Source organism: Globicephala melas, chromosome 16 (genome assembly GCF_963455315.2).
Source record: "Globicephala melas chromosome 16, mGloMel1.2, whole genome shotgun sequence".
Classification (NCBI taxonomy): Eukaryota; Metazoa; Chordata; class Mammalia; order Artiodactyla; family Delphinidae; genus Globicephala; species Globicephala melas.
Window position 1 is genome coordinate 36,674,258 of NC_083329.1, and position 60,948 is coordinate 36,735,205.

General features: G+C 39.1%; 1 protein-coding gene across 2 annotated transcripts; it reads right to left on the reverse strand.

Annotated features, from left to right (window-relative positions):
• Nucleotides 1–33,538: 33,538 nt before the first annotated feature.
• Nucleotides 33,539–60,262, reverse strand: FAS (Fas cell surface death receptor). Of its 2 annotated transcripts, XM_060286229.1 has the most exons (10): nt 60,111–60,262; nt 47,615–47,777; nt 41,306–41,443; nt 40,140–40,248; nt 38,356–38,414; nt 38,125–38,211; nt 36,862–36,923; nt 35,783–35,807; nt 34,884–35,049; nt 33,539–34,579 (listed from the first exon to the last, which is right to left on the reverse strand). In XM_060286229.1, coding segments are annotated over exons 1-10 (840 nt in total). In that variant the 5' UTR covers nt 60,141–60,262; the 3' UTR covers nt 33,539–34,578. The 2 variants fall into 2 exon arrangements, with proteins under 2 accessions (XP_060142212.1, XP_030720880.1); XM_030865020.3 differs by lacking the exon at nt 33,539–34,579 and having other exon boundaries at nt 34,609–35,049.
• Nucleotides 60,263–60,948: the final 686 nt, after the last annotated feature.

The window sequence follows — 60,948 nt, forward strand, 5'->3', positions numbered from 1 at the left end:
CTTCTCTTTTCTTTTCTATCCCTTGAGTGTAACAGACTCCTTGTATATACTGCCTGCTATGACAAGTTGTCCTTTCTTTTATTTGTCCCAAATGACTAGTATTATGTCTTATAAAAAATGTCTAACTCTCCTCTTTGACAAGGTTTTGAGTGATTTGTCTAATGATGTGGTTAATTTCAACTGCGTCATCCATGTTCTTTCATCTGGGTTTTTTGGTCGCTCACGAACAGTTCTTTGAAATTCTGATTTCACACAGCCTTGGGCTAATACTTGAAGATTTATTTAGTGCAATAGAGTCTCTTCATTATCTAGTCTGTTATGGTTTTTTTTATTAGAGTATAGTTGATTCACAATGTTGTGTTAATTTCTGTTGTACAGCCAAGTGATTCAGTTATACATATATATATATGTACATTATTTTTTAAAGTAGTTTTTCTGCCATGGTTTTTGACCAAAGTCATACTGTACTCAGGCTTTATCTTTCCAAAATAAAAGTTTGTTTTTTGTAGACTAGCACAGTGCCTAGCATATAGTTAGTACTTAACAATATTAAATAATATCTTTATGTTCATTATCAATCAATCAATCAGATATGTAGTAGGGATATGCCAGGAATATGCCATGTGCACGATGTGGCACTAAGCCTTGTGTAGACAGAGATGAATAAAAGAATACTAACACCCTTGTGGATTTTTTAGTCTAGAAGTGCTATCTAGTAGCACTTTCTGCAGTGAAGGAAATAGTGTATACCTGCACTGCCTGCTACAGTAGTCTCTAGATACATGCAGCTGTTGAACACGTGAAATGGGACCAGCATGACTAAAGGACGGACGTTTAAATGTCAATTTAACTTAAGTAGCCTCATGTAATAGTACAAATCTAGGCCACAGAGACAATATATAAACAATCTTAATACAGTAAATTAAGTGCTATATTAGAGGTATATAGAGATTGCTACGAAACAGGCAGAGGTGACTCTTCTGGGGAAAAAATCAGGAAAGGTTTTATATAAGTGATGACATTTAAATTGGGTGTTAAAGGATGCATGAGAGTTTGCTATGAGGAAAGGTGGAGGGGAGGGCATTCTGGACACAGGGCACTCCATGTATAAAGGCAGAGAGCCTAGAAAGGGTCTGGCATACTCAGGATACTTTGAGTTATGTTTATTTAACTCTAAAAGCAATTAGAGTTAATGCTTAGCATTAGGGTCAATGCCCATTTTTAAACAAATCTGCGATTTTTTTACCTACTCGTCAATATAGCAGTCTTTCTACATACAGTTTATTCTCAGCCTATGTGTTTTACAACGAGAATAGGTTCATAGTCAGCAGATTGGAGGGTTCCTCCACTCTTCAATCTTCATTCTCTCCTCCAAATTATTTTATGAACAGGTTAAATAAAACTGGCCTCAGGTATGATCTTTATGGGACTCCAATTCTTACCCTTCTCTTTATTTCTTGTTGCTAAGACATTTCCTTGCTTTTTCCATAATGTGATTTCATTGTACCTTCCCTTCTCAATTCCCATGGCCAAATTAATAATATGGCCTCCTTTGATTATGTGAACATCATTTCATCTCCACCTATACCCATATTTATTCCACACCTCCCCAAACATAGCAGCTTTGAGATTTTGGGATGATTTACCTTATACCAAATTCCGGACTGTACTCTGGTTGTACTAGATCAATTAGATCATTGCTATCCTCTTCAGCATAGCTCTTGCCTCAGAGTCAGTCTCTCAGGTCCAGTTGTGGTACTGCCTAGGACTTTGGTGTAATGATGTTGGGAAGAGATCCTCTCTCTGTCTTTGTATGTGAACCAGAAAGCATGTAGCCGTGATTCTGCTGGCAGTCATCTTAAGGCATGGAGGAAGGCATTGCTGAAACAATGTGCCTGAAACCTGACTATCCACACACACTGAATTTTCCTTTATCATTGGGCAGTTTTAAGTTGGTTTTTTTATTATTATCAAAAATGCATCCTAACACACACAGCTTCTTAGCTAGACTAACCTTTATTTCTTGACTGACTTCTAGATAAGTTCCTCTAAGGTACTTAGGGTATTGATCTTCTCTATCTTGCCTATTTCATCCTTGAAATAGGCAAGAAGTTTCAAGATTAAAAGATTAGCAAGCTCAAATATTAAGACATCTCTTATTTCAATACTTACTTCTTGGCCCCGTTTCAGAACTAGAGAATCTAACAGATGCAAGAGATCCCAAAAGTCATACTGATCAGCATGGTTGACTTGATAATTCATGACTCCTGACTTGGTCTAAGGCTGGTAACTTCTCCTCTTTGGCCATGGACTACTCTAGAAGGAGAATCTGTCCACGTATGATGCCAGGTTTTAAGAACTATTGGAGGGTTATCTTAGGTGATGGGGCACAGTTTCATGACATAATACTATGAAATAATGGCAAATATTTGCATAATGCCTACCATGTGCTAAACACTGTTCTAAGCACTTCATTAACTCATTTAACTCATGTAATCTTCATGACTACACTGTTAGTATATACTATTATTTCCACATTTTCCATATGAGGAAACTGGGGAACAGGGAGGCTAAAACACTTGGGCAAGGTGAGACAGCTAGTAAATAGGAGAATCAGGAGTCAGATCCTTGCAGCCTGGTTCCAGACTCTATGCTTAACAAGTACCTCAATATAGTAAAAGCAATTCTTTTATCAAGTAATGATAAATTTATAGAGGTACCATTGGAAAAGCCCGTAAATTTGAGCTTTTCTGATCTCCCTAAAGGCTTTGTGGTGATCCGTCCACTCACTCTTTTTCATTGCCCTTGGGAATGACCAACATCTATGTACAAAGTTGCTAGCAAATATTAAGTGTGCCACTTCTGGACCGGAAGAGTATTACTTTGGGAAAGCTACCCAGCTCATTTGTGGCTTCAATACATCTGAGCCTTGGTCTCAAAAACTGTAAGCTATGACCAATAGCGCACAACTATACTATGGTCAAATGTGTCTGTACTTTGTGAAGAATATGTAGGCAGCTCATCTCTGTGGAAGTGTGATTCTTGATCCTAAAAATGACTTCTCCAACTATACTTCTTCAGGGCCAGGATGATATATCATTTTCCTTTATAGAAATCAGTTTGTTTCTAAATACACATGTGATTTCCATATAATAACTACACACTCAGAAGAATGCCTAATATAAAAAGGCTGACAATACCAAGTGTTGATGAGGATGTGGGTCAATCAGAATTCCCATATACTGCTGATGAGAGTAGATTTTGGCACCGCCATTTTGGATGGCTGTTTGGCATTATCTGCAAAGATAAAGATATGCTTATTTTTTAATTTTTAAATATTACTTCTAGGTATATAAACAACAGAAATACATACATATGTTCCCCAAAATGCAAGCACTAGAAAGCTTTTTACAGCACTATTTGTAAAAACCAAAAACTAGAAGGAAAAAAACCCCCAAATATCCATCAGCACAGTAGGCAAACCAACTGTGATATATTCACGCAATGAAATACTACATTGATCTACGGATATGTGCAAAAATATGAATCAATCTCACAAACATAATGTTGAGTAAAAGAAGCCAGACCAAAAAAAGCATATATACTATATGAGTCATTTTGTATAATGTATAAAAACTGGCAAAATTTCTGTGTGCTATCAGGTTACCCTTGGACGGGCAGAGCTGCGGTGGGGGCACCAGGGGGTTTCTGACATGCTGGTTTTGTTTTGTTTTTTAATTTGGGTGCTGGCTGCACGGGTGTAATCAGTTTATTAAATTCAGCTGAGCTATACCCTTATGATGTACACACTTTTTTGTAGGTACGTTGTATGTCAATAAAGATTTTTTAAAAAAACGAATTACACCCATGCAGTTTCCCTGCATAGTCTGGTGAATAGTACAGATGTTCAGTGTTTCAAGACAGTGAGTGGGTTTGATCTTCCTCGGAGAATGACTCTTGATTCTGGGGAGAAAAATGCCTGGCCAGATCCCATAACCCTTTAACCAAATAGACCCAAATAAACCAAAAGTGAGCATTTAAAATATAACCAACGTACTTTTCAGATTTGTAAAATGTTTAGATTAAAAACTAAACAGGATTTTCAACTAGAAAAATTGTCCTGTTTTGACCTTTATATTAATTTTCTGGATAGTTGGATTTGGAATTGCAAACTTTTATGTGTTCATTTGTGGGGAAAAAATGTGTTTGATTTGTTACGTGCTAGTGTTCCTAGCAGCATAATTTGGAGACTGTGTATGTTCTGAAAAATATACGTGATTAGTTTAGTAAAATTCTAGAGTATTTGGGCTTTTTCAAACCAATAAAAGAGACATATATTGATAAATAATTCAGGTTGACCATTCTCTTAGGGTTTTATGAATAATATACAATATTGTGATCAATGTTCAAGATGCCATTTTTCTTAGGAGTTCAAATTCAATTGCCACAAGATACCATTCTGGATATTTCATATTCTTCATTTAATTTTTACTGCAACTACAGATATGGGTATAGATATTTATTCCCATTATACAAGTAAGAAAACAGAAGCCATTGAAATTGTCTCGTCCAGCTAGAATTCTGACTCCAAATATAAGACTTTTCCATCCTATTAGTGACCCTCAGAGATTGTCTTCTTCTAGAGACTGTCACTGCTGAGAAGTCTAGGAGACAAGAAGCCTTATGCTGTGCTCACCAAGGCACCATCCTATGCCCGTAAATCAGCATATGTTAAGCTAGAAGAAGCGGGTATGGGGAAAGGAATATGGGCCTGGGAAGGAATATGGGCAGACAGAATTTGCCAAGCATTTCCATTCCTTTCTATTGAGGATGAGGTCTAGGCAAACAAAATCCAATGCAAGGTTTTTTTTGTTTGTTCTTTTCCCGACTCAGACATGATTTTGACTACCTTAATGCAGGGGAATCTAAAAATCCTTTCTCTTCTGCACAAAATGTTAAGAAGGAACAAACCATGGGGCCCCTTTTGTCCTATGGTCTTGACCTTGTAATTGCTAAAGAATGTGTTCATATTCCTTGGTCACAAGCTCTCTTGGAACTAAAGGGAGAAGAAATTAAATTCTGTAAACAAAGTTCAGAAAGACGCCGTTTGGTTCCAGGAAAGAATTCACTTCGGGTCTGCATTCAATCAGGGTTGAATTGGCAGCTGCAACATCTTTGGGAAGCCCCTGAGTAGCTTGGAGAACTGATGTTACATAAAAGAGTAATTTCTGTCATTTGAATTAATTAATGTTTGAGTCCTCGGGTGGTATTGTGAGAAGCAAAATATTTATTAAAGACTGGCTTGTGTATGTAAGGAAAAACTAGACCCCAGAGACAGTAACAATAACAAAAAAAAAAAGAGTAGTGATCTCAACTCTCCTCCTATTAGAGAAAGAAGAAAAAAAAGGCCATTGGGATGACAGACATTTTATTCTTTATGCCTTTTTCTTTAAAAGAAATAAACTGGGACGTGGAACAGCAGGATCACTGAGGTACTATGTCATTTTGCCCTTGATCTCTCCTTAGCTCTTAGAATAGTAGCTCTAACCGCTATTTCCGCTTTGAAGTATCATTCTGCGTGAATTAACTTATTTAACTGTGTGTCTAGTGAAACTTTTCTCTATCTTCTGTTTCGCTCTTTTGAATTTGAATTGAGCAGTGGCTAGACTTTGGTTTGAAAGGTCAGCCTTCAAGAGGCTTTTAGAGTCCTTCTAGACTCTAGGACTAACCTCTGAGTAACTACCATAAAAGCTGATGCCAAAAAGCTTTCCCAGAGAGGGGTCATGGTTTCTGAATTTTAAGTCCAGGCCTATCATTTGACCAAAAGTTTTGCTGGTTTGTGCCTTTGCTTATATTTGGTTGTCTACTTCAAAATAATGAAATAATTCTAATTGAGCCAAATTGAAGTACATGTGGGGAGTAGCCGCCCATTAACTACTCACTGTGTGAATGAATAAATGAATGAACTGCCTTACCTACCTAAACCTGGTTCTGTCTCTGGAACTGAGAAAGAAGGCTTGACATTGACCCTTAATTCTTTGTCGAAAACTTGTATGCAGCACCCAGATCTCTAGTTATTTTCATCATGAGTATTTCTCTGAAATTTCTTCAATGAAGGGATGAATTTAATGAATATGCAACCAGCTCATAAGAAGGGTAACAAAATAACAATCCATTAGCCAAATCCAGCCCCAAAACACTTTTTATTTGACTTACACAGTCTTTTTTTTTTAATTAAAATTTAGGAATTGGGAGACTTTACCTAAAAATATAGGTTCTCTCTCTTCTTGCAGTATGTCTATATCTCTTGCAGCATCACATGGTGGATCAGAATATCACTCACTACCTGTTTTAGACAAGGCATGAGCCCTACACGTTGCTACAGTACATGTCTGACCTAAGAGGAGTTGCCCTGAATGATTGTATTTGCTCTGTTAATCTCCAAATGTATAGTAAATGTGTATTTCCCTGTACCACAAATTTAGACTGAGAGCTGTATAATTTTAGAAAAATGGAAATGAGCATGTATTTTTCTCTTAATAGGAAAATGAGGTTTTTTACAGAAATTTAATCACTTTTAATCTGCCTGGCCCCTTTGGGTATTTGATTTTACAACTCTTGCCTGACTGTCTTTTTTCTGTGATGGAGATTCCACGCTTTTCGTTTCTCAGAGCTTTACGAAAGCCAGAAGAGAGAGAGGGAGAACTGTTGTTTTCTGTAAAATAAATCTTTAGTATTTTTATTTTTCCTATCAGTGTATATCTGAATAGTGATAAACTCAAGCTGTAAGCTTATCAGAGACTGCTGACGTAGGGGTGAAAATCAAGGAGATGGAGTCATAGACAGGACATGAACGAAGCCAGTCCATGGCGTGAGGACCTGGGCTCACGTGTCGGGCTGAGCCGAGTTGGAGGCTGGCAGGAAGCTGTGAATCGGAGCGCAAAGATCAGAGAGCAGCCAAGAGGGGCCAAGTCCAGACCTTACTGGAAGAGCCAAGTCAGAGCTCAGGAAACTCAAAGAGGAAAACATGTTTGGAACCTGTGTCCTGCCTAGGTTTCAAGACTTGAGCACACATAGAAACTTGAGGCCAGGTTGGGTGGCTTACCTTTAATCTTTAAAAAAAAAAAATCATATTCTAACACCTGTCCACCAAATAGCTTAATATGACGTAGAAATGGTTTCTTTAGCAATTTTCCTTAAAGTATACATTTTATGAAAGCGTAACACATACAAGTGTGCAGTTTAAGGACTTCTTTTTATAAGTGAACATACCAGGTAATCAGCATCCAGATCAAAAAATAAAACATTACCAACACCTTCATGGTCTTCACAGGCATTATTCTTCTAAGGCTAACCGCTAACCTTACATGACACATAGATGACTTTTTCTTGTTTTGTAATTAATATGTAACTGGAATCACGCAGTACATACTGGCTTTTTTGGTTCAATATTATATTTGTGAAAATCACACATTGTTGCACGTAGCCTTGTTTTACTGCTGTTGTATGAAAACACCATAATTTATATATTCACTCTATTAGATGTGCATTTGAGTTGGTTTCCTTGTCTTTTTCATTTTAGCCATTCATGTAATTGTGAATTGGTACTTAAATTGTTTTTAATTAGCATTTCCCTAATAACCTGTAAAGTTGAGCAGCATTTCTTATGTTGATTGGCCATTTGAGTATTCCCTTTTAAAAAGCATTTTTTCATGTCTTTTGTCCACTTTTTCCTATTACATTATTTGCTTTTTTCCCTTTCTATGAGTTTTAAAAATATATGTATTCTGTATATGAATCCTTTCGTGATACCTGTTTTGCAGGTATCTTCTCCCATTCTGAAGCTCGTCTTTTCACTAGTGATGTCTTTTGGTGAACTGATATTTTAAATTATAATGTAGTCCAATGTATCTGGTTTTTTTTTTATGGTCAGTGCTTTTTAACTTATTTTATTTAGGAAATCTTTGCCTACTTCAAAGTCATAAAGACATTCTTCTATACTTTAAGCTTGAAGCTTTAATTATTTTATCTGTCGTAACATCTGTCTATCTGGAATTAATTTTGTTTACAGTGAGAAGTAGGGGTGAAATTTTTTGTCATACGGCTATCCACTTGACACAGCATCATTTATTAAGACCAACCTTTCCCCAGTGCACTGCAGTAATCAAGTGACCATATGTGATTTGTTTCTGGACTCTCCTTTCTGTTCCACTGGTCTATTTGTCTGTTCTTGCACCAGTGCCCCGCTGAAACTGATTAACTGCTCTATAACAAGTCTTTGTATCTAGTAGTTTAAGACCTTCAGGTTTATGTTTCTTCTGCAATATTGACTTAGTTATTCTTGGATCTTTTCACTTCTCATATAAATTATACAGACATCTTATTAATTTCTACATGTCCACACACACACCGACTTGCTTGGAATTTGACTGGATTTGCATTAAATTTATAGATCACTTTGGGGAGAAGTGACATTTTTACAGCAGTGAGTCACTTTATCCATTAACATGATTTCAGTACCTGTTTTTTAGGCCTTCAGCTTTCTCTCAAACTTATTTATATTTCTCAAAAAGACCACACCGTCCTTCTCACAAGATTTTATTTTTTATTTATCACTATTTTATTAATATACAGTTTTCTGATTACCTACATAATAATTATTCAATGTACAAAAAATGTTCAACTACAAAAAAGGGGAGAGAAAATCAATAATTCATTCATGATTTCTACCTTCTGGTAAAATCACTGTGAATATTTTCATGTAAATATCTTCCATATACGCCATAAAATGAGGACCATGCTATATATAATCTTTTCTATCTTCCTTTGTCTCCTAACATATTTCAGAGATATTTTCTCACTTGAATAAATTTCTATATATTATATAATAAATTTATATATAATAAAAAAATTATTATATATGATAAATTTCTATGACTTTAAAAATAATTAAATAGTACTCTTCCAACATATTGGCATCAAATAAACAATTTAACAGAACCATTATTATTGGTAATTTCAGGTTTCTTTGGATTTTTTCTCTGTTCTGAATCATACGGGAGCAAACATTCTTGTAAATTAATATTTGGTTTTATGCCTGACTCTAGGATTCTATGAAACTGTTGGGGTCCCTCTTGCCAGGTGTCCTCATGAGAATGAAATCATCTTTAAACCCTACATGACAATCTCTGATGCACCACCAGTTTGCCCAGGGAAGACAGCATGACCTGGGAATCCAACTGCTTCCTTAAGATCATCCAAGTATTGGATGATTATCCAAAATGCTTCATTGTGGGAGCAGAAAATGTGGGCTACAAACAGGCATAGCCAAACCACACGCCCCTGCATGTAAAGACTGTGGTGCTGATGGGCAGGACCGCATGATGTGGGAGGCCGCCGAGGATATCTGGCAGGCAACCCATCCTCCACGTCTCCTGTCTTCACTGACATCAAATGGTATTAAACCACATTTGGTAGTTTCCCACAGAGACATCTGGTGCATTTCCCCAATGCCCTCAGAAGCTCCAGAAGTGGTATGCACAGAGCCCCAAAGGACATTTAGAAGACATTGCTTCACAGTGAGTTTTCCCCCGGTGTGTTTCTCATACTATAGGAACTTCCCCCCCACCCCTCCTCTCTTCTTTATGCCTCTCCTCCTTTGAGGAGGAAAAAGCAGTGGAGAGGGCAAAGGAAGTGGGCAAGCCAAAGTCCTACAACTGCTGTGGTCAAGTGTGTCTGGTTTTGTATAGAATCTGGTGCTCATCTCTGTGGGAGTTTGATTCTTGATCCTAAAAGTTACTTTTCTGGTTGCCCTCCATCAGGGCTAGGGTGACAAGGCTTATCATTTGTTCAGCACTACTCTTCTGGGAGTGATTTACCATTTATTTATATCCCATTGTGAAAAATCATTCCAGAGAGATTTGTCTGTAATGGCATATAGGTTTAATGCCTGTATCAATTCCTCTTGTTTGGTAATGGGTAACTGGAGAACTAGGTGGAGAAACAGATTCCTAGTTTAGAAGAAAAGAATGCTAGAATAGTTTACCAATATTCATTAGGAATGTGTGTGTTGGGGGGAGTATGTTTCTGAGTCTATGTTCTCATTGCTTAGGATGTTAAATTAGGGAAGGTACAGGAGGCTGCTGATAATGACCATTAGGAAACAACTAGAGGTAAAAATTAGTTGAAAAGTATTAGCAGAGAGCTCCTGATTGGCACCTTGGCTGATGGGTCTAAATAATGTTTCCCTGAACCAACCCATTTCTCATCCTGTGAGAGGGCTTTTCTCCCAGCCCTAAATATGTGTCCTTAAATTGCTCCTGATTTTTTCATAACTTCACTCTCACTTTCACCTCTACTCTCCTGTCTTCTAAGACGTTGTTTTTTCCTTCAAAAAGTTCCTTTAGGGCTTCCCTGGTGGCGCAGTGGTTGAGAGTCCGCCTGCCGATGCAGGGGACGCGGGTTCGTGCCCCGGTCCGGGAGGATCCCACATGCCGCGGAGCGGCTGGGCCCGTGAGCCATGGCCGCTGAGCCTGCGCGTCTGGAGCCTGTGCTCCGCAACGGGAGAGGCCACAGCAGTGAGAGGCCCGCGTACCCGCAAAAAAAAGTTCCTTTAGCAGGAGAATTTGCAAATAATAGTAATTGAATTCAATTCAGTGCAACATATTAAGTCTTCAGTTCAGTTGAGGGCCACCAAATTCCTCTAATGATAATTGTTTCACTGAATCACATGAGGTACATATACAAGCAAAAACACAAAAATGGTCACTTACTTCCAGTGGGGTTATCACAATATAAACTGAGTATTGGAGATGACTAATGCTATGATAAAAAGAGTTAACAGGGAGGCCACTTATCAAGAGCTGTGATGGATCAGAGCTTTCACCCTCCTTGCAAGCTAACAAATTAGTCTAACACAGTTTCATGGAAACTGTGAATTTCATGTTTGTGTCACTTCCTCTTGCCCAGCAATTTCCACAGAGGTGACTGGGAGAGACGCATCTGGATGCTTGCTTCATAGCTGAGGTCCCCTTGAGTTTAGGGAACCTGAATCTAGTATGAAAGTACTACTCCCTCCTCCTCAGAGGGAGACATTGTATCTATCTTCCAAGGCTGCTTGCTGTATAAATATCCTTAAAAAGGCAGCCAGAAACAAAAGGACGCTTTGTGTCCCACTCACAAGACATGCAGAATCACAAGAGACCCATGGAGAATTAGCTCTGCCTGGAAATCAAGGAGGGCTTCCTAGAAGAGTTGTCTAATTTTAACAATAAATAGGAGGTCACCAGGCAGAGAAGTAAGAGAAAAGACACTTCAGAGAGTGGAAACTGAGTGAGCAAAGACCTGGAGCAAAGACCTGGAGATGGGATGAGGAAAGTACCAGGACAATTTCCAATGACTAGGGACTAAAGTATTTTTCTCAGCTTCAAAGATTTAATCAAATTTTGATAATTATTTAAATTTATTTTTGCTCTAAGTTGATGTAATCATGATCCCAGGTATGTTTGTGAGACAGATCATTGAGTTGAAGGCACTGAGGGGTGGGGTACAGGTCAGGATACAATCTGCTGGGATAAATATATTTTACCTTCTGGAGCCCACAGAATAAACGCCCCTCCACTCACCCCAGATTATGACAGCAGTGTTACAGCTATCTGAAGACAGCTCCTTCCCCAAAGCCTTCAGCATCCTCAGGTCTTTCAGCCACCCCACAGATGTCATGGTTTTTAAACTCTTCCCCAACTTAATCTTTTTCTGGACATATCTCAGAACACTCTAAGAGTGTATCATCTGGAACTGGACAGAATTTTGGGGTCCTGAGTTCATCTTTTAAACTGCTGAGTATCTAAATGACTAACTCCATTGATTGTTTCTGGTTCTACTAGAATTCATGTTGCCAAAGCAACCAACTGAGCGGTAAAGGTATCATCCTATCAGCCCAATTGGTATCATATGGGGCTTTTGGACACACCTGGCCCTGCCAAGGAAGGTGCTGACCAATCTGGAGAAAAGAAATTTTGGGAGCCTAACAATCTTTCCTGAATTGGGGCCAGAAGACCATCTGCATCAATATAATGGGGAGGGGGGAGAGTCGTGACTGATAAATGCAGATTTCTGGGCACTACCCCTAACAAATTAGTCTCCCAGCAAATGAGACCTGGGAAATCTGCATTTTTAATAAACTCCTTTGGTGATATTTATGCACTCAAATATTTTTATACACTTGACTATTTTTATGCACTAGAATATTAGAAAATTCCTGCTTAAGAAAGTCCTTAGGAAATGAGTCATTTTGTCCTGAAGGAGTTAATAGACCTCCTTCAGGAGCCAATGCACTTCCCAGCCCAAGGGAGAAATTTCCCACCTATTCCTGCCAGTGTGCCTCCAACATCCCTCAGAGGAAAGGATAATTTATTCTCCTAGCTCATTATTAGGGGCAGAGTGGGAGCAGAGATTGTTTCCTTTTGTCCTGAGGGTGACTCACACCAGTGAGTGTACCCTGTGTTATGCAGCTCAGACTTGATAATCCTCAGAAGAAGTTCCAAATGGGTAGTCAGGCTCAGTGTAAGGCACACATAGGTCATAGAGGTGAACAATACATGGTGCGCTTGGATGTCTAGAGAAAGATACTAAAAATAAGGTGGCGGGCGCACCAAAAAACATGCATCATAATTAGTGCCGTGAATGAAATAAGTGGAGTACAGTGAGAGAAGGAATAAAAGATGAACTGGGCTTGTTTTCCTTCAAAGGCAAAGAAAAAATATAAAGAAAACACACTACGTCTATGGGAAACCAAAAGTCAGGCAAATGCCAATGGTATGTCCTGAAATATACATTTTCTGTTATATATGGTTACATTTAACACATTATGTCTTTTAGTCCTTACAATAATTCTTCTAGGTTAGATCCAATTACACCCGTTTGATAGATGAAAAAACTGAGAGCAGGAGGGTTATTTAATTTATTCCACAAACGTTTATGGAGCACCCTCCAGGCATGGCATCATATAACCTGTATGATTAGGGTCCTATAACCAGTTTGTGTCTGGCCTCTGACTTCAAGATGCAGACTTTCTGTGATCTCTAGTCAAATTGCTCATAGCATGTGCCAAAGTATAAACGTGAAAATGTAAGTTACAATATAACTTAAATGTAAGTATAATGTACTATATAAACTAAAATATGAGTTATTCCCCTATAAGAACTGTAATAAAACATTCATGTACTCGCCACTTTCTATCAAAAGTCAATGACAAAGAAAGAATTTTGAAGGCAGACAGGGAAAAAAGGCAGTAACCTGCAAAGGAAACCCCATTAGGCAATCAGCAGACTTCTCAGCAGAAACTTTACAGGCCAGGAGACAGTGGAATGACATATTTAAAATACTGAAAGATAAGAACTGTCTGCCAAGAATACTCTAACCAGCAAGGTTATCATTCAGATATAAAGGAGAAATAGTTTTTTGGATCTGTCTCCTCAGGCAAGGGAGACAAAAGCAAAAATAAACAAATGGAACGACGACATCAAACTAAAAAGCTTCTGCACAGCAAAGGAAACTATCAACAAAATGAAAAGACAACCTACTGAATGGGAGAAGATATTTGCACATCATATATCCAATAAGGGGTTAATATTCAACTATGTAAAGAATTCAAACAACTTAACAACAAAAAAACAAACAACCCAATTAAAAATGGGCAGAAGATTTGAATAGACATTTTTCTAAAGAAGACATACAGATGGCCAACAGGCACATGAAAAGATGTTCAATGTTACTGTATTAGGGAAATGCAAATCAAATCTATAATTAGAATTATAAAGGCTATTGTCAAAAAGAATAGAAATAACAAATGTTGGAGAGAATGTGGAGAAAAAAGCACACTTATACACTGTTGCTGGGATTGTAAATTGGTACAGCCACTGTGGAAAACAGTATGGAGATTCCTCAAAAAATTAAGAATAGAACTACCATATGATCCAGCCAATTAATATCCACCTCTGGGTATTTATCTGAAGAATACAAAAACACTAGTTCAAAACAACATACACACCCCTATGTTCATTGCAGCATTGTTTACAATAGCCAAGAGATGGAAACAACTTAAGTGCCCATGGATAAATGAATACAGAAGATGTAGTTAGTACACACACACACACACACACACACACACACAGAGGAGAATACTACTCAGTGATAAAAAAGATAAAATCTTTCCATTTGCAAAAACATGGATAGACCTTGAAAATATTATGCAAAGTGAAATAAATCAGATGGAGAAAGACAAATACCGTATGATTTCATTCATATGTGAAATATAAAACAAATAAATAAATTAACAAACAAAACCAAACACATAGATACAGAGAAAAGAGTAGTGGTTACCAGGGTGGGCGAGGTGGAAAGGGGAAGGCAAAATGGGTAAAGAAATTCAACTGTTAATATGATGGGTGGAAAATGTATACAGAAGTTGAAATATAATGTTGTACACATGAAACATATAATGTTGTAAACCAATGTTGCCTCAATTAAAAAATAGGGGAAATGGGGTGCTAGGTATATGGAAACGCCCTGTATCATCATCTCAATTTTTCTGTAAACCTCTAACTCTGTTCTAGAAAACAAAGTCCATTAAAAAAATTTCACTGTCTTCCAAACACAAAACTTTCAAAAATGGAAACACTTCCACCAACTATTCTGATGGAAGTCCAGGTCCAACTGGAAAACTTATGTGCTATGATTTGAGAGTGACTCCCAGGAAGCCTGTGCCCCCAAACTATTATACAACGAGCCAGTCACTTCATTTCTTGAGTTCCTAAGGCCTTTTCTTAATTTGAGATATAAATACCTTGTGTGTTTGGAAGCCTTAGAGGGAGGTAGAGAAGAGGGATAGTGAAAAATGTGGAATTATACCATTTCTTTTTTTGTTCTCTGGGTGGTGCGTTTTACCTCTATCACAATTTGATTTCGTAAAACTGAAGTTAGAGCTTCGCCTTCCCCTTTGTATTAAAACAGTTTTGTATCTGTCAGCCCAAGCTAATCTTTTCCACCTTCCTCCTTCTTGCTGTGTTGGACTTAAGTTATGCTGGGGTTTGCCTCATTTGTTGATGCTGGATGTTGGATTGTAGCAGTGAGCTGTATTCCTAGTGCCAAGAATTTGGGAGTACTGTAACTGGGCAAAACATTTGTTTCTATTTTGAAAAATTTAAATGTAGTATAATGCAATATATATGGTACAGATAAATATAATACAATATTACACAGTGTGATACAATAATAAAACATTCATGTACTCACTACCTAAGTGTAACAAATAACAGTTCTTATAACTGTTTCAAATATTTTAATAAAAGAAAAAAATTAAAAATATATGCCCAGGAAAAAACTATAAAAACTACAAAAATTCCATTCTAAGAATTCTGTATTGTACCTTGAATATAGTAGGAAGTTAAGATGTACAGACTCAGCAAAAGAAAAAAAGTACAGTACAAAGTTCTGAGAAATAGGAAATTAATAGAAATCTGTACCCTTAAGAGGAGGGGGAAAATATCACAAGTTTCCTCTTATAGTGTCAGGAAGTAACTTACTTCAAAAAGGATACAGAAGGGAAAAAGGAAAAAAAAAGATACAGAAAGACTAAAATACAACCTTGAGTTTATCTTTCCTGGAAAAATACAATCATGTACACACACATACACACACACACACTAATTTGTCTCAGGGTTTTTTCTTTCTGGAACTTCCAAAATCACTGAGAGGTCAGATTTACTTTATTTCTAATTTCTTTGCCTCTTACTGTCTAAACAACCATCACCTTATCATCTGCTATCATATTCCTTGATTTAGACAGTTGAGTGATCTATTACATAACTCCATAATGCTGTTAGTTCTTATCACTAATCATTTTGTTTATAATTTTATAACTTATCTCCCCAAGTGGATTGTAAATTCTTTTTTTTTTAATTTATTTATTTTATTTATGTTTGGCTGTGTTGGGTCTTCCTTGCTGTGCGCAGGTTTTACCTAGTTGCAGTGAGTGGGGGCTACTCTTCATTGCGGTGAGCGGGCTTCTCATTTCAGTGGCTTCTCTTGTTGCGGAGCACAGGCTCTAGGCGCCTGGGCTTCAGTAGTTGTGGCTCGCGGGCTCAGCAGTTGTGGCTCACAGGCTCTAGAGAACAGGTTTAGTAGTTGTGGCACACGGGCTTAGTTGCTCCAAGGCATGTGGAGCCTCGGATCATGTGGGATCATGTGGGATCTTCCTGGACCAGGGCTCGAACCCATGTCCCCTGCATTCGCAGGCAGATTCTTAACCACTGGGAAGCCACCCGGGAAGTCCTGGACTGTAAATTCTTTAACAAGAGCTTGGTGTTATGATTTTGGAGTCCCTGAGCTCAGTGACTTCAGAAGTTGTACACCTTGTAAATCTTCAACAAGCACATGCTGCTTGCTTGAGTGAACTGGTATTTTTAATGTGTATAATTAGTGGTTTGTTTGCATTTTTCAACTTCATTGAAAACCTCAATGAAGGTTGCATTGTGTAACCTTAGCAAATGCCCTCTATTCCTGAGACCATCACTAAATCCTATTAACATTTTTTTTTTTTTTTTTTTTTTTTGCGATACGCGGGCCTCTCACTGTTGTGGCCTCTCCCGCTGTGGAGCACAGGCTCCGGACGCGCAGGCTCAGCGGCCATGACTCACGGGCCCAGCCGCTCCACGGCATGCGGGATCTTCCCAGACCGGGGCACGAACCTGCGTCCCCTGCATCGGCAGGCGGACTCTCAACCACTGCACCACCAGGGAAGCCCCATATCCTACTCTTTGGAAGGAAGTCACCCTAAACAGCTCACACGTAGAGATTAGGGAGTATCTGCATCAATTATTTGGAAGTTTTCTGCATGGGAGACTTGTCTCTTCTCCCTTCTTTGTTAATTCAATCAATCATTTGTTTATATCAGTATGGACTTGTGGATATTTCTTTTATACTTTGGGTTATAATCCAATACTGTGTTATTTTGTTGCTCAAATTGTTCCAGCTTCGACCATTGAGAGCTCTTTCTGTTGGTTCCCTGTGGTCATATATTCTTATGTAAGTATGACTATCTTATTTGGTATTTAGAACATTGTATATGTCATTTAAATTTTAAAAAATTTGTTCTAATTAGATATATTTATGAGAGATAATTTTAACAATACAAAGTGCATAGGAAGCTAATCACACAGAATATAGTACTCAGAGTTAAAAGTTTTAGCATATAAATTTATATGTTTATATGAATATTTAGAGATCTTACTGATAACTTAAGCTTACTTAATACATTCTTTGGCCTTCAGAAGAATACAATATGGAAAACTTCCTGATGAAAGAGAATTTTTGTCTCTGAATAGTTTACTAGTTTCTTCCCAATTAAAAAAGGAAATAGAATGATAAAGGACTCAAATCAATGTAACTTTTTGTCATAAAAATAATTTTGCAAGTTCCTTGGCAATTAAAATTATGAGCTTCTTCTTTGTAATTCATACAGATCAGTACCTGAGGTTATATATAGAACTAAGCCATTGTTGGTATAGAGCTACTTAATAGACTCTTACCACTAGGATTATTATGTTATACTCAAAAAATGGTGAGGGATTCAAACTAAATAATGGAACGAAGAATGTGGTGCCAGAAACATATTTCAGTACTGAGAATAAAGTAGAAATAGAAAAGAAACTTCCAAACACTGCTAGTCCTACATTTCAGCTCTTTATCCACTAAATTTTATTAATATGTTTAATTTAGTCATGTGCGATATTACTTTGATTCCAATTGTACTGGTTAACTTATTAAAGTAAAAATTTAGAAACCTAGTTTTCTTTAAGACTTTATACATCTTTTGTCAATCTTGTATATTTACTAATTGAGTACAGATTATGTAAAACAAGAGCTATTATTTCTGGGGGAGGTTTTGATTAACGTTCGATAACCTCATTTCAAACATATTAAATTATCTACAAACTTAGTAAATTAAATTATGTGACATTTTAAATGCATTTATAATTTTTATATTCAATTTTCTTGTTAAATACTTCAAAATTTGCAATAGGTTTTGGTTTCTGGGTTGACAATTGATAACTTGAATACGATTATGTGTCAGTCAAAAGCTTGGGACCAGTATGAAGAACTGGAGGCTACATAATTCTAAGACGAGTCTTCTTGAGCCACAGACAGAAACACTAACACCCTCCCACTCCACCTGCCTACACACACATTCTTTTTGAGTTTTTATGAAGGCAATGGGAGATTCCAAGTTAATACTCATTTTATGAGATTAGTTTTAAAACCCTGACCTCTGGGTTCTTTCAAATTTGTCACATGATATGGTTAGATGATACTCTGTAAACCCTTCCTAGGTTGTTTTATTAATTAATTGGATGAAATAAATCCATAAATCTATTTAATGCTTGAGTATATTAACCACAACTCTAAAGTCATTTTAATGACAAATATTTGTCATCTTCTCCTTTTATTCACTCTTTCAAATCATTTCTTTTTCACCTCTACATTCAGAATTTTTCCTTTCCCATTAAATTGATTTGATTTTTTTCATTGTAATTAGAGTATCTTAAATTGCATGTGCATTATTAACCTCCTCTGCCCTATGAAATTTTTTGTAAAATAGCTACTTTTCACTAGTGTCCATGAATATATGTTGTTGTCTTGAATCACAAAAAGAACTGATAATCTCTCTCATGTGGTTAGAGCTGTGTTTCTCCTGGGGAATTTGTAACATCTGATTTAAATCTGACAGAATTCTGCCTCTAGACCACCTTCAGACTCAAAACTGTAATGTAGATTCCTGCCTACCTGCCCTGCAAATTGCAGGCATGTCAGCCCCATGATTGCATGAGCCAATCCCTTAAAACTCTCTCTCATTATATATATCTTGTTGGTTCTGTTTCTGTGGAGAACTATGTATGACAAATACAATTTTTTGGTTTTATTTTTTTTTTGTTTTGTTTAGGATATGAAGTGCTATGTAGAAATGACTCTATATGATTGATAAGGCTATAGGTTATAAAGGCGATGGAACTTCTCCTTGCTTCTTTTGGAGTGCTTGCTGTTGAGAGCCAGTGACCATGCTGTGAGGAAGGTAAATCAAAAAACTGCATGTTGGTGTTCTGACCAGAGTCCAGCTGAGATCCCAGGTGGTAGCCAACCTCAACCACCAGACACAGGAGGGAGAGAGGGAGGGAGCGAGTGAGCCATCTTGTGGTTCCAGCCCTCAGCCGCTGAACTGCACTAGTTTATACTGCAGGGGACAGAAAGACACTACTCAACTCTCCCTAGCCCCAAGCTCCACCTAAGTTGTAGATTTGTAAGCAAACACAATGATTAGTGCTGTTTTAAGCCATTAATTTTAGGGTGGATTGTAAACAACAATTGATAACTGAAACACCTTGTCTGTGAACATGTGGATCAGCTTAGACTAGGTTTTACTACAGGAACAACTCCCCAAATCCCAGAGACTTAGTAACAGCAAAAGTTTACTTCTCGCTCATTTCACTTGTCCATTGTGGGTCAGCTGCATTCTACTCCAAATAATCCTTGCTCTGGACCCAGATGAAAGAACAACCTCAATCTGCAGCATAATGATGTCACAGTAAAGGGCAAAACGGAAGTGAAGGAACCACACTAGGGCTCTGAAAGCTGCTACTCAGAAGAGGCACACGTTTCCACTCACACGTCACTGGGCAAAGAAATCAAGTGGCCCAGACTGACAACATTTCAAATGGGGCAGGAAAGGATGATCCTCCTGCAAGAAGGAGCAGAAGTTGTATGTCCAGCCACACTGGGGCCTGCATGCATCACCCTTTCACAGGGAGGAGTGGGGGACACTCTGGACAATGATGTGATCTGCCAGAGTGAACATCCTTATGTAGGAGAAAGAACAGTAAAGAGTCAATGGTTGGACACTTTTTAAATCTAGTTTCCAAAAAAACATTGCTCAAATATCAACACATTTCTTAAAACGTTGCCCACTATCCCAACCAGCGTGTAAGATTGTTTCCCTGTTCTCATAGCACTTAGTATTTCCCTCCTCAATATTTATAATACTCTTGTAATTACTCCATACTGGTGGGCAGGTGGTCACACAATGAGTTTAACCTGGAGGCTTTCTCTAAAAGACGGTGAGGAATTATTGAGGATTTGTGAGCAGAAGAGCAAAGCAATCTGCCTTATATTTTAGAAAGACTGATCTGGGGACTTCCCTGGTGGTCCAGTGGTAAAGAATCCGCCTTCCAGTGCAGGGGCATTGGGTTCGATCCCTGGATGGGAAACTAAGATCCCACATGCCATGGGACAACGAAGTCTGCGTGCCACCACTGTTGAGCTCGCGCGCCTCAACGAGAGAGCCTGTGTGCTGCAAACTACAGAGCCCATGCGCCCTGGAGCCCTCACACCACAACTAGAGAGAGAAAACCTCACTCCACAACCAGAGAGAAGCGCGAGCACTGCAACGAAGAGACCACGCACCGTAACAGGAGATCCTGCATGCCTCAACGAAGATCCCATGTGCCGCAACTGAGACCCGACGCAGCCAAAAAAAAAATAAGGAAAATTTTTAAATGAAATAAATAAATATTAAAAACACAGTGTTTAAAAGAAAAGAAAGAAAGATGGATCTGGTGGCAATTTGGAAAATGGGTTCAAGTAGGGTGAGACTGGAGGCTGGCTAACCAGCAACTCTGAGGATTTTGTCGAGAAGTGTGGTGAGTAGAGGCTGAATAAATTGATAATGGGACAAAGACCAAGGACATGGTTAAAAAATTATTAATAAGTTCCATTGACTAGCATGGGAGATAGATAGGCTGTGGGAAGTGAGGGAGGAAAAGAAGATGACGATGCTTGAGTTTTAAAGCTTAAATGATTTCTCCTTAAGACAGAACAGCTGGAATGTTTCCTTTCTATTGTTATCATTTCCGACTTTTCCAGAGAGCCTGATCTGCAAAAGTCTTCCAGGAACTTATGTTCAGGGCACGAGTTTTCTACTAGTTTATCAATGATTGTGTCATAGCTCTTAGATATTTCTTACTCAAAATCTACACGAAAAAAATTCTTAAAAGAAAATTCTTACACCAAAAAAGGAAGAAATGGCAATAAAATTTAGAACTGAACTCTGCTGAAATGTGTATCTGAGAATTCCTGGCAGGAAGGATGTGAAGCCATCAGAAATGATGCTGTCTACTGCTCCATGACAAGTCATGAAAAGACACAGAGTGTTGCTCAGCAGGCATCTCTGTCTACTTGGATGTTCTCCAATTGAGTGGCAAGGAGAAACTATCCTTTGAGGAAAGAGGAGGGAGAGAGGATTTATCTGCCTAGATTCCTCCCAATGGATGTTTTCCAATGGTCAAAATTTTCCCCACAAGGAGAAAATGCCCCTGTACTTCTGGGTTGTGTCATCTAGTCTTTTCAGTAACCTCTTGGGATGCTAGACTCCAAACCCTGATATGGGGCATTCTGTCTAAACCCAGAAATGATGATCAGAACCAGAAATGCCAAGAGCGCGGGTGGTCAATCAAGGCTGAGTCAACACACTCAGTGCGAGTTACTGGGTGGCCTTAGGTGGCAGATGACAGGGATAAGCAGAGTTTAGGGGACTGTACTTGATAGGTGGGGTAGTAGTTGGGGCCCTGGGAGATAGGCGGAGTTGAAGGAATCTGAAAGGACTCAGAAGATTTGTGCTCCATACATAACCTATTCTTCTTATCTATGTCATTGCTGCACACTAAGTGCTCTGTTCACATCATCTAATCTTTTTAACCTTATAGACATTTTACAGGTGAGGAAATTAAGATCCAGAGAGGTTACATGTGTTGGCCAAGGCCACACTGCTAGAAATGCAGAACGATTTGGAAGGAATTTACGGGTCACAGTACTAAACTGGCAGGCTTGGAGGAAAGCTTCCTGCACTTGACTGTCAGCGTCGTGAAGTTGAGACCTTGTCTGTTCTGTTGCCCCAGATGGTACGTGTTCAGTTAGCATTGCTTAAATGAATTTAATAAACAAGACACTCATTACTAGAAAAAGTATTATATTTGCAATTCTTTCTCCTTAACTTTCCTGTTATGTAATTTTTCAAAATCATAGGATTCTGGGCCCTTTTTGAATGCTGAAAAATATAGTTTAGAAGAAAAAAAAAGAGTTTTAATTATATACAACGTGAATTTTCATTGGTAGGAATACTTCTCTCACCTACAGTATATTATTTATGGAAAAGTGCTCACCTAGAGCAGAATGGAATCCCCATCTCATCATTTAGAAACAAATTGTTAAATTTTAACAATATACCAGCAGATTTTCTTTATCTCAAATGTTATACTTTAAGCATGTAACCTTAACTCCTATATAGTAATCAGTCATCAACAGTATAAAAGCCTTTGAAGCACAACACTTAGTAAGTTATTAAGATCCCATAGCTTTGAAAGCCCATAACATTACAGATATTTTGGGTTTTCCTTCTTTGACAGCTATAATTAAGTTTGTGTTTGATGATAGTTTGGTGAAAATTGAATACGGGGGCTTCCCTGGTGGCGCACTGGTTGGGAGTCCGCCTGCCGATGCAGGGGACGTGGGTTCGTGCCCCAGTCCGGGAGGATCCCACGTGCTGCGGAGCCTGTGCGCCATGGGCCCGTGAGCCATGGCCGCGGAGCCTGTGCGTCCGGAGCCTGTGCTCAACAACGGGAGAGGCCACAACAGTGAGAGGCCTGCATACAGAAAAAAAAAAAAAAAATGTAAAAAAAAAATTGAATACGGAAACATTATTTAATAACACAGCATCTTGAATAGCATATATGTCTGCCAATGACATATATATTCTGGGTCTAATATCAAGAAAGAAGAGGGAGGGGCTTCCCTGGTGGCGCAGTGGTTGAGAGTCCGCCTGCCGATGCAGGGGACACGGGTTCGTGCCCCGGTCCAGGAAGATCCCACATGCCGCGGAGTGGCTGGGCCCGTGAGCCATGGCCGCTGAGCCTACGTGTCCAGAGCCTGTGCTCCGCGACGGGAGAGGCCACAACAGTGAGAGGCCCGCGTACCACAAAAAAAAAGAAAGAAGAGGGAGATAATGTATAAAATGTGGTTTGCAGTTACATGGCTTTTTTATTTCTCACAAATGTAAAAACTGATCCTAAAATTTATATGGAAATGCAAGAGACCTCAAATAGCCAAAGCAATCTTGAAAAGAAAGAATAAAGCTAGAACTCGTATTTTCTTGTTTCAAAACGTCCTGGCATGAGGATAGATATATGGATTGATGGAGTAGAATTAAGAGTTCTTATATAAACGCTTATATTTATCGTCAATTGATTTTTGACAAGGGTGCCAAGGCAGTTCAATGGGGAAAGAACAGTCTCCTCAACAAATGGTTCTGGGACAACTGGGTATCCACATGCCAATAAATCAAGTTGGGCGCCTATCTCACACCATATAACAAAATTATCTTGAAATAGACATAAACCTAAAGGTATAAAACTATGAAATTGTTAGAGGAAAACATAAGTATAAATCTTTGTGATGCTGGGTTAAACAATGGGTTCATAGATATAATACCAAAAGCACAAGTGACAAGATAAGAAGATAGATAAAGTGGACTGTATTAAAATTAAAAAGTTTTGGACCGCAAATGATATCATTAAGAAAGTGAAAAGTCAACCCAAAGAACAGGAGAAATATTGCAAATCGTATATCTGATAAGTGACTTGTATCCAGAATGTATAAAGAACACTAACAATTCAGTAATAAAAAAGACGGATAAGCCAAAAAAAATGGGCAGTGGAGATGAATAGGCATATCTCCACAGAAGATGTACAAATGGCCTATAGGCTCATAAATTATAAGTCGACATCATTAGTCATTACTGAGTTGCAAATCAAAACCACAGTGCGATATCATTTCACATCCCCATGGGATGGCTATAATCAAAAAGGCAGACAGTAACAAGTACTAGGGACAATGTGGAGAAATTGGAGCCCACATTCATTGCAGCTGAAAATGTAAAGCGGCATAGCCACTTTGCAGAAAAGTTTGACAGTTCATCAAAATGTAAACAATAGAGTTACCATATGATCCAGCAATTCTAGGTATACACCCAAGAGAAATAACAACATATGTCCACACAAAAACTAGTACACGAATGTGCATAGCAGCATTATTTATAATAGCCAAGAAGTTTAAGCCACCCAAATATCCATCCACTGATAAATAAACTGTGATACATCTATACAATGTATATTGTATACAGTGTTCACCTGTAAAACGGAGTGAAGTACCGGTACATAGTATAACATGGATGAACTTTGAAAATATTATGCTGAGTGGAAAGAAGCCAGTCACAATAGGTAACATATTGCATGATTCCATTGACATCCAAGGTCCAGAGTATAGAGACAGAAAGTAGATTCGTGGTTACCTAGGGCTGGAGGTGGGGAAATGTGGACTCATTGGTAATGGGTATGGGTTTTTTTTGGTGAGGTGATGAAAATGTTCTAAATTTAGATTATAGTGATGGCTGCACAATTCCATGAATATTTTAAAAACTACTGAACTACACACTTTATTTTTTTTAACATCTTTATTGGAGTATAATTGCTTTACAATGGTGTGTTAGTTTCTGCTTTATAACAAAGTGAATCAGTTTTACATATACATATATCCCCATATCCCCTCCCTCTTGTGTCTCCCTCCCACCCTCCCTGAACTATACACTTTAAATGGGTGAATTGTACAGGGGTGTTGAGGAGGTGGAGGGAACAGTTAACTTCTCTGAGCTTCAGTTTCGTCATTTGTAAAATACTTAGTCCATACGTTTTTTTTGTTGTTTTTTTTTTTTGCGGTACTTGGGCCTCTCACTGCCGTGGCCTCTCCCGTTGCGGAGCACAGGCTCCGGACGTGCAGGCTCAGCGGCCATGGCTCACGGGCCCAGCCGCTCCGCGGCATGTGAGATCTTCCCGGACCGGGGCACGAACCCGTGTCCCCTGCATTGGCAGGCGGACTCTCAACCACTGCGCCACCAGGGAAGCCCCCAGTCCATATGTTTTTGTTGGAGTGAAATGAAATGCCTGATGAGCATCTGGCCCTTGAGAAGTGCACGGCAATCAATACTCTTCAAGGAGGTGATTTGTAACCCATTTTCAGCGTGGATTTTAGAGACGATGATGAACAGGATGGGCTGTTTCCTAGACAAATTTACACGCAACCTCAATTTAATACATAATTTTAGAGGATTCAAGGCTCCTTGAAGCCCATCTACAGGTCCTCTAGGTCAGTATTTCTCAGGGGGTCTTCACTGGAATTCACTAATGGGGAACCACGTTAGGAATTCAGATGTCAGCTCTGCTCCTCTGCATTAGAATCTACACATGAAAACAGTCCTCTACGTTTTAAACTCTCCCCACAAGGTGATTCATGTGCCCTCATTACCATACAGATTAAATGACCACAGTCAATATGTCCTGCCTGACATTTTGGGTTATTTGCAGGAATAAGAGAATGCAGCCCATGTGCACTCAGAATGTGCTTTTGTGTGATTGGCTTGTCTTTCCCGCAAGACAGCAAGCTCCCGAGTACTGGAAACTCTGCCCAGTAGCCTCCTTCACAGACCCACCCAGCAAAGGTGTTGTGACCTGAGTGAGTTCGTCACAAAGAAGGCTCACTGCCTGGTGTTACAGGAAAATTAGCCCCGTGTGATGGCTTCAATTAGGGTCCAGCAGACACTGTCATTATTTGAGTTTGTAATACCTATTTTGCAATCCAATTCTCGGAAACATAAAACATCTGAGATTTCCTAAGTTTCTCTATGAACATCAAATAGCTCCTTATTTAGTAAAAGTTACAAAGTCAAAGATACAAAATCAGCAGAGATTAAACCAGCTTTTGATTTGATTGTGCTTAAACCTAACTTTCAACAAATGTGTATGTACTTTATCTGCATAGGAAATGCCTTAAAAAATAACTTTTGTTTCATATATGTGTGTGTGTGCAAAAGAATAATCCTACATCATTCCAATGCTCACTGCCCGGAGGTAATCATGTTTTAATTTTTCATGAATATCTGTTCGTATCTATATAGAGATACATTTAGATATGGAAAAATACACAGTCTGACATCATTTCCTTGAGAAGCCCTTCCCTAATCTTCTAGCCCCATCCCAGTCTAGATTAGGTTTCCCTGTTACACCAATTCATAGCACCTGTACTTTTTTCTTGATATCCATCATTAGAGAAGAAATTATTTAGTTAATTAGTATAGATGTTTTCTGCTATATATTTCCCCCATGAGATAAACTCAAGAATATATATATATTCCTGAAATATATATATTTCTTGAGTTAACAAGGGGTAATATTAAAGGTCTGTGTGTATGTGTGTGCTTCTAAAGCCAGTTAGCTGCCATCTCAAACATTTTGTCAGGAGCAATCATGAAAGCATCACATGGAAACGAAGAATGCTACTATAGCTCTCATTAGGAACCACTGCCTCTGGTAGACTTGAAATAGAATAGGGAATTCACACATACACACACACTCTCTCTCACACACACACACACACACAGAGTTTGTGAAAAGCGGTATGAGGCATAGAGGATACCTGGCTGAATTGAGCCTGGTCTGGTCATCTTTACTGAGTGTCACTGAGAGCCTTCTCTAGGTGGGGGCAGGCACCCTCTCATCTAACTCTAAATCTTATGTCAGACCCATGTTGGTTTTCAATGAAAGTTCATTAGGCTTCTGGTGAGGGTACTAAGAGTTCCAGGAAATGACACTGCTCATTATTTTAGAACTTTCTCTAGAGTATAAAAACTCAGTCTCAGTTGTCAGCAGAAAGATGTATAAAGTTGTACAAAGCTTTATCTTCTTAAAGCCTCAGTTTCTTCATCCTTAAAATGGGTGTAATAATACCTACCTCAAAGTCTGGGAATAATATGCATTGATGGAGTTAAAACTGAAAAGGATTCTTGAGGGGCCCATTGATATTTCTCCATAAATAGAAGAGTAAGACTACCTCGAAGCTCTCCACATCTGAGACCCTCCATCCTCACTCCCTGCAGGAAAACATTTCACTGAACTTCCCTACTGAAACATTTGCTCTTATTGACAGTAAGGGCAGAAATTGAGGTAAGGCTATGAAATGATCTATCAAAGCTATTACCATTGTCACCTTATTCCGGATTTTTAAAAAAAATTTTTTTACTGGAGTATAGCTGATTTACAATGTTGTGTTAGTTTCAGGTGTTATTCTAGATCTTTACCCAAAGAAAACTCGCCCTAGAAAATAGAAGTCTGACAATCATTGTATGTGTCACCTTCTGAAGCTGAAGAAATCAGAAAAGCCTTTGATTGTTACTATCAGATAAGAACTAGCTGGCATTACACTTCCTTTTCTGACTGTGCAGAATTAAAATATGCAGCTTCACTTGAATGTTTTTGGAAATACTGCTTCACGAAAGAAGCTGGACATAAAAGACCACACATTATATGTTTCCATTTATATGAAATGTCCAGAAAAGTTAAATCCTTAGAGACAGAAATCAGATTGGTGGTTTCCAGGGGCTGGAGGGAGAAGACGGGGAGAAGTGACCCCTTAATGGATACAGGGTTTTCTTTGGGAGTGATGAAACTGTTTTGGAACTAGATAGAGGGGGTGCTTGCACAACACTGCAAATATACTAGATGCCATTGAACTGTACACTTTCAAGTGGGTAATCTTATGTGAATTTCATCTCAATTAAAAACAAAAAGGGAGGGGTGAAAAAAGGGACTTTCCAAATGCTGTGTTCTTAAGAAGTCCTGTCTCAGTGAAAAGATGACTAAGGTGTGAGGCATAGGTCAATCCCTAGAACAGCTGGCAGAGTGAAGAAAATGCCCAAGGGCAGAGTGTACTCTGCACAAGGACTTGGCGGGATGGGGTGTGGAAAGTGCTGCGTTGAGATCCCCCCTCATTTACTGATTCAGGGTTCCACCAATTCAACAAATGGTCCTTACAAAGACCAAGTGCAACCAAGTCCACTTATTGTTAATTGTGTGTCTCCTGTTGTTAGAATCTCAGCTCCAGAGTCTCTGGATATTTTATTAACATTTTAGTGAAAGGCTTAAAATGGTGCTGGCTCAAAAACAGTTGCTCAACAAGGATTTTCTAGAAGACTAAAAATTCTGTAGTTCTGTTTAAGCACGTTCCTTTCTGTAGCAGTGTGAAGTCTGAACAAGGTCCAAGTGAAGCAAAATTCTATAGCCCTTTCAGAAAACTTCGCTATCTCCTGTTGCCTAAGGTGAAACTAGAAACACCCACGTCCAGGTGCTGGGGTTGTCATGTCTGAGCTATCCCACCCTAGCCCCGCACCCAAGGGGCCAGACTGCATAGCTCTCCTGCTCTGTTCATCCTTTGAGTGGGACCTTCTCTGCTGGGGCAACAGCCCACTGGAGGAGTATCCTTGGAAGAGTAGGGGGGCCGAGGCTTTGCGTAGAAATTGTGAAAATGCTGCCAGTACTGGTCAAAAAATCCTGGTGGTCTGTGATAGTCATAGTGATAGAGCACTCCACGAGATTCCTGAAACTTCATTGCTAAACTTCCTGCACATCTGCTTCTCTCGGCAGGGTGAAGCCCATGATCCAGCCATTACCAGAGGGCACTGGGTCAGTTATTTGGAAGCAAAGATAAACCCATGGGAGTCCAAAAGCAAAGCTAAGACAATTCTGTTGAGTCTGTCAAGTCCTGTTACCCAAATATACCCATAAATGGGGTAAAACTTTTAGGGATGCTCTACAGACTGTCCTAGATCTGATTATCACACAATAAATATTTCCAAATACTTGCTGTGAACATGAAAGGATGAACAAAATGCATATTTCTGCTTTGATTAATCTATGAGGAGAGGGGATTTCATAAAATTTTATTCAAAATAGAAAATAATACGTGCCATTACAAAGGGAGTTAAGAATAACTTCTGTGCCTTAATCTCTCTTTCTACTCGTATGTATTTGTATAATGCGGTTTCTTAAATTACGGTCCAAGGGCCTTCAGCATGATGATTATCAAGGGTGCTTGGTAATATGCACATTCCCAGGCACGGCCCTGGATCTACGGAACATCTCTGGGAGCAAGACCTGGGAAATATGCAGTTTCAAAATTTCCTCAGGTGATTCTTATGCACATTAATAGTTAACAACTCGTTCCATAGTACATTATAATTTATTACACTTGCCCATGTATTTTCTTCTTGTTCCTCTCCAAGTCACAAGAAGGGTAAGCCAGATGTGTCTTTCATCTTCTAGATGAGGAAACAGAAACTTGGAGATGTTCAATTCAAGGCTGTAAGTTAGTTTGTGGCAGAGCCAGAAATTGAACTTGGATTTGCCTGATTCCAGACTGCGTCTTGACCTACTACTCCAGGCTGTGCTTGGCCTCTACTAGAAAAAAAAAAAAAAAAGAATCAAAATATGAGATGACTGGGATATGTTTTGGTAGGGATAAGTCTTTTATACAAGGAGGGCAGTTAGTACTAGGAGAAACACTGCCATCTTGTGGCCAACTGAGAGCAAAGTGTAGCCTTGTTATTTATTTATTTTATTTTATTTGAATTAATTAATTAATTAATCCTCTATGTAACTGAAAACAACTTGAGTGCTAGTTGTAACTTAAAAATGTAAAACAAAACAAAACATTGTTTCTGATCATCTAATGACAAAATTGGGGCCTTGGGGTTAATATAGAATTGTAAGTGCACTTCTTGAGGGCCACCCCCTCTCCATCTGACCAAACGGCAGTGACACACAACACATTTTAAAAGAAAAACTAAAAGGCACAGCCAGGCTAAAGAATAAGAAATCCTTCCTTGCTAGAAGAATGGAAAACAACAGCAAGATAATTAATGACCTGGACAGAAGCCAAAGCCTCGTGAGATCAATGCCTGGAAGGAAAGCAGAGTTTGCTCCTGGGTTTAGCCAAGAATAAATGGGCCCACCTGAGGCAGAGGACAAGAGCCAGGCTCCCTTCTTAAAATCGGGGACTGAGGCAGAGCTTTCTGACTGGTGAAAGACAGCTAAACAGAACTTCTGCCAAACACTGCCTGGGACTATGGCTTATATGATGCTGTGGGGCTTGGGATCTGGGAAGACCTAGGCACAACCTCATGACATGGAACTGAGCCAAGCTGCCCCCAGATACATGACTGAATATGTGACAGCCCCAGTGTCACCAAGGGCTGTGAGTTGCAAAACGCATCTGTAAATCCAGGCTCAGAACTGGGGACTCTGAAAGCCCTGGTAAAAGAAGCCACAAAACTACTAGATAGAGGTGAGTGAAGAGAAATAAGAAAAAACCCAAATCTGTTATTCAAGATGAACCTACAGAGCTCAAAAATACAAGAAGAAAATCACACCAGAAAAGCCACACTATAAAATCAGCATGAAATCACTGCAGTTAAGGTTAAGATAACAAAGCAATTCTAAAAGAGACTTTAAAATAACTGTAAGATCCTGAAAGAGATAGATGGTAGAATAAAATCTATTGAACTCTAATAAATTGCCAGTGAAAAACAAGCAGAAATGAAACAGGTACAAGTGAACGTGTGAAAGAAGCCCTTAGAAATGTTAAGAATGAAAAATGTAGACAACAAACTATATACCTCAGTGGATGTAATACTCCAGCCTGATTAGTAAGAAAGAAAAGAGTTAATTTGAAGAGAATGAAGAGGAATTCCCCCAAATGCAATATATAGAGACAATTATACTAAAAAATTAAAAAAGTAGAAGTAAGAGACCTGAAGAATAAGCCAAGAAGCTTCACCAGATAATACTAAGAGTTTCAAAAGAAACTCTTCTGAAAGAGAAAATAGCTGAGAATTTTCCAGACAGGACAGAAGCTACAGCCCTATCTTTCTGATTAAAAATTTACTCTTATTAAATAAGTTCAGTAAGAACAAATCTACATCAAAGCTCGTTGTAGTGAAACAGCAGAACACCAAGGAAAAGGTAGGGGAAACTTTAAAACGTATCAGAATTTAAAAATAAACATTACCTTTGAAGGAATGATATTTAGACCAACAGCAGACATTCCATCAGCAGCGATAAATGTAAGAAGACAGTAGATTAACATTTTCAAAGTGATGAGGGAAAACTGCAAGTATTCTGGCATAAAATTCTATACTCAGATACATTACCTTTCAGGAGCGAGGACGGACAAAATTCTAAGTTGCATTGGTTATATACCTTATCCAGACAGCTCTACAGAAACTGATGATTCAATAGCTAAAAACTTTCTGATCAAATCGACGTTGGGAGAACTCCGTATGCAAACCAATGAGGAAGACCAAGATGTCTGAGTAAGCAAGTCTCACCATATGATCTACGACCTCTTTCTACAAATAACCTTTTTTCTACAGCTCACGGGTGACACTCTTACCCAGGATGTCCGCCACAAAGAGGACCAGACCAGGTTCACCACAATAAGGGTGATCTTGAACCAAGGGCCACCTCAAGCTCTGGATCATGGCTGTGATTATTGGGAACAGTCACACTCAAGTGAAACTATGAGGGAAAAAGCCATACCACCAAGTCCCAAGACCTTCTCAACTTCCCTCGTCCTCCCAAAGGAACCTGAAATTCTCGGATTGGAACTTACCAGAATAGGTACAGGATGTTCTCTAACTCAACTTCACCTTGCAAAGTACAAGGTGAAGATACTGTGGATTCTGTTCTAGACCACCGCAATAAAGCAAATATCGCAATAAAGCGAGTCACACAAATTTTTTGGTCGCCCGCTGCATATAAAAGTTATGTTTATACTATACTGCAGTCTATTTAGTGTGTAATAGCGTTATGTCAAAAAAACGTACATACCTTAATTTAAAAATGCTTTAGTGCTAAAAAATTCTAACCATCATCTGAACCTTCAGCAAGTTGTAATTTTTTTTGCAACAGTAACATCAAAGATCACTGATCACAGATCACCATAACAAATATAATCATAATGAGAAAGTCTGAAAGATTGCGAGAATTACCAAAATGTGCATGAAGTAAGCAGATGGAAAAAAAAATGGCGCTGATAGACTTGCTCGATGCAAGGTTGCCACAAAACCTGTTTGTAAAAAACACAGTATCTGTGAAATGCAATAAAGCGAAGCACAATAAAATGAGGTGTGCCTGTAGGACTTCCGCTTCTGGCCGTGAAGATTAACTAGTATCAGACTTGCCCCCCTGCTGTCTAGAACCAGAAAACCAGGTAACAGATAGTGCGGACTATCCCTCAGAGAAGAGAAACTAAGGAGGTGATCTCTATGACCACTCAGCCTTCCTGCCCACAAGCCCTTTCCCGATCCTAGTACAGGAGGAACTCTAAGCAGAGAACAGTCATCTTGTCAAGTTGAGGGGCAGAAGGTTAAGTTTAGGAGGCGGAGGCTGCCAGGCTTTTCGGAACAGAATACTGAAAAGAAGGAAGCTACACAGAAAAAGAGTTCCAGAAATCGGTACAGAGATTCTCTGGAGTCTTTGGATGATACTACGCGCACATGCAGGGATAAGACTCCAAGACCAGCAAAGAACAGCTACGGGTGCTGTAAGCAGAACAATTCCCAAAGCTGACATAGGAGTAGGAGACTGTTGATGCTCCAACCAACCAGAGTGAAGAGATCCCGTTGAAAAGCCACAGAGAGTACTGGACTTTAGTAGTAGGGCTAAACCAGCCATAGAGTCAAGGTTGCCAGATCTGCCCTAACAAAGATATAGACCTGAACTAACAATGCCGTAACCAGTCCAAACTGAGATGTGCTTGTAAGTATAAATAAAATACAAACCAGGTTTTGTGGGCTTTACTATGAAAAAAAAATGTAAATTATATCATTAATAGTTTTTATACTGCTTACATTTGAAATGATAATATTTGGGAAATGATGGGTTAAACAAAATATATTATTAAAATTAAGTTTTAAAAAAGAGAGCTAGTCCAGTGGTCACTATGTAGCCAGAAATGGAAAGTATGCAGGAAGGATTATTTCTAAATCCCCATTTAGCTTTCTTACCAGTAAAACCAACCCTTTGAAATATTTACTTTCTTAACCACACGTTCAGTGCCTGATATATAATCCTGTTATAGTAAATCCTCACATAATAACTAATTATGTGTTTAGGAGAGGGGTATTTTTGAGAGTAACAGCCTATGGAGGAAATTATTTAACTACTAAAGGGCTTTAAAAAGGAAATACCTCCTAAGAGACCAAAGGAAGGATGAAAGATTTATAAACAGGTTACATTTAGCAATAGATGGAAAAACAAAAACAAAAACAAAAAGCAAGGCCCCACCAAAAAAAGAGATAACCACAGATACCAAAAACATGATTTTAATTAAATAGTTTTACCTATATTTTCTATTTCCAAACATAAGAGGAAAACACCTTCCATCAATGGAAGCTCTTTAGGTAGTTCTGAGTACTGTCTCAGCTTATAACTGTCTTCAGCTTACAACTATATAAATATTAATAGTATTTATTAACATTCACATTTAGTATAAACTTTCGAAAGTGTTTAATGTAAAAGTAAGGAAGTGGTAGTGGGGAAAGGGGCTTGTTTGTCTAAGAAGCTACAGGAAATAACAAGAGCAATTCCTGAAACCTGACATGATTTCACTTTTGCTCTGTATAAGCTGCCTTTGCATCAAGAGAGAACACATGGGGAGTTACTGAACATTTTGTGGCGGGTGGAGCAAAATAAGAATCTACCTTATCAGCTTTGGTGGTAGACATGGGTTCGTGCTATGCCACAAAGCTACCTTCCGTAAGACCAGTTAGTCTCTCCAAACTAAGCTAGGTGTTTCCAAGGGCAGTCCCAGCTTTGCATGAATCAGTTAAGTGTTTCTTAGGCAGTCCTTCCAAGTCTGGGGGTGCACAGGCCACCAAGACGCACATCAAGGAGAAAATGGAGAGGTGCCAATGATCTAGTAATTCTTTCCTGATCAAAATGTTTTGACACCTGAGAAAGAAGTGGATTATTTTGATCCAAAGTGACAAACAAATATAAAATAGCCAAGCATTATAACTGAGTCTGCATTTTCTATGTGAATTCAAAATTGAAATATTTCACCATGAAATGCCAATAATCTGTGCAAAGACCTTTGAGGTAGAACTTTATTATATTCTACATTCAGATGTATGTGTAAGTTTTCCCTGAGTACGCTCCTCTCAAAACTAAACAAAATTTACAAATATGGTAAAATCTCTAGAATTATCAGTGGAGCTGGGGAGGTCATTTAGAGCCAGTTGATTGTGACAGGACAACAAAAGATCACATCTACTGATTTATGGAATGAGGTCAGCCTGTGGATAGGCATTTGTATTTACATATGTTAATTACATTCATACTTACAGAATCATATGTTAGATACTTGAACATGATCTGAAATCTTTTGTCCTTTGCATACGTTCTTTTTTGCGCACTTGACATGCCCCTGTATTTACTCTTAACTGTGTCTGTCTTCCCAGCTAGATTTTAAACATCCTTGAAGGCAGAACCATGAGATGCTCAACGCCTGTAAACATATTAGCTCTACAAATCTAATAAATGAAAAAAGAAAACACACCCAGTAAAAAAAAAAAGCCAAGCAATATTTATAGCTTGCAGCTACCCAGAACTTATTCGAACATTAATCTTTCTTTAGTATATTCTTAGAACTGAGTTAGTTGTTTTTCACTTTAAGCCAAGCTTTCATTTTCATTTTGCAAGTCTGCATTTTCATGTTCACTAGTAATGTCCTTCTGGACTATATCTTGAATTTTCTCTGCAAGGGCATGAAGTTTGGCTTTTCTGAGACTTTTAATCAAAGTGCAATAAGCATCTTTCTTCCCATGACTTTGATACCAATTACGGAGCAGTTGGACTTTCTGTTCAGCTGTATCTTGGAGATTGTCGTGCTTGATCTCATCTATTTTAGTTTCCTCCATACCATTCTTCCGAACGAATTCTTTAACTTCAGTTATTTTCATTTGTTCAGCAATACTAATGATATGTTTTCCCAAGTCAATGTCTGAAAAATACAGAATAGTCTCTGAAAATTTGTTTTTCTAAACAAAATTCCCACTTCTGAAAACCATGTTTATTTCTCCTCTTACAGTACTTAAGAATATGGGTAAGTCCTAGAGATCTAAAGAGCCAGTCAGGGAAAAACAAAGACAGAAACAACCTTGAGTTCTAATCCCAATTCCTCCTGTGTCCCCATTAATTTGCTCTATTACCTGGGCAAGATACGTAACATCTCTGTGCCTTCTTTTCTCATCTATAAAGTAAGAGGGCTGGAAAAGATCACCTCTAACGTCCGTATGGATTTGATGATCAATGACCCACACATCTAAAAGGCTGGCCAAGAGTTTATATGACCATCTTATCACTGACTCACAGGTCGAAGAACAGAACAGAATAGAATCATGAATGTTGTTACGGAACTAGGATACACCAATAATAACTGAGTCTACAATTCAGATTAGCCTCCGAGTCAATGTAGGCAGGAGCTCTATACTACACCTAACTGCTTGTGAAGGGAAATTAAGCCTTCAGAATACAGCATCTTATGTTACCTGAGTATTGGTTATACATTTAAACTGCTTAATAAACCCTTTTTGGTGAGCAGGAAGAACTGGAACCTCAAGAAACGGCAAGACCCCACTATATGTTACTGAAATTCACAAAATTATTTAACTCTAAGATTAGCTTGTGACTCCTAAGGAAGCCAACTCGATGAAATAAAATGATAAAAGTTTTACCTGTGAAATTCAGTGGCATCATTTCCTGGGGAGAAAAAAAAATGGAGGGAAGGAGAAAGATAAAATATACTTAGAATACTCTAAATGTAACAGAATACTCTAAACGTAATAAAATACTCTAAATGTATAAATTTAGACTAAGTGACTAAGGAGGATTCTTTCACCATTCAAATTTTTATTCTGAAAGTTTCCAGCCTAACCAGAAACTAAGGAATATTGGCTTTTTTTTTTTTTTTTTTTAAGGAGGCAAGGAACCTAAGTAATTTGTGGAATGTGCTGAGATTATTCTTTATATAGACTCATGAAAATAGACATAATAACCATAATCATTCTAAAATTTTCTTTACTGTAACTATTCTAATTTTTGACACGACAACATAGTTTAAGTTGAAATGATTTTGTACCACATTGATTTAAAGAACCCTAAGCCTCACTGGCCCCAAATGAGAAAATCATTATTTATCAAGTGAACTGGTTACTCTCCCCAGTGTATCTTTTGCTATATGTGTGTGGGGTTTTTTTTTTTTTTTTGGCCGCTCTGTGTGTGGCTTGTGGGATCTCAGTTCCCCGACCAGGGATTGAATCCTGGCCACGGCAGTGAAAGCCACTAGGCTACCAGGGAACTCCCTCTTTTGCTATTTGAAATGCTTTGATTCCATGTTGTAAAAAGATATGGTGACAGATAAGGTAACAAGTGTCTGGAGAGAGCTGAGTTGTACCTTTACAATGGCTTTAAGTGTTATCTCTGTGCCTGGACTTGGATACGGAATCCCTGCTCTGGTAAAGGATGTCTCTCTGCATTTCTCTTCAGGATAATACCAACATGGAACATGGAAGCTTGGCCACATCCTTTTCTCAACTCCCTTTGTGTGAGAATTTATTACTAAGAATTAATTCTTGTTATTTGTATAGAAGCTTCTTATCAACTGGGAACCATATCTTAATTCATTTTTGATGCCCCTCTAACCCATGCACACACAGGCATCATAAATGTTTGTTTTTAAAAAAGTAAAAGTAAAAAGCTGAAGGACTACCTTCTCTATTTTTTTAAGAAGGCTGATGCATGTTTCAACACTTACAGTATTTGAGGCGATAGATTTCTGGTGACCATTCTTTCTATTCCTGCGCCGTCTTTTCACCACTGAAAGATCCAAGAAATTTCTATCAGACTCAGGTCTCAGCCTTGTAGGAAGCATGTGAGAATATACTCTCAGACTAAGAGAAGTGTGAGAAGAAAGGAGAAACTCATTCATTGAAATTTAAAGCAACCGAGCACCATAGAGGCAGATTCATCCTGATTTTGAAAATTCCATCCCACCGAGTCAAGTGGTCTAGAGATATGCCACACCTTAATGGAGCCATCCAGTTACCACACACTGGCCTAGCCTGAAGGTGGCTTTTGACTTATTGTATGGCCATCACCACTCCCTCTCTCTGGCTTGAAGCTGGGCACAGAAGCCATAGGCTATGGAAAGTCGACATCAGTTTGCCATGAAGTGGCATTCAATGCCCCAAAACTCGAGCACACACACTCACAAATAATTCAAATATATATACTCAATAAGTGTATGCCTTGAAGTCAGTATGAGGTGGAAGAAAGAAATCTAGAAGTCTCCAAGCACAATTTAAGTGTTTATATTTTTAGTTAAACAATCTCTAATGGCAAGGCAATCTCTTTATCTTCAGCTGACCTGGAGAAACAGTGATTTGTTTCAACAGAAAAAGAAAAATTGGATGTTTCAGAGTTATTGAAAGTTGGCACCACCATGTGTTGTATGAATGATCTAAAGGGATTTTTCTAGAGTAATTATAAGTACAGCCAATTTTGGTTTACGTGCTGACTTTACTAAGTAACCCTCGCATAAAAGGTATTGCCACAGTATTTTAAGTTAAGGTGGAGAAATAATCAAAAAGCATGGAGTCTGGACAAGAGAAAGGAGGCACAGACAGGGGTGAATTTATCAAGTGTCCCCTGCAATGCCTTCGCTCCTTGAATTCTCTTTGTGCATGGGATGATCTCAATGTAGACTGAAGGACTACTTCCGATTCTTGGTCAACTCAGCTACTGCCTAAATACAAATACCCTTGTTCATGGGGAGGGTGGGAACACCCAATCAGTGCCCCAGAATGGTTGCTCAAAAACAGTAGCTGAGAGATAACATCATCTGTTCTTACCAGCTCTCAGGGGTGCATTTAGAAACAGGAATTTTAACACCATACCAGAGATGCCTACCGGGTAGGAGCTTTCTTTCTCCTGGTAGGTAGGAGACAGGAGGGAATTCTTGTGAACAACTACTTCCCAAGTTACTTCAATCTACAGTTTGAACAAAGTAAGAACTTACCCCAGTATATTCCTGCAGATATTGGAATGAGGATCAGGAGGAGCAATAAACTGAGTAAGTTAGATCTGGATCCTGTAGATTGGAACACTGGACATGGTAAATGAAAGTAAGCAATTTTTAAGATTAAAACGAAGTACTCTCAAAGAATCAAAAGTTTTGGATTGGCTTTTCTTCATATTTTACAGTGGGGGTGGAAGAAAGGAGAATATGATCATAAAAAGAAATAATTACCCTCTCTGCATTTGGTGTTGCTGGTCGGTGTGCATTTCTCAATGATTCCATGTTCACACCTAGAAAAAAATACAGAGGGAATTCAGAAAGCCTGGTGGACTGATTCCTTGATCGTTTTCAATGACACACTATAAATCCAGGGCCATTTTATTCATTTCTGCATTTTGGGCAAACATATTCCCTCAAATATTTCTAAATTAGCATCTACACTGGTGCAAATTCATAACATAATCTGGTTGTTTAGATGAAAAATATCCCAAAGAATGACTATGGTTTAAAATGCCTTGAGGTAAAAGAAGGTATTAAAACATCAACATAGAAGAAAAAGGATGAAATAGACACAAAAATAAAGTTTAATTTGGTCATAAACTGTGCTCTTAAAATCATAAATTTCCAAAAGCAATTTCCAAACTGTCCCATAGAACAATAAAATGGACAGACAATAGCTACTGCCCAGGCTGCTGCTTAGGGAGTCTACCTAGGTGGTCCTTAAAGGTTACCCATTTTAGCATCAAGTGGTGATTACAGCACTCAAGAGGTTCCTGTGGGATTTTCTTCAGACAGCCAAACACTGACAAATTGTCTGAACTATAACCTGGCTCTGCCTATTACTTAACTAGGTGAGCTTGGGCAAGTCAGTTAACCACCATGAGCCTGTTTTCTCATCAATAACAAGGAGATAATATTACTTGCCTCAAAGGGTTACTGTGAACAGAAAATTAAATCAAGATTATGAGGTATTTAGAATTATTATTATCATTATCATTATTTTACTACATTAGTTCCCCTCCCAATCCCCACTTACACTGTCACCATGACCGTACTCTCAGGCACTTAGGCTAGAAAGGAGAGTCTAGGTTAACTGCACATAATTTAACATTTTCTAGTAAATAAGAGACATAAGGCATTGTGTCCCTACTTTTCAAGTCTACTAAGTGAACTCCTAAAAATTTCCCAAGGTGAATTACAAGTTTAAGGAGAGGCACATGAATATAATCCTAAATATTTATATTTATACAAAACAATATCTTACAAAGCGAAAGCTGTTTTTACAACACATATTACCCAGTCTGATCTTCACAGAAATTAGGCTGATAAGACAAATGAATATTATCTGCATCTATGAATGAGGAAACTGAAGCTCAGGGAGGTTAAGTGATTTGCTCAAAATCACCCAATTAATCATAAGAAAAGTGAAATCTATAATCAGGTGTTCTATCTTTGGGTCAAAACCAAGCTCTTTTAGCATGAAAGACAGGTCTTTCACGATCTGATCCTGGCTCCTTCTCAGTCTTTCCTACACTCCAGCCAGGTCGTCTGTTCTCCAGAGCTTCCTTTTATCTCTTTGCAGTGGCTGTTCCCCTGCCTGGAATGTCCCTTCCATCCGTGTACACCTGGTAAGGCTCTTTCTTTCCTTCAAGACTCAAGCCATGTGTCATATCTTTACCCATCTCCCCAGGCAGAGTTGAAAGCTTTTCCTATATAATTCAACACCCTGAGTACAAGTCTCTTCTTGCCACATGGTGTGAACACAATAACCACTGCTTTTCTTGACACTCTCTGCCTCTAGCCTTAGCCCTTCAAAGCCTGGCCCGTGTCTGCTCATATCGTTGGCTTGAGCAGCCAGCACAGTACCAAGCACATAGGAGGTGTTCAATAAATGTTTAGATACAGGATGTTTGGGTGAAGAAATGGTTATCTAGTTGCTTGGAGGCTTCCCTTTAGGAAATCATTCTCTCTCAAGATATACCTAGTGTTTTAACCAGAGAAAGACTAAAACTTACGTGGTACAAGGGTTACAGTGTTCGCACAGAGATACGTTACAAAAAAAGTTTGGTTTACATCTGCACTTGGTATTCTGGGTCCGGGTACAGTTTTTTTCCACTTCTAGGCCTAGAAAAACAATTCGCAGACTATTAATTAGAGCAGCTAGTTATAAATGGACAATGAAAAGGATGGGCAGGAGCTGCATAGATTTTTGAGTTCCAGCACTTGTTAGCAGTCACACCATCACACCTTTAGTAACACAACTAGCATTTAAATGCCAAATACGCAACCCCAGGTTGAAAGAGTTGAAATCGTTTAGCAGAGTTTTAAGTAGACAGACAATCCAGCAACCTAGATAACCCCACCTGTACTTAAATGGCTCCCTTTTTCTCATCTAGAGCCTGGCTACTCCAAGTATGGCTTAGAGACCAGCAACATCAGCATCACCTGGGAGCTTGTTAGAAATGCAGAGTGTCAGGCCCTGACCCAGGCCTACTCAATCAGACCAATGCCAAAACCCTCACTTAGAGATTCTGATTTTATTGCTCTGAGACGGGACCTAGGTGTTGGCATTTTTCGGAGCTTCCTGTTTGATTCTAATGTACAGCTAGGGTTGAGAAACACTGCTTTAGAGCCTAAATAGGGAGAAGAAAAGCTTTACATCCAGAGAGTTCTTGATGTCTAACAAAACTGGGAATACTTCCGTTTTATTTTAATCTGAACCCTCAAGATAGATTGGGATATCCATGAAAATTCAGGTCCCCAATTGGAATTATCAGGACAAACCAGATCCCCAAAGAAGGGGGAGCAAACCACCCACCTCTTGGGTTCCTCTGTCCTTGTATCTGAAGGAGTCTGAGCTCTTTCTGGCTAAGAACAAAAGCCATTATACAAGCATAAATCAAAGCAGGAAAAAAAAAGTCCCCGCAGTTTTGATTGGAGCTCATGGACCCTGTTCACCATGTTTACGTTTAGTCATTCTCCTACATCTGGGAGAATTGCCTAGACTTGACTCATAAATGTCACTCAGTACCTGGTCCTGCTTCACCCCAGCCAGGCCCATCCTGTCCCTCCTGTATGCTGACATAGTGCCAGAATAGGTCCCAATTTCAGACTGTATTATACATGGTGATACATGCAGTACCATGATTGGTCCCTTTTGATTGTTTATTAAGACACTTACCATGTTCTCCATCACAAACTCTACATCTTCTGCAGTTAAAAGAATGATGGTTCTTGTCTGTGTACTCCACCCCCTCTGCACAGAGTACACATTCTGGTTCACCTCCATCAATTTTGCAATCATCACTTTTCCGTTTGCCTGCCCAAGAAAAAAAATGGAGCAAGTGTTTAAATGCAAGGTAGTCAGGCAACAGCAAGGGAAGTCTGAAGGGATGATAATAAAACAGGAGTGGAGGGGCTAAGCTAATGAAATATAAATATAGTAGGGGAGAAAGTTGTAAAAATCGTGGCAAGAGACAGAATTTCTCCCAAGACAAAAGCTAAAAGAGTCACTAAGGAATATGCCTACAGAAGTAGGATGATTAAAAATAGGAGCATATAAAACAGAGGTTAGAATCATCAAAAAAGCACTAGAAGAGACGCCTTTACCAACTTTGGGGGGAGGAGAAAAGAAGGTTGCTAGGTATATATTCATGGTAGAGATGACTGCCACTGGCCACTGAGGTTACCTAGTTAATTCTTGTTTCTCTGACTTATTTTACTTTCCAAAGTCCACAAATCCTGACAAGGACAGTATTGTTTAAGGAAGAGAACATTTGAAGTTCTAAAGACTTTGGTCAAATATTTATTAGCAACAATATCTTTAACAAAGTGCTTAATCTGGGACTTCCCTGGTGATCCAGTGGTTGAGAATCCACCTTCCAATGCAGGGGATGCAGGTTCGATCCCTGGTCAGGGAACTAAGATCCCACATGCAGTAGGGCAACTAAGCCTGCGTGCCACAACTACTGAGCCTGAGCACTACAACTAGAGAGCCTGCATGCCGCAACTACAGAGCCCTTGTGCTGCAACTACTGAGCCCATGTGCCACAACTAGAGAGAAGTCAGTGCACTGCAACAAAAGATCCCACGTGCCTCAACTAAGACCCAACACAGCCAAATAAAACAAAAGAAAACAAACAAAAATAAGTGCTTAATCTCTCTAAGCCTAACTTCCTCATGCCTATGATGGAGATAATCATACTTCTCTTGCATGGCTAACATTACTGCACAGGACCTGCCTAGTAATTGCTCACAGTTCCCTTTTCACTCCCCTTTCTTTCTATTCCTTTGCCGTTAAGGGACAGAATATGTTATGATGTGCAGGCATGAACGTATTTACAACAAAATTTATTACCAGGTTTGCTATCTTAATACGCAAAAGTTTAAATCATATTCGCATTTACTTTTATTTACTTTAAAAATAAAATGAGTCATTGGATTTCTATTAGTAAGCATTATACAACAATGCCTTCTGGAAAATTCATTTATTTAAGAAGCGTTTATTAAATACCTATTGTGTGCCAGGCACTTTCTGGGAGCTGGAGATACTGCAGGAAATAAGACAAAGCCTGGTCTCCAAAGGCTTCACATTGTCAAGGCAGAAGCAGGCAATGAACAAATAAATACAAGACGGCAAGTGGTGATAAGTGCTGTGGGGAAAGCTAGTTTAGGGCAAGTGAATAGAGAATGAAGATGAAAGAGATAGAAAATATAAAGGGAAATCTAAGAGAAAAGCCTGACTAGTGACTGTAATTATTATGTTATAACTAATTTAAAAGAATAGGCAAAATCTAATCTGCCCCCCTTGCATGTACAGCAAAAATAATTTATGCTCTTTCCCCAGGTACATGACTTTCTTAACAACCTCATAGCATTCTTTTTTTTTGTCTTTTAAAAGAAAATTTATTGTAACATTTCAGACAATTACTTTACATGATTGTTCAGAAAATATTCTCATTTTAGATCCCATGACAACAACAAAAAAAGATTAGTAGAACAACAACAAAAAAGATTAGTATACAGAGAAGGTGAAAGAAGGAACACTGGAGATCTAGATTGAATTTGAAAAGAAAATTCCTCAGTAACAGTAGCTCCTTGCCATTCATGAGCAATATGTTATAAAACCAACACAAATACTCAGTTTCACTTATTCCAGTACAGCATGTAGTTTCCATCCAGAAGAATGCAAGTAAAATGTATGTGCACCCGTCAGATCCATAACAATTCTTATAATGGTAATAATAAATGATAATATTAACACTTATTAAGCCAAGGACTCTGCTAAACACTATTAACACATTTCCATTTAATGTTCACAATAATCATAAAAGGTCAGAACTATTATTATGTCCATTTTACAGTTAAAGAACCAGACTCAAAGATGTCAAGTAACTTGCCAAAGGACATGAAGCTTGTTAATAGCTAGGAGGACCAACCATCCCTGTTTGCCCAGGATGTGGGACTTTTAGTGCTAAAATTGGGGACGTCTCAGGCAAACCAAAATATGTTGGTCATCCTCTAAGCGTCAGATGGAGGATTTGAAAGCAGGGACTGATGCCAGAACTTGAGCTATTAAACATTATTCAATATCTGCTTGGTAAAGATTTCAGCTACCATGTTACAAACTAAGACAAAACTTTTGAAGTGTTACCACATCTGGTAAAGTGTAGGAGTTTACAATCCAAGACTGGAAGCTCCCTGAAGTCAGGGGCTCTGTCCTGTTTCTCTGCCTTCATCTCACAGTCCCCATGGCTTGTCTGCTGCACTGGAGAATGTGTGCCCTGGGACATGCTTCTTCACTTGCTTTGCCTTTTCCTTTTTAACACTGTCCCATAACTCTCTCTCTGAAGTCAAAGCTTCCCCATTTGCCTTCCTGGGATCACTCTATGGAGGAATTATTTACTTGGTATGCCCACTCTGGATGCCAAAAACCTAACTGCAAATGGTGATTAGTACACAGTTCAGCACATTACAATGTCTTTACGTTTTCCCTAATTTAGGACTTTGAAAAGGATTAGTCAATGTGGCAGAGATCCCTGATTGTCACCCAATATCCATTTTCCCTTCTCCCATAGGAATAGGATATTTACCAGGGGACATGGCTGCCCTGAGTCAAGACTACATCTCCCAGCCTCCTTTGCATGGCCATGTGACTAAGTCCCAGCCAATGGGATGTTAGCAGAAGTGTCCAGTAATACCTTCCAGGATGTCAGGATGTTTCCCAGAGCTGGTGTGCAGTTTAAGTCTAAAGTTTCATCTGCTGTATGTGCATGAACAGCAAAAATAATGTAAGCTGCCTCTCCTAGGAACATGACTTTCTTAATGATTTCATAGCATTCTTTTTGATAAAACAAAATACTACATAAACAAATTATGAAATTTAAACATATACAATATTTTAGTAAACAAAGGCAATGATAGGTCAATAGAAAAAAAAAATACATTGTGGAAACTCAGAACCAAATTTAAATACAGTGCATAAGGGTACTGTATACCCATAAGGGTACTGTATACTGCAGCAGTATGTTTAAGAAAACCAAGCCAAAGTACAACTTTAATTGCTTGTCAGTGGAATTATACTGCTTTCTAAATGAATTGGCCTCTTTAATGAATTACCTTGCAGAATGTGCCTGGCACAAGGCCTAGAGCATGACAGGGATACAATATCACAAGTTCTTTCTTTTTTCCAATGTATACAACCTAAATTTATCAAAATATTTAAAAAGTAGTTGTTTTCTTGAAAATAATATTTTAAAATATATTTGTTTCTGAGTATAATAGTACATATGCTCATTGTAGAAAATTTGGAAAATTTAGGAAAGTGTAAAAAGCACCTATACATCAACCACTCTGAGATACTGTTTTCATTTTGGTGCATTCCTATGCATATAAACACACACATATATACATGTGAGTATATGTGTGTGTGTGCATATATATGTGTGTATGTGTATGTGTGTATATATATATATATATATATATATATATATATATATATATAAAATGTATGCAGTGTACCATAGAATCCTTCTTATTGGATATGGTGATGTGATGAGGACTTTTTTGATTAAAAATGTCAGTTCACATAAGGGATCATTGAAAAAAATACTGTCAATATTTCAATTTATAAAATATAACTATATAATTATTTGCCACTCTTGTGATGTAGAAACAAGTTATTAGAATTCTACAGTCTTTCTCACTTAAGTCACATCCAAAATGCATCGCCTATGATTTCCTTTTTCTTTTTTGGGGGCAAAATCTGACTTCATCTTTATTTTATTTATCTATTTATCTTTGGCTGCGTTGGGTCTTAGTTGCAGCACATGGGATCTTTGTTGCAGTGCACAGGCTCTGTAGTTTGCAGCACACGGGCTCTCTAGTTGAGATGCGTGGGCTCCGTAGTTGCGGCATGGGGGCTTAGTTGCCCCGTGGCATGTGGGATTTTATTTTCCCGACCAGGGATCAAACCCGAGTCCTCTGCATTGGAAGGCAGATTCTTAACCACTCGACTACCAGGGAAGTCCCTGATTTCCTTTCTCCCTTTCTTTCTTTCTTTTCTCCTCCTTCTTTCTTTTCTTTCTTCCTTTCTCTTTGATGGAAAGAAAACTTAAAGACACCAATAATCTGTATGAAAGGCGTTAACATTTTTGTGATTTTTCCATGTATTTTGCCTCCACCTAATACATTAACATTTTTTTTAGTAACCCGACTTTACTGAAATTCTCCAAAGCATTCAAAATAATTTTCATAGAAATAAAATCTGTTTTTTCTGTGTATTCATATATTGGTTTATGTAATATTTAATTAAATTACATATTAATATCACAACACCAATGAGCATAAACAAATTTGGAAGCAATCTGAATACTGATAAGCTTAAAATTAAAAAAAAAAGGAATAGAAGTAGAAAGAGTGTTTAGTATATATTGGACACCATCCAGGATCTTTTAGAGACGGAGCAGAGAGAATCAGTTAATCCAGCCAGCGGATCAGTTAGAAATCTCTTAAGGGAATTTATATACATTGAGGCTTATATCAGAAATATATCAGAAAACATGACTTTGATTGATACATAATATTCCAGTCTTTGAATACTCCAAAATTTACTTAATCTTACATCATTGGGTATCATAGTGAAATGTCATGCATACAATATTTTCTTTTATTTTTGACTATTTTCTTAAGACATTTTTCTATAAACCTATTACTGTATCAGTGTATTTTCAAAGTTTTGATCCACATATCCAAATTTCCTTCTTAAAAGGTTTTTTTAACAATTTACATTCCAAGAATGACATATGAGAGTTATCTCACAAGCAAACTCACCAGGACTGAGATCACTTCTAAAACGAAAATAAAACAAAGCAAAACAAACAAACAAAAAGCAAACAAAGTCCTTAACAGTTTGATATTCAAAGCTTATTATCTTCATTTTAATTTGCATTTTAGGTTTTAAAAATAGGAGTAAAGGTCTCAATTCACAGGAAAAATAGATGGTGTTTAGCAAGTTACAAAAAAGCCAGAAAGCCATTCTTCATTCTCATTTGGAAAAGAGTAAATGTGAATATGCTTAAATGTAAATGGGTTAGATTATCAGAGATTTTCCATAAGGGTTATTAAAACCTGGAGAGAAGGCCAAGATGGACTGTTAGAATCTTTTTATAAACAGGGCCCGTGCCTGTTTAGCAGCTAGAGTGCTGGAGGCCTGGAGAGCCAAACATGAAACTTACCACCGTCCTTTATGGTTCTATTAATCTATCGCATATGCCCATGTGTTGTTTTCCTTTATCTTCCTGTTTTCCTTCACAATGCAACTGGGAGATCCATATCTGTATAAAATAGTAGTCAACTCTACTCCATGTTGAAAAAAAGTCTGCCCAATTGCATTTTGCTTAGCTTCCAATTTGCTACTGTTTGAAGGATTTCCAATCTGAAATTGGTTTTCATTTCAAAAATACTGATTTTAAAAAATGGTTGGTTTTTCTCCATTGCTTTCCTAGCTTATCTAGTTATTTGGTTGTAAAATGCAAATGTATTTTGCAGGCTTCAGTGCTAGGACAAACAGCTTTCTCAGAGACTTTCTGATCGAAGGGAAGTGTTGAGACATCTCTTAAGGATAGAAGTCCCTTGCTTTCAGAGCTCCACAATTATTATGATATATTCTCACCAGTCTGATGTGCTAAGTTTTAATATCCACAAATTAGTCTGCTTTTGCTATTGAAAAATGGAGCTAAATAAATAAATCCTCTCATTTCTGAGGTACATGTCATTTATAAATTATATTTACTTATTCTCACATCAAACCAGTGTGATAAAGATGACATAAGCTGGTCTTCGGAAAATAATGTCATATTTTTTTTCCTTCCCAGTCAGGCCATAATGCAGGAGAACTAAACACTATAAAAACACTCTCTTCATTATTATTATATGCTACTCCTCACCCTGATTTTCATTCTGATCGCTAGATTTTTTTTGTATAACATACCAGGAGGACACGGCTGACAACAAAATTCGTGCTCACGATACAGGCCTTCACCGCAGCTCTCCCTTTTAGTAATAGTCTTACTCAATTTCAGCATCTCAGAGTTGCTATCAGCCACATGGGAATTATCACCTTTAGACAATGGTCCAGCAATGGAGGTAAATATCTGTAAATGAAAAACATGAAGAGAATTTTACTGACTTCTGAACTAAGCAACTTGGTAAACAGGTGTAAGTCGCCCCAAATGGCTGTATTTTATTTGCCATGCACAGGCAAAATCAACGTGGGTTCCATCCTTCCACTGACTCATCTCCAAAAAAGGAGCAGATCAATTGCATGACAGTCCAGATCTTGGGTTCTCCAAACTACCCGAGAAACGGCATCACGGATGGTAGGAGGCACAGCTCTGGGCTCAAAAGTCACGGCTCCCACTTAGCAGCCCTATGATTGAGGGGAAAGTCACTTAAATTCTCCACGTCTCTGTTTTGTTATCTATAAGGTGGACATAATCTCTTCTTCATAGGTTTGCTGTGATGATTAAATAAAATAATGCACTTCAAGTTCTTAGCACAATTCCTCACACATAATAAATAGGTGGCTGGTAAGCAGTATTATTATTAAGTTCCAGTGAGGGACAACATAGCAGAGTAGGAAAAAACATGAAATTTCAAAACGACTGTGGTTTGAATCCCAGCTCTGCTGCCAACACTGACTTTGGGCAAGTTAAAGGGCCTCACTGATCCTCAGTTTCCTGATCTGTAAGTGACAACAGTATTTTCTGTCTTGAAGGGTTATTGTGAGGATAAAAAGTGATAATTTCTCCCAATCCTGGTACTTAGCTTACAGCATGTTCTGTTTCTTCCTTTTTTATATATAGCAATAGAATTGCTGTTTTGATGAACTCCTTCCTGGTTATCTAACCATACAATAAATCCAACAGGATTTTCTTCACTTTTATTCAGGAAAAATGAACTTCTCTTAATAGAGAACCAATCTTTATTATTTGTTCCTTTTTTCTGGAGACAAAACCCATAGGTCCAAGTGACACTGTGTCAAATTCATCTTAGTTAGGCTTGAGCTCCTTAGAAAAATGAGCCTCTAAAATGTATGGAAACATTTGGAGGTAATGTCTGTTTGATTCCTTTCTCAGGTTTCCTAAACATTTATTGTTTGTCTCTCTAAACACAAATACACATAATTTTTCATCTTATGTGGAATATGTAAATTCATTGCTAAGCATCAAAAAATTTTAAACTACTGGTTCTGAGGATTTTTCCCTCAAGGTCATTTTTCATAGTTTTCATGGTATACTTTTTTCCTTCTACTTTATGGCATCTTCTGGGTCAAGGGAACTAAATATTCTTCACGTATAAATCACTGCCACAGGAGTCCCCACATCTTCCCTTTTAGCCCTTCCCCCTTTGTCACCAAAGCCTGCATCCCTTCTAAGTCACAAGATACCATGGGACCTCCAAGGAAGGAGGGATGAAGGAGATGCGGTTGCCATCTTTTCCTCCTGGGATGGATGTATTGATGTATTGAAAAATACATTTCTAACATCCAGACTCCAGGAGGGAATATCACACCAAAATATCAAGAAAATACCTGACTTATCCAGGGTCACTCATGAGCAAAAGGTAGAGAGCTAGGACTTGTCTGAGTCTCCTCACTCTTATTACAGTGTTTTTTCCCCTACACCCAACTCACCATAAAATACAGCTTACTTTCTCTATATGAACAATTCTATGTAAAGAATAATTGGAAATGGTAAACAGATCAGAGGAATTATGCCTAAATGTACTGGCTTCACTATCAAACCACTGCCTTTTTAACCCAACAGACATTTCACTAGCACCTTCTATGTGCCAGGTTCTGTGAACACAGAGACAAGTAACATTGATTATAATCGAAAATGAATGTTAAGTTTCCAAAAGCAGATTTGCACATGGGCATATTATTTGTAATGTATTAATCATTGGGGGATTTTTAATGTTATATTTGCATGACTCTTACTTTTTAAAACACATTTGAATCTATGATCTGCTTCTAAAGCAGCTTTGAACAAAAAGTATTTATTAGTATCAATTTCTCTTTTCAAGATGACAGTTCCCCGCTTCTTACCTTTTCTACAGAAGGTCATCCTGTCATCCTGTTAATATTAGTCCCTCTTCCAGATCAGAGCATCAATAGCTAATGAACAGTAACTGAATTGGGCCCTTTAGGAAATAATAACGTGATTGAAATCACACCAAAGGGTTAACTGCTAAGATGGGAAGGGCGTTCAAATGAAAGTCATTCACCTTTTAGGACCCTTATTCTATAACAAACTTTGTTCTATTTGACAGTCAGAAATTAAATATACTAACCATGTAACATTCCAGACATTGCCAGCACATGAAAATTCTCAAACAAATGTAAAAATCTCTGTAGCTAGAAGAAATCAGTAAGTCCTTTTTGCAAGAGATAATGGAAAACAGAATCTAGGCAACCAAACTGAGTAGACACAACTCCTTTCTGTTATCAGCCACCTCTGTTGCTGGGAAGAGGGACTTAACAGTGAGATGTTACTTGCTCTCCTTCTCTTTCAATTCTGGTTTCTCACCAGAAACTGAAGAAAATGACACAGATTTAAACTCAAAGAGATCTGAGTCAAAATTGGGTAGCCAAAATTGACAAGTCAAAGGTGCTCAAAGTTGATACCCAATAGTGTGTGGATGTGTGTGTGTGTGTCCCCTACAGCTATAGGTCCCATCCTTTCCTTGGTAAGCTAATTTCATCCAGCAGTCATGTGACAATATTACAAGCAGGTCCACAATTCCTGGTTTAAATGATCAAGCACTCAGAGAGTGCTTAACATTTATGTAATGTAACATTTATGAATTGTTACCTTAGTGTTATTTCTAAAAAAAACTGTGCATATACTAAACGTTCTGGAGATGTCTAAGAGAAATGTACTTTCTAATTTTGCTTTAGTTTTGAAGTTTTTGACTGGAAATCAAAACCCACTGTTCAAAAATACATTCAGAATTTGAGAAATGTGAATCTTGGAGTAGAACAGTGAAAGACATAAACATCACTGGCCATGGAGCAGATACCAGTGCCAAACTCATCTCATATTTGATCACACCTGCTTCACAGAGCTGAATTTCTGGAAACATTTCCTACGTAGTTCAGCATCAAAGAATTATGTCGAGGATAAAAAAAGAAAAATGGGTCTAAAGAGCATGTTCTAACTCTTACAAGATATTATGTAAGCAGTGTTCCACACAGCTTGTGTTTTTTTAAGTTTTTGCATTAGCTCAAGTTTGTAGTATGCAAAGATTTAACCCAAACTTTCCAGGCAGAAACTGGGGTGTTTTTGACTGTGACAAGGCAGGAAACCCACAAAGAACTAAGTGATCAGAATGCTCAAAAAAATTTTTTTTCAAAAAAGCTGAAAAGGCCAGAAAATCAGTTAAATCAAAGATGTGAAAAGTGGATAAACTAAGGCAAATGATAACCAAATGGAAAAAAAAGGAATACAATTAATTTAAAATTTCCATCATGACAAAGATTCAAAAGTCAGAGAGACCTCAATTTTATATTCCGCTGGGAATAATATTAGCTAACACATTAATCAATTACTTAAATGAGTAAATACTTTGTTGAGTACCTACTATGTGCTAGACAGACATCCAAGAACAGAGCAGTAAACAGATAAAGACTTAGCTCTCATAGAGTTTATATGTAAATGAAGTGTACTGTATTAGTCAGGGTTCTTGAGAGAAACAGGACCAATAATGCTTGTGTGTGTGCGCACACACGTGTGTGTGTGTGTGTGTGTGTGTGTGTGTGTGTGTGTGTGTGTGTGAAGAGAGAGAGATTGATTTATTTTAAGGAATTGGCTCACACAACTGTAAAGGCTTGCCAAGTCCAAATTCTGCTGATGGGGTAGGCCAGCATGCTGAGGAGTCAGGGAAGAGCTGCAGCTCAAGTCCAAAGGCAGTCTGGCAGAACTCCTTCTTCCTTAGGGAATCTCAGTCTTCATTCTATTAAGGCATTCAACTGACTGAATGAGGCCCACTCACTTACAGAGGGTATCTAACTTACTCAAAGCTTACCAATTTAAATGTACAAATCAACCAAAACAAAAAAACAAGCAAAACTGTCCCAGAAACATCCAGAATAATGTTTGAGCAAATATCTGGGTGCCATGGTCCAGTCATGTCGACACATAATATTAAGCATCGTGTGGAGGGAAATGATAAAGAAACAAAGAAATATGTCAAGGAGGAATAAGTGCTATTTAAAGGAATAAAGCAAGCTTGGGGGCATGGAGAGTTTGAAGGGTGAGGTAGTGATGTTTTAGGAAGAGTGGTCTGGGAAGGCCACAGAATAAGAAGACATTTGGGCAGTGACTTGTTGCAAGTGGATGACTAGCTGGGAAGGGCTTTCCAGGCAGGTCACACCTAGAGGAACTTGGCTTAGCCCAAATGGGGACATACCTGAGGACCTCAGCAACAGCATATTAGCAGCTAGCTATTAAGAGAGTTAAAGGTAAATGTCTCCTGAATCACACTGGTAATTAACATGTTGACCACTGAAGCCACAGTGGGATCATACAGCCAATCATAACCATAGACGCTGCAATCTCGTAGCATCCTGGAACGTCAAAGCAGAAAGGGACCACATGAGCATCTGCTCAGCTTCAATATAGATTTTAAAAATGGATCTCCTTGCATCTTTCATTATCTACAGGATTTTAATACTTTCTGCAAATCAGAAAATTTGCTTCTCTCTCTCCTTCTGAATTGTTTGTGAAAATGTTAAGTCAGGAAACCAAACCCTAGACATTTGCCTAGCTTTTTACAAAGTTCATTCACACACATCACCTCATGGTCATTGCAGTAAATCTACACATGAGGAATTATTACGGCCTTATTTTATAGCCGAGGAAGCTGAGCACAGAGTATATGAAATGACTCGTCCAATAACCCACAGTTAGGACTGGCCAAGGGAGGACTCGACAACTCTGGCCCAAACACCTCTGGGCTGTTTCAGGTTTACAAATTACTTTCCTAGTTGCTTTCTCCACGTAGGCACACAAACAACTCAATTTGTTTTCAGACAATTGTTCGCAAGACGCCTGTGTGTTAATTATACAATGAACCTTCAAAGCAAATGCATGTTGAAGGTGGAGGCAGTCTGGCGGGAACTTCCTGGAACCCAGAAGTCAGTCCCCTGCCCTCTAGTCTGGGAAAACTGTAGCAGGACTGTCCAGGTTGCGGTTCTGGCTGGCAGGGAAGGTGAAACTTCCCAGCCCTGGTCTGCAGCTTGAAAGGAAGGGGAGTTTAGGTTTCCCTTCCTCCAGCCTGAGTGCCATCACACCCACTGTGAGTCCCTTGCAGGGGTGGGGATCTGCAATGCACAAATAGGAATCAGAAGTCTTCCTATCCTCCAATCTTTGCATTTGCTCCATTTGAAACTCTCAGAAACAGGGTGACGTGAGACTTTGTCCCTTGTATCAGATGATGAGAAACTGAAAGAACAGCTGGATTTTTATTAATTATCTGCAGCAGTGATGAATCACTTTTCATAGTCAACCTGGTTACTACGTAGAAGAAACAAAGCAGGAATGGAGCAGGAATGGCCAGACCCAGAAACTGATGGCCACCCTTGAGGTATATCACTTCACTTTGACAAGCTCTCCACACTTTCCCAGGAATCATAAACACCCAAGATTTAACATGGCAATTACAAATAGAGTAACATTGCAGTGACTGAATTAAACAAACTACTGGAAGAAACTGAGAATCCCATTAGCATTACTTCAAAGAAGCAGTGCGGCAATTGGCCCTAAGAGATGAGCTAGGGTTTGAAAAGGAAGTTTAAAAAATCACCTTTTTTTCTGTTCTTAGTGAAGTTCAAAGCAAACAGGAAAAGAATTTTAAAAAGCAGAGGCAAAAAAAAAAAAAAAAAGGTGTCTGGTGGTGAAAAATGGCAGCAAGAATAAGTAGACATCTCTGGAACAGTCAGCGAGATTTTTCAATACTGAGCACACACTTCAGGCTGATTATAGATATTCAAGCTGACTAGAAGCTCTCCAGTAATCATGGTGAAGAGTTTTAGAGATGACCCAAGCCCTTCACCTTATAGGAGAAGCTATGCCCCAAACTGGTGGTGGGGTGACTGGTCCATGTCACACAGCTAGCTCAAGAGATTCAGACTCCTATGGGCTGAACTGTATCTCCCTCACATCCATATTCCTATGGTGAAGTCCTAACCCCAAGTAGCCCAGAATGTCACCATGTTTGGAGATAGGGTCTTTAAAGAGGAAATTAGTTAAAATGAGGTCCTTGGGTGCACCTTAATCCGATATGACTGGTGTCCCTATAAGAAGAAACTTGGACGCAGGCACAGACAAGGGGAAGATGACGTGAAGACACAGGGCCATCGACAAGCCAAGGAGAGAGGCGAGGAAGAGATCATTGCCTCAGAGTCTAGGCTCCTTCTAGCCTCCAGAACTGAGAGAAAAGAAATTTCTGTTGTTTAAGCCACCCAGTCTGTGGTGCTGTGTTACGGCAGCCACGGGAAATGAATACAGGCCCAAACCACCATCTCTTAATTCCCTCAGATTCTGGATTTGAGGGAGGTCAGTGGTGCATACACACTTGGGAACTCCTCATAGCTGAGCACTAGGATTTCCCATCTTGAACTATCACTGAACTAAATAGACAAGAGATGGCAAACAGTCTTCAGAACCGGAATCATCAGGGGCCCCTAGGAACCTGAACTTCTTCCCAGTCTTACAGGCCCCACTAGGGGGTTGAAATCTCACTATCCCCTACTGTCCAGGACACAACTAGAACAACAGGCTAGTTCTGGTCATTCGCTCTTTAGCCTTTTAATTACTTATCAATACTTTAGGAAAAAGGAATTCTAAAAAGACCATTAATAGTTCACCATTTCCGATTGTATAATGCACCTCGAATATATTTGTGTAAAGGGTAAGGAAATAGTAATGACATTTTGTAGTAGGTGAATTATTGAAAAACTGAAATAAAAACAAATAAAAGAAAATTTTCTATATTAAAGAGATAAGTGAAGATCCCATTCGTTCTTACTTTTTTCAAAATGAGTAAATAAAATTACACAAGGTAATCTTATTCCAGTAATGTTTTCATTCTTTCTTAAGGCTAGTTTCTTGGGAAGACCAGGAGAGAGATAGCTGAGGCAGTGGGAGTACATGACTGGTTAGACCCCTGACTGAATCAAGCCATAAATAAAACAAAATGAGGAAACCCAGAGAATTTCATCTGGGATTAGATTTTGAGTTTAGTGCTAGAGTTAGAAAAATCATTTTCAAAACCCTGAAAGACATTAGAATCATGTAGTGATGGATTAAAAATTTAAAAAATGCTTAGGTCCCAACACAGACCTAAAGAATCTGGATCTCTGAGAATGGGGTCTCCTTATGATTATGTTCTGTTACTTAATATTTAATAACCCTGGTGGTTATTTTGATGCTCCTCCCAGCTGAAGACCAACTGGAGGAAGCACAATTTGAGGTTAGCAGGCGACTACATTTACATGTGAGAAGATAAGAGTGTTACAGAGTAACAGCATCTGTGCTCTGCACTTGCAAATCAGAATTTGACTTTTCATGGAGAAATAATGACCCTTCTAAAAATAAGCCCGAAAAGAAAAGAAGTCATCTTTGGTGGAGGAAATGGGTGATGGGAGGACTACCAAGTCCTAAACTAGAACCCTAGAGTCCTTAAATGCCCAGAGGGGTCCCAGGGCTATCACAGGAGTAGAGCATCCAGGTGGAACAGACAACAAAGTGTAGGAGGGGCTGGTCAAATGGAGAGGTGCACGTGGACCAAAGGGGCAGCCATTTGATCCAGGGGAGTGGGGGTCAGGTGGCATGTGGGTCCAGATCTTCCAGTTTTCAAGAGAAACCAAAATCTTCCAACATTTAAGTGGTGGCAGCTAATATTAAAAATATATACCTGCACACATACATACTGTATGTGTCACTACTGTGCAGGGTAGACAAAACATAGCCTGGGGCAGTGTAAGCCCAATTTTTGAAATCAGGCCTAAATCCACACAGACATCCATGTGAAAAAACAGTCCATTAGGAACAAGGATCCTTTTGTGAGCATGGCTAAAAACCATAGCTCAATCCTCAGCAAGGGGCAAGAGCCTTACACCACATGTTCTGAGTTCATTTTCTCTCTCTGTCTCCCCTCTCTTTTTTCTAAGATCTCTGACCTCAGAAATCAAAAGTGTTGATGTTTCTCACCTCTTATATATTTATGGCCTCCCAGAACACAGAGGAGACTAAATCCAGAATGCTGCATCACTTGACTGTAGGACAGACTGACGTTAATGACTCCGAAGCAAAGTTTATTCTAATTTTCCAAGTTTATCCCAGTTCACAGCTTAACAAAACCTACCTGCGGTAGGCTTGCTTGCCTTGCTGGGCTGAGTACATCTGACGATTGAATCTGTAGTCAGATTTGCTAACTTACAAGATTGGCCTTACTCAAAATGTACAATTTCATACGAAAGTCACTATCATCCCGCACTTAGTGGATCTCGGGCCAGGTGTCCAAGAGAGCAATGGCTGCTGTTTCTAACTGCCCAAAGATGGGGATGGTTTGGTCGCACAAAAGCTCATTCCAAATCAGAAAGGGAGCTGTGATCAAAGAGGAGAACTAGCCCATTTCCTTCTGAGGACGGTGAAGTTAACAATCTTACAATGATCAACTTTCTAATTTGGGCCTTACAACTCATAGTCTCACTTCAAAGAAAATAGTATGAAAGTAGGCAAGTACTTTTGAATTATTTGTTCCTGTTTAAGACTGAATGGAAGATAGTTAATTGGTGTTAGGAGTCCAACTACATAAGAAGCTAAAGATACATTGTTTTATTTCATTTTGTTTGTTTATTTATTCATTTTATTTCTTTCATTTTAAAGCAAGGGTCTTCCAGAAAATGAAAGGACTTATTAGCTAGTTAAATGCTGTTTTCCCACTTTTGTGAATAGATACACACACACAGCAAAAAGAATACAATACTATCCATTAAGGTACTTACAATGGTCCTATAAATAATTTTTTGGTAATAAGCTATATACGGTATTATCTTTACATGATTACTTATTATTTTTCATCATAAGTCAGTAAGTCTTTAGTACCTATTACAAAACATGTGCTCATTTAAGGGACTTTTGGAACCTAAGATAATTCACCAAAAGGCACTTAACTCACTAGGGGTTTTCAAGTGGGGGATTTCCTTATTCAGGTTTTTGATCATCTCTTAGAAAATGATTACTCTGTCCTTGGCAGTTGTGGTAGCCTTCAGAGAGATTCCTTTGAACTACTGACATTTCCACCACTAAGAACTATTTAGAAGTAAATTACTTGTTTACTGTCCCAAAGAAACTTACTTAGAGACAACATCCAAATCCTGAGTCCTCTTTGTCTTTCACCTTTTGCCTTCTCTAAACTCAACGCAAGAATAAAAATTGCTTTTTCTAAATTAAACTCTAATTTTGCCACCAAGGGTGGTAATTGTATTATGGAGACAGACAATAGAAGATTTTTCATTCACCCAATTGTAGCTAGTCATGAAGGACCCAAAGATTTCCATATATCAATTTCATTTTTCCTTTCCAATCTTGCCATCTTTTATAAATTTCTGTTTTTCCATCCTGGTTGTTAATGTTTTAAATTACATTTCATAATTTATTTTATTCGTAAGAATTTTCAAGTTTTTTATGATTTAAGGAAAACCTGTTAAAAACAACAATAAACAGAAACACATTGCAACCTATTTCATGTCTCTTAGGCTGGTTTAAGAAAAATTATTAAATTATAAACTAAACAACTGTCCTTTATTTTGTCCCTGAAACTCTTCTGTATGATTACTTATAAATACACCGACTTCTTTTTCAGCGGCCCTCTCCTTGTCCTCGACCATAATTTTGAGAAGTGCTCTAAGAAATAAAGGAGAGGAAAATGGCTAATCTAGTAACTGCCTAACCATAGACCTAAACAGTACAAGACAAAGCCTATCAGGACTATGTGCTATTAAAAGAAGCAGCAGCAGTCCTCACAGCTATTTCTCACACAAATTTCTAAAGTAAGTTTGCCTCTTTTTCTGTCTCCTTTAGACACTTGTGAATTGTTTGGGGCTTTCAAACTTACTTATCGTAGGTCCCATGGAAATGACACCCAGAAACTAGGGGAGAGGAAACTAACTCCAAGAGGGAAGAAAGAAGGGAGGAGAAGCAAAGAGGTAAAGGATGGGATATTTGCTGACCACAGATTGCGCTAGACACAAGAGGACTAGAGGAAGAAAGAGGAAAAGAGAAAATATGGCCGCTCCCTCCCATCCACTTCCAGCCCACTGACATGATTAAACCAAACTTGCTTCTGCGTTCCATGTAATTAGCACTCGAGCCCCCATTTAATTTATTTGCACACTAGTAAATAAAGCCCTACTAAGTGCGAAGTCATAAAAGCAAGCATTTTCTAGAGACACACAAGGTGAAATAATGGTGTGGAAACTTCTTTAAGAATAGAGGCGTGATAGTGTGCCAGTGATGGGGGCAGGGCAGCATTCCGTGTAGCTAAATTTAAGAGTCATATTAGAAAAGAGAAATAGAGGATATACTACAAAATGCAAACAATGATTATCTAGGTGATAGGGTTATGTCAGATTTTTTCTTTTTACACCTCTGTATTGATAAATTTTATTTGATAAATGTTAATTTCTTAGGCCACATATCATATATAACAGTAATAAGCAAATTATGTTTAATAGATATTATAGATATTATAACATGTATATATAAATAAATGTGTATGTATATATACATGCATATATGTGTGTGTATGAATGTGTGTGCATTCTTTCAGAAAAGCAGTTTCCTTGGTGCTTTAAACATGCACCTCTGGTAAAGATGCTATAGTATAAAAGTTAAGCATAGCTCTGGGCCTTGATAATTTTGCTACACTTATTAGTATTGTTGTTCCAAGAGCTAAGAGACTGTCAAAGCAACTAACACTGCAATAAGGCAGTGGTTAATGATAAGGAAGAGAAGAGTGTGATCTGAGGTTGTATAAATGGTTTCTCAATTTTGAATCCTAAATTTTCTCGAAGAAAATTCCTAAAGGAGCCCAAATATTGTACATTATTTCTGAAAGGATCAGGGAAATTTTTTTTTTTCCAGTCATAAGATTGTTCCAGACATCAGTGCTTTCTTCCTTTCAACTCTTGTCATCTGGACATCAGGTGCAATCAACGAACCGCCCGGGCTTTGGAACTGGATCTAAATTAAATCCCCGCCCTGCCGCTTACTGTTTGGACTCGGTCTAATTACTTAAGCTTTCTGAACCCCATTTCGCCATCTGTAAAATGGAGATGAGGACATCTTCCTTCCTGCGCAGCTGCGAATGAACTGAGATCACATTCGTAGACATTCTGATCACAGTGCCTGGCACTTTGATGGGGACCAACAAAGTAAGAATCCGTTGGCTTTCAGAGAATTCGGAACTCACATGAACCTCTGGAGGCCCAGTGTCTTCGATCAGCCATCACCACGCTGGCATTGCTGAGGCAGGGACTCTCCAAAAGAGGTGGCCGCTGCTTAGGCTTCTAGGCCAAGTACAGGCTCCCCAGCGCGTGCGCGGTGGCAGGAGGTACCACCGCCTGAGCAGTGAGGCCCAGGTTCCCTACCGCCCCGGAGTTCAGCAAGCAATGAAAGATAACAAGAAAGAAAATGGAGAGAAGAAAATTTAAAAAAAAAAAAAAAAAAAAAAAGACCAAACCTGAGATAGTGACTCACGGTCTTAAGGAGAGGGATTACCGGAAGGGAAACAAAACAGTTTCTTTTTCTGTGTAGCGATAAGAAGGTAAACAAGTCTCTTAAGGCGCATTCAGCCCCAAGATAACTTTTTCAAGAAAGAAACGGTGCAGTCCAAAGCCTCAGGTTTAACCACCGCCTCGGGGCTGATTTATTCCCTAAAGTTGGGAACTGCCGGAAAACCTGTATTACCAGTGCAGGGAGTGCAGGTTCTCACCGCCCCGCGGCGCGCACATCCACCAGCACAGCAGCGGTGCTTCGGCATGACTTGTAAGGACTTGTCCAGAAGATCCCCTCCAGTCTCCGGTCCCTCCAGCGACACTCAAATCTCGCACGCCCCGGCCTGCCCCCCGCGCCCACCCCTCTCTGGGCCGCGAACAGCGTCCCCGGGGAGCACCCGGAGCTGTTCCGCCTGCCCCGCGGGCTTACCGCTCTATATCCAGCCCCAAGAAAAACGAGTTCCCCGGTTTCCTGAGATCCCGCCCTCAGGGAAAGTCCTGGCAGCCCTGGTGAGCCAGCCTGTCAGAGGCCGGACAAGCCCGCCGCCCACGCGCGCGTCCCCCTGACGCCCCCGGAGCTAGTCCAGCGCCCGCCCAGTGGCCGAGCTGGGAGAGGCTCCCGCCCGGGCAGGAAAACACTCACCAGTGGCCAGAGAACCCAGATCTCGGACATGGCTGTGGAGCAATCGCCAAAGTGAAGGAGCCTCTCCAACTGGCACCCGAGCGGGTCACACACCCCGTGAGAAGTGCCAGCCCCGCCGGGCCCCTCCCCGCGCTCCAGCCAGCCTGAGAGAGTGTTCCCGCCGGGACCCGCCCCGGGGCGCTCACGCACAGTTACTCCGGTAGCGCTTTTCTCTTTCTCCAGCAGCGTCTCCGAGCACCTGCGTGTCTCTTCTGAGAGACCCGAAAAGACTTAAAGAAAGGTCCCCGGGCCCGGGGGCGGGGGGGAGCCGAGGTTGGAGGAGGAAGCTTTGCTGCGGAACGCCTGGGTGGGGGAGGGCGCCGTCGATTCAGCCTGCGCGCGCACGGGGCGGGGTGGGGGGGTGACGGGGTTGTAGAGCCGGGAGTGGGGATTTGTTACACAAGCGGGCATTACCCGTGGCGGGCGTTTCCGCAGTCGGCTGGCATGCTTAGCTCAGGTGAGGATCTTGAGAGCGGGCTTGATGTCCTTTCTAAACTCTTCCGCAGTTTAAACTGGGAAGGCTGGGGAGGGCTGGGGTGCAGAGCGCAGACATCCTGCCTCCGTGCAGAAGCCTCGGCTAACTGCTGGGATTCTCAGAAAAGACCCAGTCTTCCCTCAGCTCCACGTGTTGTGGTGGTGACCTGAGAGGCTCACAGGAGTCCCCGGACTAGTGTATGTAGTGAGAGTTACCGAACGAAAAGTTTCAGATATCGTGCTATGGGGATTCCGAAGAGGACGGACCCCTTACCTTTTATTTCTCAAGAGGCGTACAAAGCTAACTCCCAAGACAAATCACACA

What these genes read in the sequence shown, in the direction of transcription:
- FAS (XM_030865020.3), bottom strand. Translation starts at nt 60,140, where the DNA reads ATGTCCGAGATCTGGGTTCTCTGGCCACTG. An exon ending in TTGTCAGCCGTGTCCTCCTG is followed by an intron (nt 41,444 to 47,614) that starts GTATGTTATACA and finishes TTTCTTGGGCAG; the next exon opens with GCAAACGGAAAAGTGATGAT. An exon ending in CAACACCAAATGCAGAGAGG is followed by an intron (nt 38,212 to 38,355) that starts GTAATTATTTCT and finishes TACCATGTCCAG; the next exon opens with TGTTCCAATCTACAGGATCC.